The sequence below is a fragment of the Echiichthys vipera genome (assembly GCF_963691815.1).
Source record: "Echiichthys vipera genome assembly, chromosome: 16".
Taxonomy (NCBI): domain Eukaryota; kingdom Metazoa; phylum Chordata; class Actinopteri; order Perciformes; family Trachinidae; genus Echiichthys; species Echiichthys vipera.
Window position 1 is genome coordinate 16,374,837 of NC_139841.1, and position 70,871 is coordinate 16,445,707.

The 70,871-nt window shown below is 40.1% G+C and overlaps 6 protein-coding genes across 11 annotated transcripts in view; 3 read left to right on the top strand and 3 right to left on the bottom strand.

Annotated features, from left to right (window-relative positions):
* Positions 1-1,313: 1,313 nt before the first annotated feature.
* kcnn2 (potassium calcium-activated channel subfamily N member 2) lies at positions 1,314-24,917 on the top strand (the record flags this gene model as incomplete). Of its 2 annotated transcripts, none has more annotated exons than XM_083929935.1 (8): positions 1,314-2,096; positions 2,398-2,493; positions 13,792-14,210; positions 14,510-14,651; positions 14,845-14,955; positions 15,040-15,167; positions 20,516-20,585; positions 24,642-24,917. In XM_083929935.1, the coding sequence occupies 8 exons, from the start codon at positions 1,329-1,331 to the stop codon at positions 24,915-24,917; spliced, it is 2,010 nt and encodes a 669-aa protein (XP_083786061.1). The 2 variants fall into 2 exon arrangements, with proteins under 2 accessions (XP_083786061.1, XP_083786060.1); XM_083929934.1 differs by having other exon boundaries at positions 1,722-2,096; positions 2,401-2,493.
* Positions 24,918-28,215: 3,298 nt separating this feature from the next.
* Positions 28,216-35,043, top strand: drg1 (developmentally regulated GTP binding protein 1). The gene is made up of 9 exons (XM_083929396.1): positions 28,216-28,370; positions 29,891-30,014; positions 30,151-30,326; positions 30,428-30,497; positions 30,923-31,092; positions 31,760-31,890; positions 32,661-32,828; positions 32,986-33,108; positions 34,698-35,043. Exons 1-9 carry the CDS (start codon positions 28,332-28,334, stop codon positions 34,795-34,797), a joined length of 1,101 nt encoding a protein of 366 aa, XP_083785522.1. The 5' UTR covers positions 28,216-28,331; the 3' UTR covers positions 34,798-35,043.
* A 5,952-nt stretch (positions 35,044-40,995) lies between these two features.
* On the bottom strand, positions 40,996-46,925 carry stard7 (StAR related lipid transfer domain containing 7). The gene is made up of 8 exons (XM_083930450.1): positions 46,083-46,925; positions 45,128-45,291; positions 44,926-44,975; positions 44,383-44,493; positions 44,125-44,207; positions 43,884-43,983; positions 43,702-43,786; positions 40,996-43,156 (listed from the first exon to the last, which is right to left on the bottom strand). Exons 1-8 carry the CDS (start codon positions 46,535-46,537, stop codon positions 42,978-42,980), a joined length of 1,227 nt encoding a protein of 408 aa, XP_083786576.1. The 5' UTR covers positions 46,538-46,925; the 3' UTR covers positions 40,996-42,977.
* Positions 46,926-51,323: 4,398 nt separating this feature from the next.
* On the top strand, positions 51,324-63,448 carry slc20a1b (solute carrier family 20 member 1b). The gene is made up of 11 exons (XM_083930324.1): positions 51,324-51,590; positions 52,702-53,385; positions 53,584-53,724; positions 54,804-54,889; positions 55,156-55,252; positions 58,642-58,761; positions 60,025-60,306; positions 60,453-61,062; positions 61,249-61,434; positions 61,553-61,637; positions 61,865-63,448. The coding sequence occupies exons 2-11, from the start codon at positions 53,037-53,039 to the stop codon at positions 62,018-62,020; spliced, it is 2,112 nt and encodes a 703-aa protein (XP_083786450.1). The 5' UTR covers positions 51,324-51,590; positions 52,702-53,036; the 3' UTR covers positions 62,021-63,448.
* A 772-nt stretch (positions 63,449-64,220) lies between these two features.
* LOC310958800 (uncharacterized protein) lies at positions 64,221-69,038 on the bottom strand. 4 transcript variants are annotated; one of them, XM_083929915.1, is made up of 13 exons: positions 68,958-69,038; positions 68,682-68,735; positions 68,559-68,585; positions 67,702-67,752; positions 67,530-67,565; positions 67,418-67,438; positions 67,306-67,341; positions 67,172-67,207; positions 67,004-67,036; positions 66,890-66,904; positions 66,122-66,160; positions 65,999-66,034; positions 64,221-64,331 (listed from the first exon to the last, which is right to left on the bottom strand). In XM_083929915.1, the coding sequence occupies exons 1-13, from the start codon at positions 69,010-69,012 to the stop codon at positions 64,318-64,320; spliced, it is 453 nt and encodes a 150-aa protein (XP_083786041.1). In that variant the 5' UTR covers positions 69,013-69,038; the 3' UTR covers positions 64,221-64,317. The 4 variants fall into 4 exon arrangements, with proteins under 4 accessions (XP_083786041.1, XP_083786039.1, XP_083786040.1 ...); XM_083929913.1 differs by having other exon boundaries at positions 67,004-67,060; XM_083929914.1 differs by having other exon boundaries at positions 67,172-67,210.
* A 768-nt stretch (positions 69,039-69,806) lies between these two features.
* Positions 69,807-70,871, bottom strand: part of pcyox1 (prenylcysteine oxidase 1) — a 6,329-nt gene continuing 5,264 nt past the window's right edge. For both annotated transcript variants that reach the window (XM_083930272.1, XM_083930271.1), the window contains exon 7: positions 69,807-70,871. This exon is cut by the window's right edge and continues 1,669 nt beyond it. The gene's annotated coding sequence lies outside the window, so the exon portion shown is untranslated.

A 70,871-nucleotide genomic window follows, 5' to 3' on the forward strand; every position in this document is an offset into this window, starting at 1 on the left:
AGAGAGCTCTGGAGGTGGGGGGTGTCACGTGGGCATGTAGACCCAGCCAATCAGGAGTAAGTGCGCATTGCGATCCTGTGCAGAGGGCTTGTTTTATTAAAGGGTTGGTGGTGATCAATGAGCGAGTGGAGCTGTCCACGGTGCTGGGTGCTGAAAGTTTGTTCAGGATGGACTGACTTTCAGCACCGTGGACAGTTACACTTTCAAAAACGCCTATTCAAAAACAATAAATATGACCGTGCATGTAGTAAAAGACCTCGTGTATATATTTTAAACTCTTTCTTTCCGATCAGCGGATGTTTAGAATATTTATTGTTGTATGCTGATGCCATGGTGATTTAAATGGGATACAGAGGGAGACAACTTTACGATTCCAATGCAACTGAAGCAAGGAAAGCAAACTGCGCACCTCTGACTATAATCCCACCACAAAAAACAAGAAACATAACTCCAGTATAGCCCTAACAGCCATGAGACTAAATTTGTTGCTGCTGCATACGCCGGGACGTGTGGATGATTGGGTTTCAGACTTTGGTTTATGCCTCCACAGCTGCTCAATCTCAGCAGTTTGGCTGTATTTTCCTCAGGGTGATATAACTCTTCTACTCCATTAATAACGCAGCCACCAGCGGTCACATCAATCTGTGGCTGCAGACACGCACGAGCCTCGGCCATATAGGTGCTACAGGCCTGCACGGTCACATGGTCAGCGGCCAATGGGCTGAATGGAAGCGGCAGCATCGTGTTAAATCAGCGGTGACAGCGAGCTACGTGTGTTTCCTCTGAAGTCAATAAATGGGGAAATCAGTCAAGAATTTATGAATAGGCCTGTTGTGTGGAAACGCTTATTAACATATGTGTGTATCCCGGTGCAAATGTATGACACTTAACAACAGTATGACAACAGTATAACTGAGAAAACACACATTTTCATATGTTTCAATGTACATCTTTAAAAACATCTTCCTTTACTCTCGTAACAGTTTCAGAAAGAAGTTTTTTTTTTGGTTTGCATTAAAAGTTCAGATATTTGTAAAGGTGTAAAAGTGCAGGTGGATCTCCAAAAATAGCATTCATTCTGTAGCCTGTAGTTTCTGTTGATCCTGATAAGATAAGGCTGGGCTTCACATCTCATGGTTGCAACCTTTTCATGACGTCGAGACAGTTGTTTTGGTACCCTCTCCTGCCCAATCGGAGGCACCGCTCACATTCTACCGGAGCCGAAATGGGTCTATTCATGCAGCGGCTCTGTCCTCCCGTAAGTACCATAACGCCCTTCGTCGGGTGCTCTGTGGTACCCGACTGCTGCTTTAAACGGCAGCACTGACATGGAAACCCCATTGCAGCTGCAGAACGATTTCTTCCCAGAGCAGCAGTTCCAGCACTGTAAGTACCAGCACTACTGCGGGCGCGAGGATCGGATCAGCAAGCAGCACGACCGATGCTGCACCTGCAATAACTGCACCTGTGATGCGAGAAAAAGCCTCGTCTTTCGCGGGACGTCGCCGACCACTGTGGGAACTTTAAGGACACCTTCGGAAACGTCTTCGAGGCAAGGTTGCCAGAACAGCGTCTGCGAGTTCACACCTTCTAGTCATGGTAGTTCATCCAGGCATCATCATCATCCTCACCGTCAGCAGCAGCAGCAGCATTGCCGCGATCGGCAGCGGGGCAGCCTGGGCAGCAGCCACAAAGACAGTAACTCCTACAATGAAATAGCCATGAGCAGCTGCAGATACAACGGCGGCGTAATGCGGCCGCTGAGCAACTTGAGCTCGTCCCGCAGAAACATACACGAGTTTGATTCCGAGTCCCAGCCTTTGCAGCCCATCTCAGCCGCAGATGCGTCGGACACTTTAGTCTCCAAGCCGGATAATAATTCCACCACACTGATGCCACACGGAGGGGGAGGCTGCGGCCACAGCGGCGGTAAATCGGGGAAAAAGAAGAACCAGAACATTGGGGAAAAGCTCGGGCACAGGAGGGCCTTGTTTGAGAAAAGGAAGCGGCTCAGCGACTATGCTTTAATCTTTGGGATGTTTGGGATCGTTGTTATGGTTATAGAGACTGAACTCTCATGGGGAGCCTATGGAAAGGTGCGTATCTTCACCGTTCAGAGTCAATTGAGTAGCATGTGACTGACGGAGCAAGTAAATAAAAAAAAGAAGCCAAGAAGTCACTTTAAATAAGAAGTCTGGGCTCACTGCAAAGTGTCCCGTGTAGTCACGCCGTCACATGCAGGCCAAAAGGCCCACGGCTGTCCAGCCATGATCCTGACTTGTACAAAAATATATCATGTTAGAATTTGTTGCACACTTAAGGAAGCTGAATCATTACTTTGCTTTTATGTCATGATGTTGTGTGTTGTTTGGCTATAGTGTTGTCGCTCTTTTCCAGGAGTCCCTGTATTCATTAGCTCTAAAATGCCTGATAAGCCTTTCTACAATCATTCTCCTGGGGCTGATTATCATTTACCATGCAAGAGAGATACAGGTAATGTAACACTTTTCTTATTCTTTAACTGTTGGCGTTGAAGGGTCAGCTGTTGGCTATACTAGCAAATGTTTAATTGCATTTAGTAAATGCTCAGTTTAATGTCAAATTAACGTGTCTGTGCAACTTTATAGGATGTCACAAATAGGTTTGATAGTCAATAGGTTTTGCAGAAAATTAGTATTTGCTTGTTAGAAAAAGAGTTTCCTAAATTTACCAAAGCAAATAACTTCCTTTAAAAAAGCAAGTGAAGTATTTTAGTTTCTGTGCAGTGTGGGGCAGTTGAATTACTCAGTGAAACCACATTTTTTCTTTATCATATAATTCTTCATTCCATAAAAAATGTCTGTTGGTTCCACAACTCTGGATGTTTTAAATATCAAAAAAGCTGTACAGCCATGTGATTGCATCAATGACGGTAGAGGTGTTAGGACTGTTAGACTGATCCATGTTTTTGAAGGCTCATTTACAGATCATCATACATTTTGGTAAGATTTAGGAACTCCTCACAGGGCTCAGTGAATGAATAGATTGTCAGCCTGCCCAGTTTCAACTCTTGGACAGTTTTATGACCTTGCCTCAGAGCATTGTTGCGTTACTTACAGTTCATCCTGAGCTTTAGCACTTGTGTCTTTTGTTGCCACAAAATGAACGGTGCCACTTTTCCGCAGGGTTGCATGGACATATGCCGCCTGGAAGCTTACATGTATAAGATATTCCTTTTTCTCTTTTGTTTTTAATTTGAAAACTTCACTTGAAAAAAACGCAACTGATTTTCATTATCTCATATCTCAAATGACACCATGTTTAATCATATTAATGGGTGACAGATGATGATCTTTTAAAATGCCTTTAACTGAACTGTTTGCGCTGATCCAGCTGTTTCCATCTGCTAATATTCCACATTTAGATATGTTTTAGAAGAACAGAAAATATTACATATGGGCAAAACATGAGGTTCTTATCTTTTTATATTAAAATGTCACATTAGCTACAGTATATTCATCAGCTTTGTTGCTATATTTAGTGCTTACAAGTCCCAGGGGAGTAGCCCAACAGTTAAGTGTGCCCCCCCCCCCCTTCAGATGTTGTAAAGTTTTCTTTATGAGAAGTGATAGAAATGCACAGACATCATTACCATATTCAGAAGTGCTCTCATTTCCCCAGCACACAGTCTGTAGCTGTTTATAGGTTGGAAAGCATAAGTTTGCACGAGAGTATCGTATTCGTTCTTCCCTCGGCCTCCGCACCTTTTACTTAATCCTGTGTAAATTATTCAATTCATAAACTGAGCTTTTAAACTTCTTGCTTGTGCGCACTTTTCCTGATGTTAAATAATGTAATGATTTAGGTGTGGCTAATGTTTTGCAGAGGTGCATTTATCATCACAGCATGTTTCCATAGTGAGTTTTATAACAGATTGTGTTAAATTGGTATTTGTGCCTCAGCAGTATGATCCCCGATCACAGTTAACCGGTTAAAATCCTTGAGCACGGGGTTGTGCTGCACACTTTCAGTCACTGTTTCTCATATATTATCACTGTTGTGGTGCAGCAACACATCTCTTTTGATAAATATGGTGATGACAGCAGTTTTTAAAGAGCTTGAAGCCTCTGTTTTGGACATTAAAAATGGCTGTGGAGCAATATTCTTTCCCTCACTACAGGCAAGCTGAAATTTTCATTTCAGCTCTCTAACAAGCTTTTCAAACCATTCCTTTAATTGTCAGTAGTGGCACATTCACCCCACAGGAAGTCTGCTGCAAGCCTCTTTGATCCAGACTGCTCTGACAGTCACGCCGATATCCAAAACATTTTTCACCCTATAGCTCCCTCTCTCTACACAATAAAGATGTTTCCTCTTCCTCTGACCTAGAAAACTTTATTAAGACAATTGGTTGTCCCAGAGTTGATTACTGTGATGCACTTTTCAACGCACATCCATCCCCTCTCCTCAGTGATTTATACAAAGTTTATTTCAACCTGAACACAAATGAATCCGAAAACGTCATCGCATCACTGCAGTCTTGATCACTCCGTGCTGTTTCTCTCTAAATGTACGAGTTGATTAGAACGTCCGTCCTGTAATTCATCAAGTTCCCTTTGGAACAAAACTATCAGCCAGTTCCTAGAAACTGACTCAGTCCTACTATTTGCAGTTCATAGTGTTTATGCTTCGACTTCCACCAGCTTCGGCTTTGCTTCCCTGCCTGAGGGGCTTTTGTGCCTGTTGTTGCTAATCTGTCATTACTTGGTTCCTGCACACTCACATATGTATTTACACACACACACACACACACACACACACACACACACACACACACACACACACACACTGATACAAATTAATTCTAAATCTAACCCTAATGACTCACAAATGCACACACAGTTGTTCTGGATGTTTGTGTTCCCTTTTCATTTTGGCTGCGCTTCATTTCATTTGCATTAGATAGAAATGTGATTTGACTTCATTTGTGATGAATTGGATTGTTTCAGCTCTATTTTTTTTTTCATTAGACCCTCCCTGCCCTGTAACTTGTGTGTAACAGACACCTACCATTACAGGAAAATAGTACTTTTATTGCTTTAGCATTGTTGAAAAAACAGGTCAAAGGAACAGGAAATATTGTTTTTCAAATTAGGTGATGCTTACATTACTCACAATGCAACTTGACTGCAGACAATTTGGTCAGATGTTCAGGTGCGTTATCTTAGTAGCAGCTAAAGTACTCTCAGCCTGTTGGCGGCCTGGTCGAATCATTTCTTTATAACTCTGCACCCCCAATTTTGTTTCATTGTCAAACTTGTACTCTTAAGCCCCAACCAGCACTGTCTCAAGTGACATACCCTGAGGGAACTTCGCACAGCTCCTTCTGGGAACGCTAAAGGCAGCAGTATTCTTCCCCAAGACCAGCAATCCGTGTAAAATTAGAGGTCCCATATTGTAAAAAGGGAGATTTTCATGTTTGTTTTATTATAAAGCAGGTTGAGGTGCTATATAAATACTGTGATATTATCAAAATGCTCAATCCACAGAGAAATGCATACAGCCTGTATTCAGAAACCGTGTCTTTAAAAAAGCTGTCAGGACTTTTATACGGTTGTGATGTCACAGATTTATTATATATAGGTAGAAAGTGCCACTACAGTGCAGTTACTGTCATTTCGCCGTCTGCAGTGACGGTTCAGAGACACAGAGAATGCAAATGTGGAATTTTAAAATGGGCAAAATATGTCACCTTTAATCCCAAAATGATGTACTGAAGTGAAGTTACTTTAGTAATTTTGTCAAAGCTAAACCAGAGCCAAAGACATTATCCAACTTTTCATATGCATTGCAGATTAGTAAATTGAAGTGTAAAAACCCGGCACTGTCCTTTTAAATCATAGCTAATCTACTGACTAATTGTCTCTCTATGTGGTGTTACCCCCATCACACTCTTTTTCAGTATAATGTGATGCCCACTTTGTTTTTGTTGTGATACTACGTGAGCCCAAAGTCTGCGTGATATTAGAGTGCTATTTCTGAAGTGCACTTTTCCATGGGAGAATTTTTCTCCTGCAGTGAAATAGATTATGCATGCACATCCATGTGTACCCACAGATGCCTGTCAGATGTAGAAGCATAAGTCAGGATGATGAAATATTTCCTCACCACTTCTACCCCCTTAAAACTGAAGACCATGCCCTCTCGTTTTTATAGGATATAACAACAGGATGTTTTTCCTCCTCAGAGTGACTGAAAACTCAAAAGGTCAGGTCAGACAGGGTAGATTTTGGACGGCAGCTGTCATTTGAATTGTTTCGGGATACGTCTACTGTGCTGCGATGGCAGTGATGAGTGACCTACTGAGCAAAGTGTATTAACAGAGAGAAACAATGTTTACAATTAGTATAAGTAACAAAAAAAGTCTGATGTCATGCTCATTTTCAGGTTCATACTTGTATTTTGGGTTTCTACAAAAGAAACACTGTTTCTCATCATGTCTGTCTGAATTAGAGCCAGGCTGATTTATCAGTCACCCAATATTATTGGCCGATTTTGGCCTATCACAGACATATTTGTATAAACTGGCAATTGGCGTATTCATAAAAAGATACATAATAACAATAATACATAAAAAGATGCTTGGGAATGGTGTCATCTAGCAATTTATTTTAGTTTAATATATTCTTTATTTAAATTTTCTGCAATTGACTGATATTTTTTTATTTCCATAAATTCTTTATTTTCTCAGTGATCATATCTAGAATTAGTTGACCATGTAATACATTGTAGTTATAATGATGTTAAATATTCTTTAATAAAGTAATTCGTTTTAAAAGGCGACCTTCTGAATACCTTTGCCGAGTGATATCCTTGTAAAGTCCACGTAGGAAAGGTTTATTTTCATTCCAGCTCAAAAATGCACTATATTAATTTCCCCTCTTTAAAATCAGAATTGGTATTGGTCTCAAAAATCCCATATCGATCAGGCCCTGTTCTGAATATTCCTGTGTTCACTCTCTGTCTGAAACATTTTTTTAGCCCCAGTCTCTTTAACCCTCATTGGTACATTTTGATATTGTACAGTATCTTTTTATACTTCTCCTTCAAATGTTATCGGCCTGATCCAACCCCTTTGATGTCTTTTGTTAGCAGCTGGCAATCTGCCCGAGGAATTTTTAGACTTTTTAGTCGAGTTTGCTGCGTTGGCAGGCAGCGACTTATTGTACAATATGAGTGGAAATGGAGAGGTTAGAGTCTGTAGCTGCTTCATGACTTTGATTTGTCATTGTCAAAGTCTGATATAAGCTATGAGCTGGGAACATCTTCCTGCTCTCACTGCTAAGATGGTTGATGAGTTCACGTTATTCCCACATAGACAGAAACTGGCATTTTGAAAGTTTTCATCTTATCAAGGGCTCGTTGCCGAGGGGCATTTGTGTTAAGGCCATTGCTGTGTCGCCATACCTTGTGATGACAGTTCTGCTGAGTTTTCTTAAAACTAATGCAAAATGCTTTGGGGGTTGTTCTGTCTTTGATGTGTACTTTTGTGATAAGCGTCGGCGCTGATGTTTCACAGCTGAATAGTATTTCATTTTGCAATCTACAGAAAAGATAAAATAAAAACAGATCACCGAAACTGTGCAAGCGAATCGTGCCAAAGTCAAACTAGGCCGAGCTTGTCAGACCTCCCCCTTGGTGGGGTGTATGTGTCAGAGATATGGTGTAACTGCAGGAGACGCTCTGCATTTCTCACAGTGAAATCTGCCCTCTACCTGAGACTCCAGACTGGAGTCAGATAACCAGCACTGGCTGGTGACCTCAGGGTTTTCACAGAACCTACAGGCTTTCAAGGACAGGAACACTCAGCCTCCCAAAGAGTTGAGAATCCTTAAAAAATTATTTATTGATGGCATTTACTCAATTGTACTCTGCTTGTGCATTTAAACATGCACACGATTTTAGGTTCAGGTTATTAATGCGTCGGCCGCAGCAGCGACACTTTAAAGGAGGAAAGATTTATACAAGCTTTCTTCGGCTCAGAGAGGCTTTACTTTGCTTGAACAGAAGAATGAATATGCATGTGAGACTTAATTTCAGAAACAAAAGCAAACCGAATCAGCAACAGCTTCAGATTTACTCAGCAAAGTGGCCTCTTAGTGGCTCACTTTGATATCATAAATAAAGCATTGCATTAAAGTCTAATCGGGCAGAACCTCTCAACCTAATTCACTAATGAGATTGAACGTTTTCATTCTCAGTGACAAGATATATGTCCCCATCTCCACATTACACAGATTAAATATTGAGCCGGACTCCATTAGTTATATTGAGCGTCGTGAAACCAGTAACCAAACCATCTTAGCGTCGCAGGTGAGCTCCTCTGAGACTGCACAGTGTGGGGACGCAGGACGGCGGCGGGCTGGGAATGATTTCAGGACATATATAGCTTTGTTGTCTCTCAACCCGACATGAATTAAACTTCAAGGGGCATGCGCTTTTGGTGATTAGACCATATTTTGTGTCCTTCAGAAAACAAGCTGAGAGAAACCAGTGAGTGCTGGGTCGCAAATCGTCTTCATAGCCACTGTATCAGCTGTTTTTTCGCTCAGGTGTGTTACCAGACACAGAGGCTTAATGTGACGCTCATTGATACTGGGAGGATACCAAGGTTAAGGTTAGAATTTGATTTAGATTAAGGTTTGGACACACTAACATGAACACTATTACAAATATGTGTCTGTGTGTATCCATATCATAAAATAAGATATAGGGGCCTGATAAAGGAACGCAAACCATTAATAAAAAATGACTTAAAGTGTCAGTTCATCCAAATTACAACACGTACTAGCCTGTTTTGATTCCCAGGGCATCAAATACGGTTGTTTCTTTTTGTCATTGCTTTCTTCATTTGATACCGACTTTTTAGCATCTGTATGGAACACACCAGAACAGCAAAGCCATTCATGGAATAATTAGACCCTCAGCAAGCGCTTCAGGATTAAGGGGCGCAATGTCCTTGTGGAGGAGGTCGTGGTTGGGGATGTGTCGACCAATTACTGGACTTTTACCCTGGAGGCGGCGGCTCATGTCCTGTTCATGTCCCATGTGTCCGGTGCCTCGCTGTAGTTACATTATACACACACTTAATTTAACCTCACGCATAATCTTTTCCTTATCCTAGCCACAGGATTTTGCTGCCTATACCTTACCACATAGTTTAACTATGCCTTCCCCATGTTTAAAACAGCAACCATAGTGTAGCGTTGCAGAAACTGCAATGTCGAACGGTTGGTCCAGACGTTCCCATTCTCAAGAGGGTGAATTCTGTTGACTTTGGTAATCCCCTGACATTTCCTCTAGGACAGGGGTTCCCAAACTTTTTCAACTTGAGAACCCAAAGAGAAATTTTAAATCTCCCCTGGACCCAATTTTACAAAAATACATCATGAAATCCTTTAACTTGGTGTGTTTAAAAAAAATTCAGCCTGTTGTAACTCATTTAAAAGTGCTCTGTTTCATCAACTGTTTTTAGGCCTGACTCAGTGTCCTCCATGTTATATAATTTACCTTGATTTAAAACAGATAAAAGCAGATGTAGTCTCCTCCACCTCTCTGTCATAACTGTGGGTTCTGCTGCGGGCATGGAATATATGATGGTCTGAGGTAAAGGGCCCTTGAGTATTGTATTTCAGGTCATCCATTACCATAATTGCTTTTACCCACCAAGTAGGCTTTCCTTATGCAACCGGCATGTAAATGTTTAATTACATTTTGAGGTAACAAACTTTGTAACTGCTTTTGACAGGACGGGTTTGTTGTTTAAAATGTAAAATAAAACGCTGCTTGTGCTGTGTGCAAACAATAGATTTAGCTGCTTTCAGAGCTCTAATTCTGTAAGTAAGAAACGGTAGCATAGTGCAGTCACAGCTTGTGTTACCGTGTCTACATTACAGTCACTTGGAAAGCCGAACAAGATGAGCTGTGGTTAGAGTTACACACTTCTCCGACAGATGTCAGTTTGTTAAAGGAGCTCGGTGTCGCTCATTTGATATGAACAACTGCCACTGAAAATTTAATCCATGTGTTTTCTGTGTTTGGGGGAAACTTTGATTGCAGCCTTTAAATAAATCTAAATGAGCTGTAGAGGCTTTGTGGGTCAGTTGTTCTGTTTGTGCTGGGACACATGTTTGCTGTGGTTTTTCTGTTTTTGTTGTAATGTGCCAGCTTGTTGACAGTTGATATTTCTTGTACAATGGCTGTTAGACATAATTGGCTCCGAAGCTATAATAGGCATGCTTTGTCTGTGGCTTTAGTGAAGGTTGTGTGTTAAACCAAAGCAGGCGGCTATAGTGTCAGAGTGCCTTCCAAGCTGTCAAGCTGTAACATGGGGTGCATCCATGTGTGTCTGTGAGAAAAGTGGCGGTGCACCATTTTATTGATTTCTTTTGTCCTTGAACATGTTGGATAGGGGGCTTTTATTCCAATGTGAAAGATATGACTACTCCAGCAATTTAGTTTTATGTAGCATATCACTGCTTAATTTACAATCTAGGTCACTGATCCCATTAGGCCTCCAGGATTGGGACAGGTTTTTTTTAATTCTATAATAAGAAACTCCAAATTAAGCTAAATGGAGAGTAGTTGGCAAAATGCCGAATTGTGATGTGTCCCTCCAGTGTGTGTGTGTGTGTGAGAGAGATATGATGAACATTTGATTTCATACAGAATTAAAACGACTGTTTTGATATCAACATACCCTGCGTATTTCACACCTTCGCAGCTAAGGGAGTATATGAAAATGATTTGAGAGAGTAGAGGGGGATTAACCTTATGACTGACCTTATAAAAAAGCAAAATGTGGTTTGGACCCTCCCTTTGACAGAGAATATTATAACACCTACCCCACTGTAACTCCGTCTCAACTCAACTCCGATTTTCAAGGTTAATATATTAATGGAACAAAATTGAATTGCATGTTAAGAGTGGAATAAACAATTTGGTTCTGTTATAATGTAGATTAAAGTGAACTGTTGGCTAGTTAAAAGACTGCAACTCTTTAGAGAAGGTATGTACATTCCCTAATAACTATAAAGATCTGCATCTACTGTGTCTGAAAACTGATATGCCACTAGAAAATGCATGCAAAGATACGATGGTTGTCCCCTGCATGATACACACAATTGCATGTATGTGTAACGTTTTTTGTATGTGTCGATTTAAGCTTGTTTTACAGTAAACTCTGCAAGAAAATTATGAAATTGAATATAAATTCAGACCATAAGCAACGTAAAGAAAAAAAGACATAACACTCCCCTTTTTCTGACCCCTAAAAATATTTGTATAGTCCCTAATCTTAAAATGTTTTCCATTATTCTTAATTTTTTATTCATAAAGCCATCTGGGTAAACTCCCATCGTATATTTGTACGTTCACAGAGACCTGACTAGCATTACAGTCTTACATCACAAGAAACTAATAGAGAACTGGTCTCTGCCTGATTTTAATGCTACAATAACGTATGATGGTGAGTTAATTGGTACTTGTCACTCTGCATAGGTTTTTTTAATATATTTATTCATAAGTCAATGTATTTCTTGTCATTGTTGTTGTCTCTAACTTTGCATGCTGCTGTCGTGGCCAGTCACCAGTCACAGGAGATAATTTATTTGATGGGTTAATTTAAAAAAATCTTTTTGTGTAATGCCTTCAGGTATAGGCTATTTGTGGATTGGAAAAAAGTCCCTGATCATCAAAACTACACATTTAGAATATTAAAGATGAACTAACCTGTGTGACTCCTGCTCTCCAAGATGCTAAACGGCAAGCAAAAACATTGTAATATATGTACATATTTTCATTTTAATATAGACAAGTCACCGGACATTGTATACGCACATTAAGGAGGTGTGCGACAAAATGTAATCATGTGCAGTTTTTCCTTTCCCCTCCTTCAGAGAGGCTTCTGCTCTCATGGCAAAAAAACAGCCGCCAGGAAACCTCGCTTGAATTTGCTGACAGCAACATTTTGTGAAATATCTGCTGCCAGTTGTGACGGCCTGTATGCAGGCACAGGACCTTGAGGTGATTGAGTGGATAGAGCAGGATCAGCTTTGGAGGAATATCAGAGTGGCGTATCAAAAACAGCAATTATTTGACAAATGTAGGGGAAGCTAATACAGTTTGATAGTATTTAATCTGCAACCCACACACGCAAATGTAAAATTCAGAGAGAGGAGTGAAATCGAGAGAGTGTATCATTGAGTGTAAGCATGATCAGGGATCACCGTGAAAGAGCTGGTGATGGTGGTCATAGGCTTAGTCGTTAGTTCAGGGTGAATACACTGAGCAGTGAATCTTCTGGTCGGAGATTGGATTGAAAATGATGGGGGGGGGGGGGGGGGTACAAGAGGAGGCAGCTGAGGTGACCATGTGAGGAAGCTGCCGTGTGTGAGAGACGCCAGGGTGGAGAAGAGTGATGACGGGTGTTGAAATCCACCCACACTGTGTCCCCAGTGGAACAGCCTACCTTCTGGTCGGGGTGGCCAGGCGATCAGAAGCTAATGTTAATGTGGAGGCAGCAGATGTCCTCATCACTATAATTCTTTAAACTTAAATGCATATACAGAATGCTGCTAATGTAACTCTTATTTTTATAATACGTTTTATTCAAGGATTCTCAAAGCAGAACGTAATGGAGACACGTGGAAAAAGACTATTTGATCTATCTTATTACAAATTGCATACTTTACATGAATTATTGTACTTTAGTGTGGAAATGTGATCTCTTCAAATGTCTTGTTCTGTTTAAACAAAAGTCAAATACTCCCATTTATTCAGTTTACACATATAAACTGACGAAGCAAAATCTTAACATTTGTGGACATGAAACTAGAGACATTTTGTCATATTTTTATTATTTCTGCTTGAAAAATCACATCAAAATAGTTGCTGACTATTTTTTTGCAAATTGATTAATTGACTTACTGTTTTAGCTTTGAGTAACTCTATCTTCCAGACAGCCGTTGTAGTCCATTAATTCCACTTTAATATGGAAATTAAGCTTGAAAAGGCTTGGAGCTTCAGAAGGATTTTCTTACCATACAGGAATTAATAGAAACAAATGGCTGTCCAAAAGGCAGGAAAAAAACACTGGTATTCTTTGGAAAATGTATTCAGAAAACAATGGCATGAAATGACAGTGTTGCAACCATCATCATATAAAGATCTACACACTGCATTAAAAGCTTTCAGTGATCTTAACTGTTCAGCATTTCAATCTAACAGAGATCTTTTTCAGGCATTGTCTTTATTTTGACAATGACTGAAGAAGATCTCTGTTAGACTGCTGGGAGCTTTCAATACAGTGTGCAGTTCTTTTCCTGATTCTTGCATTGATCAATTTGATCCAGCACCTGGAAATGTTTTTTTGGGATGTACCTACATTAAATCTCTGTTTCATCATATATAGTGAACATACCTGAAGGTCATTTCATCCCCTTTTCATATCATTTATTCATTATTTTCTTTTCCTCCTCCAAATGTTATTTTGAGCACTACACAGTGATTTGGATCAATTTCATTTTCTTGGAAATCCTCAAAATAATGCTTTGGGACATTTGTCCTAAATGTGCAACAACTGGGGGGAAACTGCTAATGCCCTTAAGAAGTGTGACTTAGAAATGCAACTTAATGACTCAAAGCTATTTGTGACTTATTGTTTAATGGGATTTAATGATTTCCTGTAGCTAGCTGTGTCACCATGATGGAAATGTTACCCTCCGTTAGCCTCACCATGCCCTTTTGTTGCAGTTATTTATGGTGGACAACGCAGCTGATGACTGGAGGATAGCCATGACATATGAGCGCATCTTCTTCATCTGCCTGGAGATCCTGGTGTGTGCCATCCACCCCATCCCAGGGAACTACACCTTCACTTGGACGGCACGCCTGGCCTACTCCTATGTGCCATCCAAGACGGATGCAGATGTGGACATCATCCTGTCCATCCCCATGTTCCTGCGGCTGTACCTCATCGCTCGTGTCATGCTGCTGCACAGCAAGCTCTTCACGGACGCCTCGTCCCGCAGCATCGGTGCACTCAACAAGATTAACTTTAACACACGCTTCGTGATGAAGACCCTCATGACCATCTGTCCAGGCACCGTGCTGCTGGTCTTCACCATCTCACTGTGGATCATCGCTGCATGGACTGTGAGAGCTTGCGAAAGGTGCCTGGATCCGTTTCTCACGTTATGCAGCACTGCTCAGCATGAAACATAGATAAGGCATAAAAATAGATAATGTACACACTTCTGCGCTCACTCTGTGCCCGGGCATCAAGAGAGTAAGATTTACAAGAAAGGATTAAAGACCCAGAGTATTCTTAAAACACATTTGATCCTTTGTACTGTCCTTCAGTACATTGGATTTTTATTTTTATTTTAATGAGAATTAGTAATAAAGTGAAGTTGGAGTGGACCGGGTGCATGAAGGTCAGTCAATCTATTGCATTTATTATTTATTACAGGTACCATGACAACCAAGACATAACCAGCAACTTTCTAGGAGCCATGTGGTTGATCTCAATCACGTTTCTCACCATTGGATATGGGGATATGGTCCCAAACACATACTGTGGGAAAGGAGTCTGCCTCCTGACTGGCATTATGGTGAGAAAAGCAGACTGAGTGCTCACTTTATGGAGTTGTTTTTTGCAAGGCGCTGCTTCTGATGTTGACAGAAATTAGTTATTTTTGTGAAAATAACTAATATACTAAAAATATTTCATGACTAAAAAAAATAGCAAATCAATAGAAATCCACATCGTATATCTGTGCCTTGTCGTGTCTTGTTATTTCACAGGGTGCTGGCTGCACTGCCTTGGTGGTGGCTGTGGTGGCAAAGAAACTGGAGTTAACCAAAGCTGAAAAACATGTCCACAATTTTATGATGGACACCCAGCTAACAAAAAGAGTAAGATCAGCATTCATGCTTTTGACATCAGATATCTAACCTTTCCATTTTCTTGACTAAAATGTATTCTTGTTTGCGCTTTAGGTGAAAAACACAGCTGCGAATGTTCTCAGGGAGACGTGGCTCATCTATAAGAACACCAAACTGGTGAGGAAGATGGACCACGCCAGAGTCAGGAAGCACCAGAGGAAATTTCTCCAAGCCATTCACCAGTAGGTACCCTGCTCTTAACCCCTGACCTCCTAACGCCTTTTCATCCCGCAGTGTATTCACTTGAGTTGCAGATGCAACCTTAAATCTGACTTGTTTGACACCTGTAGCAAAAATAAGTGATGATATTATTGAACGATCTTGTACTTGTTTCGCTTGACTTGACTGACTTTAAATTTGCAGATGTGAAAATGAGTTGGCCTGTTGATTCTTCGTCATAAAGAGTGGTAATATATGCAACAGAACCACATTTATGTAAACTGTATTCACTGATACAATAGAGGTTCTTGTAATTCATTTATATCAAAAACAGAGTAAGAATTGTCAGTGTAAAAGTGACATATTTTATGTTAAAAATGGCATTTTCTCTTAATAGGTTGAGCGAAACATCCCCTGTTTCTAGGATATTGTGGAAATAGTCAGTCCAGTTTTACAGACGGATTCCTGATGTTGACCTTGATATATTCTCAAGTTACCGACTTCACAGCAGTTTGATACTCTCTCCATCTCTCTCTCTCTCTCTCTCTCTCTCTCTCTCTCTCTCTCTCTCTCTCTCTCTCTCTCTCTGTCACCTTTTGCTGTCAGTTTGACTTGTGTGTTTCCTTCGCTGTAAATCAGATGTCTGGCTGACCTCTGGGGTGACACATTTGGGTGTCTACTTTTCTAGCGGCTGGTTACACACTTACCTGTCAGCTAGTCTTCTAGAGGGTCCCAGAGGATCCCCAAAGTGCTATAAAACTCCAAAACAGTATTGATTTTAGCCTCCCCTCACTCTTGTTTTTCTTCAACCTACAGTGCTTACAAGCACATCCGGTCTGTGGCTTATTTCAATAACTGGCAATCAACTCAGTGCTTTATTATAATAAGTAAGGTGTGTTATTATGTAGCTTTATGCTCAAGTAAAATGTCCGCTGTGTGTTTGCTTTCTGTGGTTTTTACGTATGTATATGGGTCTTTGTGGTGTGCAACTTTGATTTGCTCATGAATCTTTTGAACATACATTTACATTTCAAAGACATTAGGATGTTTGATTACAAGACAGAGAGGTAGAGAAACACAGACTATCCGCTGCTGCTGCAACCTGCATCCAGATTTGTTCCATTTAATAGCATTTTTGTCATGGCTGCCTTGTCGAATCATTATGTTTGCAGCGGCGGTGACCGTGTCTCATGTGCAACTCCTGTTCTCTAGGACAGTCTAATAATGGAAATCCCTCAGAGCTAAAACTAAATCTATAGAGAACCAGTTTCTCTGGGCGGAAAAAAGTCACGTCCAGCTCTGTGTGCAAGGACAATTAGTCAGCGTGGTATCAACATCCTCCCGTCACACCTATATCTGTTTTGTTCCTGAGGTAGTGTGTTCGCAGGCCTTATCTTGGAGAGTTGCCTCATAGGAGAGATGAATATGGGACAGAAAGTGGCCTGACAGTGAACGGATCACTCAAGTGGAGGGTTGGAAAAGGCCTACAGCCATCCTTTGGCTTGTCATGAAGTGATAGCACACATCAAATCAGTTTTCATTGTGCCTGTTTTCCTCAGGTGAAAGCTGCGAGACGGTGTGAAAAACTTTCACAGAAGTCTTTATCAATCACCCTAAAGGAGGTGAGGTGTAAAATGCAGCCGTAGACGCTTCGAGGCACTGTCTGTGTTGGTGTTTGTTTCTTTGTTGTTTACTGGGAGTTTGTTTTGAGTTACTGTATTTCTGATAACCAGGACTAGTGTGGAAGAAAAGGGATTAGAGTTAGAGAGCAAGCAGAGCTGCAGCTACGAGAAACAGAGAGAGATAACACGCCAGTTGCAAGAAGAAATAAGTTGAGGAATGTTGTCGCTGCTGTTCAGAGGTGAGGTGACGGCGTAGAGATGAGGGTTCCAGCAGCCAGACTTGAGCGAAACAGATTTTGCCATCTGAATATGTTTATCTGATGTTGTAATAATTCATTTGTCTACTTCATGTTTCCTTTTTTTCCTGTTTGTGTCGACACAATGCAATAGAGCTCGAAAGTAAGTCTTCGCCTCACATGTAGATACAGACCTGTTGTGTGCATGCTAACGAGAGCTTGTCCTTGAACCCAATAATGTGACTAAAAAATTACACTCCCTCATTTGATAAGTGAAATTCATGCCACAAAAATAATGCTGTAGCTTCCAATGATTGAATCGGTTCACATGACACAATCATATTGGTGCCAGATTATTTCATTTAAGATGCTACAAATGTTTTTTATTTATATGTCTGTTCGACTGAGTAGCACGGCAATTTGATACACCTCAGTCTCACATTTGTCATTCAAACAAATAGCATTAAATAACCCGCACAAACACCTGTTTACATCTTATTATTGACTAGACTCATGCTGCACTTTGTAAACACACCCACAGATGCATATTAAGTGAATTTCAATTATCGGTGATGGAGGGTGTTTTTCTTTCCATTTCTGCATGGATGTGATGAGAATTTGATCTTTAATCAGAAAAGCCCCTGATTAAACTCCAGTCAACTGTGCTTTCACGTACCGAAGGATGACGACTAGAGCTCTACAGGAGACAGACCTGCAGTAGCAGTAGCAAGTATATAATTTACAATATCCCTCAAGTCATGTTATACAACTTAGCAGTCATGCTCATACAGATCAGGGCTCGGGGTCATCTTTCGGCGTGTGGAACCATTGTTACGCCTGTTGCTACATTTGCAGCCACATTTACTCCATTTCTCTGTTGGATGACACGGTAGCAAAGACGCTGATCTGGTGTTATCATGGCTGGTGAACAGCATAATAACACGGACATGTATCTGTCAAGCATTTCTGCACTAGAAAGAATTAGCAGAGTTAGCCATAGACCCTGATTAAAGGTCCCATTTTGTAAAATAGTGAGATGTCTTTTTTTAATTTATTGTAGAGCAGGTCAAAGTACCATATAAGTAATGTGAAAGTATCAAAACACTCATCTTATTTATTATTATGAAACTGTGCCTTTAAACAAGCCATCAAGACTTCTGTACAGTTGTGATGTCACAACTTTACAATATATAGGTAGAAAGTAGTTACAGCGCTGTTTCAGTCATCCCCCGGCTGCAATGACGGTGCAGCGATGCCAAAAGTGTAGATGCAGAAGACCCGGAGAACCTGACCAATCGGAGCAGAGTGGGGGTTTTTTCGGGAAGGGGGACTTGAGTGTTTAAGGGTGAATATCTGTATATTCAGACAGTGTGAAAATAAGGGTTTTTTTACATTAAGGCATGTAAACATGTTCTAGAAAACCTAATGACCCTGATAATGAGCTTAGTATGTTTCCTTTAAACACTCCTGAGGCTATTCAAATGGTGCAGTTTATCACACCACAGGCATGATGTTGCATGCATGCAACCAAATGTCTTATATGTTTTAGGCCATTACAGCTGTTGAGTCAAGTGTCTCAGTATAATGAGACCATCCCCTTGGAGAACACTGTCACTTTCCATCTACAAGGTTAAAGTGGGAATCATAGCAGGAGACAGAGCAGGGAGTGCTTTTTAGCTCATAGATCAGTGGAGAAACAGGAAAGTGACCTGAGAGGAAGGTCAGGGTAAAGCCCCTGAGCAATCCTGTTTGGGCCCGAGAGGCTGCAACTGTGACCATCAACATGAAGCTGTCAGCGGGGACAGGCTGCAGAATGGTCACCCTGACCATTACACTGGAGAGACATTTGCATTTTTTTCCACAGCGGGGTAAGGGCCAGTCATGACAAAGAAAGCAAGCAAAGAGGGTAAGAAATATGGTGCAGCACTAACTGAGATTGCCTTAACTGATTTAGTGGGGTATTGAAAAGCTTAGCGTAGCCGTTTTTCCCTGATGAATAGCAAGCAGATTTAGAGTGCCCATTGAGAAGGAGAAATGCCCATGAGGAGTGATTGACTGAGCGGAAAAGACGTACAGAATATAAAAGAGAGGACAAGTGGGCTTCCTCGTCCTGACCTCGCTCTGCCCTGTGCTTTGACCCCATCTGACAGCTATTGGTCATCCAACTGTGAAATGTATAATTCCAACAGGTCTTACATCAACTGCAACATCATTTAACACCGAATATCTATTATCTTCTATCATTTAGACACCTTTGTTTTTATTTCATTATTAATTATGGTATTTCTGTACTTGTCTTTAGAGTCTGAGCATTTTGGACCTCAGTTTTTTCTGACACCTTCCCTTGCCTGTAGTTTCCCTTTAGTGACTCCCGTGACACCCTCTGTTGGTCTTACCCGTCATCTTCGTTCCGCATCTGCCTGTCTCCAGGAAACAGATAAATTATCCTGCATTGCATGAGAATGGGTGCATCTCAGCTAATTAGCTGACTCCCCACTTAAATCCCTTCTCAAACTTCATTACTGTTTGCCTTCGATTCAAACACAACCTTCTAATCACCTCAGACTACATGTCTCAGTTAGTTAGAGTTGTTTTAAATATGAAACGTTGACTTACTTTCCACCATGATGCTTTTCTGTGTATTGAGCCCAGTTTTATTTAGCATGCGTGGGTGATTCTGGGAGAAAAATAGCTCTTTAATATCTTGACACCACGTGCGGTCGACACTCTACAATACTGCACACTTGCTGTTTTTGGGCCCCCGAGAGGATGAGGCTAATTAAACAGGAGATGTGAATTATTCAAGCATGTTGTATGAAGTAGATGAGTTATTTTTTGCAGACTTTACAAGTAGAGTTTTTGGTTGATTAAAAAATGGAGCACAAGTTAAATGTCACTGGGAAAATCATGCCTTCTTATAAGGCTATTTTAAAAAAACAACAACAAAAAAAAACACGTAATGGATAATTTTCTAGCCATGATGCCAATTGTGAAGACATTTTTAATATTTCTCAAATGTGATGCCACGTTGAATGTTTGTATTACAAAACCTCAAAAGGAAAATGGTCCACATATGTGCAGACAGCTGCTATACACAGCTTGCTTTTGAGTGACTAAATAATTTATCAAATTAAACAGAGAAAAATCTTGTTTAAACAGAAGGAGATCTTTAAAGGTACAACCGTTTTTGGTGGTTTATAATCCAACATGTAGCTATAGGAGTTGGGTGGTATATGTGTCTGCCTCATTCCTATATAGTTGTGCGTAGGTGCGTATTGGTTGAGTAGGACGTCGAGCTGGTCTCATTATCCTCTGTGACAGCTCTCCCAACCTCTGTGGCCTCCTTTCCACTTGCATGCAGCTCAAGAAAACCGACTGACCCCTGCATTTTCTACACACATCCTATGCATGTCCTAGGAGTGCTCTTCGTGTGTATGCCTTGTGTGTGCACAGATTTAATGACAAAATTCTGATAGCGTTGATTTATTGGGTTCTGAATGGTCTTGTGTTCAGATTGAGAAGTGTTAAAATGGAGCAACGCAAGCTGAATGACCAAGCAAACTCACTAGTGGACCTTGCTAAGGTAAGCTAGACTAACTGCTGCATTGTACATTAGGACACACAAACTATCCTGATAAGTTTCTTTTCTTTGTGTGATTGAATTCTTTGCATGCTAGTTCACTCGCTGAATTAGTTGTGTTTTCTGATAAAGTCTACAGGTGTCAAATAAACAGACAGGGTGATTAAAACTGAATCTGTGTGATGCTTCTGGTTGTCTGCACTCCCCTGAGATTCTGATCTTTTGTGGTTTGAAAAATAATAACATTTTATTTCACAGTATAAATGACTATCCCCGGGACAGGTTCTCTGGAAAACAACTGAATGGGAGTGAGGAGAAACCCCTTTTGTATCTGTGCTTTTTTTCACCTTATTTATTCCCTGATGTTTGTCTCCAGATGCACTAAACAGAAGTTGACAAACCTTTAGGGAAAGACCAGGCAGTGCGCCAGCCTGACACTGCAGAAACAGTAACCTGGGAAGGGAAACACACTGTGATCTGATGATTCAGCCAGAAGTAAAAGCAGAGAAAGGGAGGAGAGAGCTTTGACATTCAAACGTTCCGCGTGGTCAAACTGGATTCAGGCCAGCGTCAACGTCATGAAAGGTAGTAGGTAATACTGCCCAATCACCTTGTGTTCTATAAAACGACAGCACGAGTTGGGCTGTGACATTGGATATAAGGTGGATTAAAGCCAGTTCCACTCAGCTGGGTCTGTTATCGCTGTTATACAAGTCTGTTGCCATGAGAGGGCAGAGTAGCTTCAGTCTCCTCAGGGCTTCAGTTGAAAGATGGAGCTAAATCGAGCTGAACATATCATTGGCAGCTGCATTGCCACTGCAGTGCAATGTGAAATACCTCAGATCACAATGTATCCCCTTAACTCATTATCTCCTCTACAGTCTAATATGGAATATGTTTTTTTCATTTTATATGACTTAAGTGATGCACTGTTTGGGTGAATATCATTTCTCTCCACAGTATTTTCTTCGCTTTGTCATTCAGGCTCAATTATATGTCCTCAAACTGCAAAACTGCTCACTCAAGCTGCTTTTAAAAACGTTCTCTGCCACTCATCTCTCTCTCCTCTTGTCCAGAAATGGCTTGATAGTGTCAATTTGTGGTTTCATTATACAACTGAAGTGGAGTCATAATAATAGCATATAATCTTGCTCCATCAGTTACATCCTTTACGAAATTCATTCTCTTGTGGTTTACTGGGACCATTTTCATAGTCTCTAGATTCATTTATATGTTTTTTTATATGCTCTTTTAATGTGTTCTTGTTACATTTCATGATTTACAGATGAGGCCCAGTCTTGGGTCAGTTCAGCCTTATATGCAATCATTTTCTTCATCAGAGGAAGAATAACAGATAACATCTCCATACATTTAAAGATCCCATATCTTAAAAGGGAGGTTTCCATGTCTTTGTTATTGAGCAGGTCGAGGATCTAAATACTGTGAAAGTTTCAAATGCTCAATCCACAGAGAAATGCACACATATTCAGAAACTGTGCCTCTAACTGAGCCCTCAGGCGTTTTGTAGAGTTGTGATGTCACAGTTACACTATAGACCTTTTTAATGGTAATTGTATTGCTAGGCAGTAGCTTTGATCCTTGTTAACTTGCTAGCTGATGTCATTCACATTCACTGCAACAGGAAGTCAATTGGGACACATGGGAGTGTTTATGATAACATCTTTGAATAGGTCTATAGGCACGCAAATGCAGAAGAACCGGAAACACTGACCAATCAGAGCAGACTCGTCTTCTTCAGGAGGGGGGGCTTAACAAACATGCGCTAAAACTTTTTGATGATCCACGGCCGCAGATTTAAACACACCATTAACTTTGTGAATTCAAACAAAAACATTTAACATTACTTAGGTTTAGGCATCGAAACTACATGGAAGGTTTAGGAAAAGATTGTGCATTGGGATAAAATAAGTAATTAAATTTCACTTTTACATGGAACGGGACACGAAAAGGACCACACTCCCCCAGTCTGATGTGTATTTGATCCAACCATCCACCCAACCTCCTACCTAAGCGGAGTTTGAGGCTTGTTATACTAAATCACCTGACAACTGGAGCACTTGTAATATTAACGTGAATGGTTTTACAAAGGAGTCAGTTGAATGCCTGGTACGTAGCATACAGATGTAAAAGGCTGCAAAAAAAACCGTTTCATTTCAACATTTCTGTGGTTTGCAGAAACGAACAATACTGACGGAGCGTCAGACAGAGGGTGAATACAGGTATATTCAGACAGACAGCATGTGGGACCTTTTAGATATTTGAATATCTTTTCACAAACTGTTTAAATGTTGAATTGCATTTATGAGCCACTGACAAATCTATGCATGAAATCCAAGGATTCGATTAGTGTTTGTGTAAGTAATACAACACAGTAAAACCTTTCTCACCGGTAACCGTCAGGTTGAATTGTGTCACTGTTACTTCAGTTCTTACTGATTCACATAAACAACCCATCCCATTATTCCCACCACAAATCAGAAGAGGAAAAGGTAAGTGATGGATGGCATCGCCTCCAGGCTGCCAATCCTCTGCTGAATATTCCCGCAGAATCCCCCGAGTGAACCTCAGGAGGAAAAAACAGTAGTATATATTTTAAAGATCTATGGACAGATATAAGAGCAAAAAGCATCACGCAAACTCAGCAGGCACCTTTCCTGTCTCATCAAGGTCATAGGATAATGTATTCTGGTCTGCATGGAAACCTGAAGTCTTGTAAACTGGTCATATAAAATCTGCCATTCGCAGCTGGTCTTTAACAGAAAATCCTTTTCAAGGTTGGAATTGACTTCAACCTCTGCTCCCTCAAGACTGGAGGACAATGGGCCACAATGGGACACTCGCTGGGAGGTTGCAGCCAACAAAAAGGGATAACACAGACTTCATGATAGTACTTAAATAAAAGCACTTTAACTTGAAATTTGGTTAATCAATTTTCATGCTGATAACTGATTTTTCTATCCGGTCTTTGAGTCGTGATGCAATGCCCTTCCAAAGTACTGTTTCTGGGTCCAAGCTGGTCCAAGCCTTGTATTTCTACAATGCCGTAGTGCTGTGTTCCCTGTTGTTTGAGCAGAACGTAGTAAAAGCAACAGAATTGTCATTTTACTGCCTTTTTATCGTTGAAAAGATGTGTCACTGAAGAGAGAAGTGATTGTAAAAGGTTGTTTTTATTCGACGTAGTGTTTGAACCCGGAAATAATTTTTTGAAACTGTGTTATTTTAGACGTAAAGACCCGATGTCCATCCCATTTGACATTTTGTGTTAGATGCTGAGATTAAAGGATAGGTTCGCATTTTTTTAACTTAATCTTAAAACAATACCCACATGAATATATGTACATTGAAAGAGTTGTTGTTCCCCTTTTAAAGCAATTTAAATGTAAGTGATAAGGGACAAAATCCACAGTCCTTGTTCAGTGCAAAAAATGCACTTCATAGTTCAATCACAACTAAGATGAGGCTTCGGCAGTATGAGTCAGTCACATCAAGTTGCTATCTCACAAAGTTACTGTGTTCTTAGTTTATAATTCCCTAATTGTGTTACGTTCTCTCCACTGTAGCTCTGCATGAAAATACTGTCCAATGAAGCACAAAAAGGGAACTAAAAGAACGTAACTTTGGAAGACTCCCTAATTTGTCTAACTCAGCTGCTGCTAAAGCCTCATATTGGCTTCAACTGAACTTTAAAATGACTGTGGACAATTACCGCTTTCCACATATGAGCATGAGTATTTTTTACAGATAGACTTGCAAAAATGTGTACCTATCCTTTAATTGTTTTGTCAATTAACAGTTGTTAATGGCTATTCTATTGATGTTTTTTTTTCTTCTGTAATTTAAAGTCTGAACAGAAAGTGTCTTAATGTAATAGTCACAGTCTTTTATTTCCTTTCCTCTCCTTTGCAGAATTGTGTTTGTATCTATATATTATCCTGTGTGTTATTGTATTTATCATACAATATTCCCAGGTTGACCATCAAAAATAACACAACTTTGGAAAATGATCATTTTAAGTGTGTTCCCTCTCCCCTCTTCCAGACTCAGAACATCATGTATGACATGATATCAGACTTGAATGAGAGAGGAGAGGACATGGAGAAGAGGATTGCCCTGCTGGAGACAAAGCTGGAGACTCTACTGAGTAACTTGCAGGCTCTGCCGGGACTCATCAGCCAGGTCATCAGTCAGCAGCACAGGGACTTCCTGGAGGTGCAGCTCCAGCCTTATGACAAACACAGCCCTGAGCGCTCACAGTCAGTGTCCCGACGGAGGTCGTCCTCCACAGCACCGCCCACCTCCTCCGAGAGCAGCTAGAGTCCAAGGGGAATGCCTCCACTGAAGACTTTGGCCATCATATGGCCAAGTTGCATTTATCGTAAAGCCTTATGGTTTCAATAAGTATTATCCAAATTCTGATGACAGAATCCAAGATACTGGGGACAATGCATTTTAATGGATAACTTCATGCTGTTATTTGTTTTTATTACCTCAAAAGATGATGTTATCCTTGCTCTGGTGACTTGACCACAAATAATGGCGCTTCCTTCAGTAAAAGGCCTATCGATGGGAGTACGATAGGAACTCTACTCCATCTCTATGCAGAGATAGCCAGTTTTAGGTGGCAAGGTTACCATGTGTGAAACTATTGCACTAAAATAGTGCTTCTCACAGACTTTGTGCTTCCACTGGCTTGATTTCAGTCAGCAAACTGAGAAAGCACTGAGAAATCAGACAGGAAGCATGACAGTGATATTGGGGAAAAGTGCTGTGTCTGATGGACTGGAGTGAACTGAGAGCAGACGGCAGATGAAAATCGCTCCTGCACACTCACTCAGAGATAATTTAAAAAGCTTGAAATGAGGAAAAAAGCATATATCTTTTAGGTTAGAAACAGCATCAATCTATAGCGGTTTTATTTTGCAGAGTGCCCCTGTAGAATGACTATTTTTGGGGCGAAATTGCAAATAATTTAATCCTCTAGTCAAAATGAATGCATCAAAATCTGTACTTGCACTTACTTTTTAATCAATGCACTTCAATGCTGACTGACGTATGATATAAAGATGCGTTGCTCATTAAAAGAACAACATTTGAGATGTTTGGGCATGGGTTTATTATTGTCAATTCTCAAGTTGTGGCTAGTGTAGATGAATCAAGTCAAAGCCCTTTTTTGTTTTCGACAAGGAAACATTAACTTAGACCTGTAGAGGTCTACAGAAATGTACTGAGTGATCACAAACTTACACCTTGTCTCACTGTGTCTCACCTCCTGTCCTTCCTTCCTGTGCTAGTTATGCTTGCTGTCACCCCAGCTGGGCAACGACAGATGCTGAACAACAACTCGCTGAAACCGTATCTACCTTTTAAAAAGAAAATGCCTATTTTTATATATTTTGATGAGGACAAGCACACCTCCTACAACTCAACAAACAAGAATGGGGATGTATGAAGAGACAGATTCAGCATATCTAGCACATGGTTTAATATTTCTTGGACTGGAGTTAAGATACATAAAGTCCTTTATTAGGTTCTCTACTGAACTTGATTATAGACTACTTAAAAACTGCATTATTCTCCAGATTGAATTTATTTTTTACAGAGAAGGCTTTAGATGACACTGTTGGCCGAGCTCAAAACGCAATATTCAATAGCAGAACTCAAAAATCTACCTACAGTGGCTGGCATTTATTAGGTTTTGAAGTTTTAATGTCAAAAATCAAATTAAGATATTTAAATTTGATTTAAATGTCCTCCTTGGCATTTCATACAGTCTGTCTCAGTCAACTGTGCGAAAAACCCTGATGTGGCAAATAGACCCTCTTATTTACCCTATGAACATAGGTGTTAATGTAACCTTTCCAAGGTTCACAGAGCATAGCATGGGTCAGAGGAGATCCTAAAATCAGCAGCAATGATCTTGTTCAACCAGCCCACCCACAAACCAATAAGTCTATCAGATGGTCAACAACATGACAGGTGTTCAGTCCACAAACTTCCGCAACATAGAAACCAATGAGAGATTATACTGTATGCGACTTAAATAAATAACAACAATAAATAATTAAACAATTAAAAAAAATACAATTTGACTGGTCTGCATCCTTTTTTGTTCTGTGTGTGTTTATTATTGAGTAGTTACAAGTTAAGTGCTTGTTTGTTTGTGCTGCTGCATAAACAAGTAAGCTACAAGTACGACAATTACAGTTACAAGTCATGGTCAAAACCACTTTTCAATTTGATTTGATTTTGTGTAAAAACCTTTCTTGATTTCTTACTGATCAATATGTGGAGACAAATGAGGGAGGTATTCCGGTTTACTAATCAGGGGGAAATTTCCCCTACACATTAACTTGTAGGTATTCCAATGTAAGAGGCTGACACTCAGGGTAATATTCTTATTATTATTATTATTATTATTATTAATTATTATTATTATTGTCATGTCTAATGGGGAAATGAAACGCAGAAACCTCTGACAGTTATTAAGACTAAACCAAAAGTTAAGATAGGATAAGTTTCTGCAACAACTCACAAACAACTGAAACCTGATGACAGTCTCCAAGTAGACACAGGCCAAACATGTTGGGAGTCACTGGTTTTATCTTTAACAACAGGTTTTATTGCATAAGATTGTCATGTTTTTTTTGTTTGTTATCTTAGTGATTGTATCTGTCAAATAAAGTGGAGTATAAAGTAGTAGTAGTACTTGCAACTGAAATATAGAGGATTAAAAAAAAAGTGAAGTAAAGCAGCCTACAATGACAACAAAAATGTAATTAAAGGTTGAATATGGAGAACGAGCAGAACACCGCCATCTAGTGTCTCAAGATCGTAGTTGCAACAACAAAAAAATCATTCCATCACTAGGGTTGCCAGGTTGGTCAGACCCGGTCCAGTAGCCTACAGGAGACCAAAGTCTGATAAGCCTGTTTGAACCCATCCCCTCCGGCAAATTACACCATAAAAACAAGTATTGCAGAGGACTTTGACTGACAAACGTAGCCATTTGGGCGTGTGTTTCAATGCTGTTGAACTCCTATATCTCAGTCCATGGAGTGAATGCTTGGCCTATATTGACTCTGGTTTTTGCCCGTCTCCGGTCACTCAGCTGCTGGGACAAATAAGGAGCTGCAGGATTGGCAAACTCCATTTCACCCAGTGTCAGCCTACAGTAGCTGCACCCAACAACAGACAACCCTGACAACCTGCAATGCACTATTGGCGGGTACAATGTAAATAGACCGTGACAGAAAGTCATTTAAAAAAACATATTAATTCAGACTAAATATATTTTTGTACTGAAAAGCAATACTTACATTCTGTGCCTCTCAAAATTCCCCTTGTGTGTTTTCTTAATATAGCTTTTAATAAAGATTCTACATATTCAACCTTTAAGTGCAGTAAGTAAATATACTTGTTGCATTTCACCACAGTCCCTTATCGATATAAAAGGAGTGGACAACTCCTTAGCCTATGTACAGTTTTATCTTTAGAGAGAAAATGTTTTTCTCTCCTTTAGATTGTTTTTCTCCTGTCAGTCAACGCGCCGGGACTAGTGTTGATATATATCTTCTCGCGAGATTTCCCGTGAAGCAGCGCACGGTGGCACTTGCGTGGTGTGGCCCCGTGTGTATGCTAAGTAACATCTAACTTTGCCAACTTCCATGTATAAAAAGTCTCTCTAACTTCATTCTGTAACGTCAGTTGTACACGGTAATCTCCGTCAACATGAGTATACTCGCCAAAATAGCAGAGATTGAAAATGAGGTAAGTAGACACGCGGCTGGATAAGTTACCGCGGCGAATCACATGTTAGCTACACGATAGCAGCTAACGTTATTGTAGCCTAGCTCCCACAGCTGGGCCACGTATTGCACTTTATATTTGTGGCCCACTAGATTCTTGACAGGTTAAAGTGTGTATTAAAAGTTGCTTTACGTGCTATTTCAACTTTTAAATGTCTTATTATCCAGAAGTTAAATGACGTTGTTATCATAACGTTCGGTCAGTAGCCTAGATACGGTTATCAGTTAATGCTAACACCAGATTATTTTTTTTCAAATTAGAAATCTTTATTTTTAGATTACCACAGTAGACCCAAGTATGCAAATGATACACATCAGAAATATAGCTAAACAATTTATATAATAAGCAGCACAATACTGAACGATTGTAAAGTCAAATCAGGTCGGAAATAATCATAAATCTTTAATTATGATCATTAAAAAAACTGTAAAAGATATCAAGTTGAATCGTTTCTTAATAATTCAACGTCTTGAGACAGGTTTTAAGTTTGAATGAAGTATCTGGGTGAAAGATACTGTTTCGAATAACAATATTCAAGAATGCTTAAACAACTTTAACGTTTGTGACATGTGAATAAATGTGACTACAAGGTTTGAATATAGCAGAATATGACTTGAAAACAAAACCACAATGCTGTCTTATGGTTGTTGTTTAAAACGTTTTGTAAGAAGTCCTGAATAAAATACTTTTTAAAAAATGGAAGTGCAGTGTAAGGGCTGTGCCAAAGATAGAGCTGATAAAGTTTGACTAGATTGTTTTTAAGTACTTCAGCAGAGATGGTACAATAAGAAACATGAACGTAGCCTAACTGATGCTGCAGGGTTAGCAATAAGCCCTCACAAGTGTTCAGAAGTCAACGGTCCAACAACAGCCTTATTAATAAACATATGTCAATGGTTAAGTCAGGGTCATCGTTATCTTATATCCTACCAGCCAGTTACTTTAAAGGTTAGGAACACTATTTTGCAATTCTGTCTTAAACAATCAGGGGCCCATTTGAACACTAAAGCTGTTTTTGCATGTTGTAATCAGTCCTCCTGTTCATGGCAATTACAAAGTGTCTACCTAATGCACTTCCAATGTAAGTGTCGGGCGACCAAATCTACAATCTCCCTTTCTGCACAAAATGTCTTTTAAAGTTTATCTATAGCTTATTACAAGCTATTGTTTTTCTCTAGTTGTGTAATGTTTGGTTCTACGTGGCTGTAAACAGTAAAAACCGCCAGCCTGTGAATATTCTCATTTGTCCAGGTCATTGTTGTCCCCAAAGCAATTTGAGTCAAAAGTAACTGGACTTGGTTATTTGTCTAGGAAAACCTAGAAAACATAAATAACACTAATAACCAAGTCCAGCTGCTTTTGACTGAAATTGCCTTGGGGAGTAAAAACTGTCTTAACATACTGCTCCTCAGTGGTTACTACAAAACTGTCCTGTAAAGAACAAGTATACGCCCTCATGCTGGTGTAACTGTTAATTGTAGATGGCCAGGACGCAGAGGAACAAGGCCACAGCTCACCACTTGGGTCTGCTCAAAGCCCGTCTTGCCAAACTGAGGAGGGAACTCATCACACCGAAAGGAGGCACTGGTGGTGCAACGGGAGAAGGTAAGATTATGATTAGTACAGTTTTTACTTTTATTTAGGTTTACTTACAAACATGCCTTTAAGTCTTTCCTGTCACCCAAAGCATTGTCGTGGATATTTAATTAAGTCATGTTTCTGATTCTTGTTTGTCTTTTAGGTTTTGATGTTGCAAAAACCGGTGACGCTCGTATTGGATTTGTGGGTTTCCCCTCAGTGGGGAAGTCAACACTGCTGAGTAATCTTGCAGGTGTATACTCTGAGGTTGCCGCTTACGAGTTCACCACTCTAACGACAGTACCTGGAGTCATTCGCTACAAAGGGGCCAAAATTCAGGTACAACCTTCTATAGTTTGTTCAGTAACTGTGTAAGTGTTTTCGGGGAAGTAAGTTTCCAGCGGTGTGCTAATTTTACCATGATTTGTCTTATCTTTAAGCTCCTGGATCTCCCAGGTATCATTGAAGGGGCCAAGGATGGCAAGGGCAGAGGCAGACAGGTCATTGCAGGTAAAAATGTAATCAGTGAGGTTTCTGCTAAGAAAGATTTTTCATTGACAAAATCAAATTATAAAATAAGGGGTGACGTACATGTAGCTCTTTCTCTATTGATTGTGTGCATTGTTTAGACATTACTGTGTGCTGTTATTTGCTTCTAATGGCCACAAATAGGCAAAGGGACACTTCATAAAGAGTGGAAGGGGATGTTTTGAGGCCATTATTTAAATATATTTTATTTCTTACCACTACCCTGGCACAAGCTTGCTTAAACAATGTTTTGATATTATATTGGCTTACATTTTGTGTAGCAGGGAAAAGTAAAACCTCACCTGTGTTGTTTTTATTAATAAATGGTTGCAGATACGTACTGTAAGCGATGTGATTCCTTCATCCACGCTCTTACCAATGTCTGCATCTCCTTCCTCCTGTTTTAGTGGCTCGAACTTGCAACCTAATCCTGATAGTGCTCGATGTGTTGAAGCCCCTTGGTCATAAGAAGCTAATAGAACATGAGCTGGAGGGCTTTGGCATCCGACTTAACAAGCAGCCACCCAACATTGGCTTCAAGAGGAAGGACAAAGGAGGCATCAACTTCACAGCTACGGTATGACTCACATAGAATTTAAATACAGCAATGCAAACGTCTCCCAAATCTTTGAGTGGGAATAGAAGAAATAAATAATGTAATGCTCATAAGACTTTTAAGTGTGTTATGCGTTTGACAGTGTTATAAAGGCCGGTTGTCCTTCAAGCAAATGAAGAACTGGAAAAGTGACAATATCACGTCGAGAACCATCCCTCTATAAATTGACTAATAGTGCCATTATTCTGGCGTGCAGGGTTTTGGTTGTCAGGAACATCTGTAGTCCATTGTCGGATAGTTTGCATGATGGGCAATTTTCTGGCATCTCATTAGCTTAAACAAACTTAAGAATCCTTTTTTAATATTGTGTGCGTGTGTGGGATATTTCAAGGTTTGAAATGATCTGCAGAATGAAGTGCAGACAAGACATTTTACATGAGGTGTATCACCTTGGTAACAAACACTGAAACACTTTTCAATGCCACCCTCTGGTGGACATGTAAAAGATTACACCTAGTTGCTTCTGAAAATGTATTCTTCCGTCTTGCAAAATCTCTGCATTAATTTTATTTTTTGTAAATACCATAATTACCACCAGCTCTTTATCATTTTATAGTATTTTGTTTTTCATTGTCTCCCTGTCTGGTGTTGATTGACATTGTGCCTGTCTTCCCCTCTCTATTTTTAGTGTGCACAAACTGAGCTAGATGGTGATACTGTTAAGAGTATCCTGGCAGAGTACAAGATCCACAATGCCGACATCACTCTGCGCAGTGACTCCACAGCTGATGACCTCATTGATGTGGTGGAGGGAAATCGGTAAGCTGCTGAAGTGCCACAGTGGGCCCTCCTTAGTCATTCCCAGTGGGTGTGGCCTGTTGGAAAATGAAATCCCATTCCAGTTCCCCCAACATCAGTGCAGATACATTTGAAAATACTATTTATAGGTTCCAAACACACTTGCATTTTCATACATTTTTATGTATAAAGTGTAGTTAAGCAATTCCATCTCTTACTTAAAAACCTATGAGATTACCACTCCTCAATGTAATTACAAATGCAAACTCAGCAAATGCGTTTAACTCAAGAATATGGATAATGCGGGGTGGGGCATGTGTAGCGGGTCTAACTGCTTTCACCATTTTATGCAAGACACCAGACATGGCAACAGCATAACCTCCCTGCAGTGGTAATGAAACAAAGCATTCACAGGGTCTCTGCTGCGTAAATGCTTGCTGTGCATTCGCAGGGAAAAGACTGGAACAAAAGGGGAAAGCATAATGGACACTAACATTGCAGTGGGGGGGGGGAATAAAACTCTTTTAAAAGAAATATGTAACCAAAATAATTCTGTAAAATATTACAACAAAAAGAAACAGCCACGCATTACCCCATGTCTCTGCAGTTGTATAGAAACAGACCACTCACTGGGTCTCTTTTGCATAAAGGCTCCCTGGGTCTAACACCATGAACAGAGTCATTAAATGTGCCACACCAACCAACATTGTCTCAGCAGTACAGAAATGTGTCTTTGCTGGTTGCTGCAGCACTTTCACAGAGAGCAGCCTCTTACAGTCTCTTGTCAACAGGGTCTACATCCCATGCATTTATGTGCTCAACAAAATCGATCAGATCTCCATTGAGGAGCTCGACATCATCTATAAGGTGCCCCACTGTGTGCCCATCTCAGCCCATCACCGCTGGAACTTCGATGACCTGCTGGAGAGGATGTGGGACTACCTCAGGCTCGTGCGCATGTAAGAGATGTTTATACAGTCACCAGTAGGGGGTGTGTATGAAGGTGAAAGAGTTGGGCATGTAAATGGCGCAGAATGAGAAATCTGTTGGATGTGAAATTGAATGCGTGTGGCTTTAGACCGGAAGATTTGACTGATCTCATGTGTTCCTTTGCAGCTACACTAAACCCAAAGGCCAACTCCCTGATTACACCTCTCCTGTTGTACTCCCTGATGGACGGACTGCTGTCGAGGATTTCTGCTTAAAGATTCACAAAAACCTCCTCAAAGAGCTTAAATAGTGAGTACCATAGATTTGCCTTTATTATTTCACTTTTAAAGGGGACTTTCTTGTCTTAACACACAGATTTGATCATGTGTGCAATCTTGCACGCCTCCTACAGAAGCTTTTTCCCCCCACTCATTTTCTTCATGTCATATGGATGGGACAGGCAGTTTTTTTTTCTTTCTTTTTTTAGCATAATCGGGTTAAATCTCCATAATACACTTTCAGATTATTGTAATTCAAGTGTAGTGAAGACTGAAAGAAAGTGAGACCCCTGCACCTCCTCAGTGGCTCTGTTTTCAGGTTTTGGATGTGATGGGTCGTTTCAGAGAAAAAGCGTCCCTCTTAGCTGTTGTACAAATGCCGATACACATGTGCATTACTTAGGATAGGGAAAGCCTGATTCGATGGTGGACAATCCTGCAGAAAAGGTTGCTATTCCAAGATTGGCAACAACTGCCTACACTGGGGAAAAAAATGGAGGACATGTTTCATAAGAGTCTAAAGAGTCTGACAATCCACCCAGTAAAACAAATGTCAATATTGGCGTCTTTTAGACATGGAGAGAAAATGTCGCTAATAGTTTAGCCTTCTGCTAGCTGTAGCCAAAGGCTCATGGCCATGGTTAACAGAATGGTAATTTATTAGCAACATACATATTGGCACGTTTTATTCTGCTGCTATCATGCTCGCTAGAGCCTCAAATCACAGTATGACCTCTCAAAGGGCCACAAGCTTGCAAAGAAGAGAAAAAAAATTGCCACTCTATGACTACGTCGGTATCACAATCATGAGGGATGATCGAGAGAAAAAAATGACCACTGTCGGCTTCTGTATGAAGCATGTGTATATGCTCATGCTCGTCTGATGGGAGGGGCTTAGGATAGAGTGAGAAGAGGCTGTATTTTCAAATTCTAGCATTTTTTTCTTTTTGCCTTTTTTCAGAAATCTTTTTACTCCAGCTTTAACCCAAACAAGTGAAATTCAGTACATCAGAATTGTACAAAAAAAATGTATACAGGGCGAGTATCATTTAGATTCATAACAATAATGTATTTTTGTCTGCTTTAGTCCACACTCTTAAGGCTAAAACAGAAACAAAAAACCTTACGGCATCAGGGTTTACCCTATACCAGAATTACAAGTGGTCATTAAATGGTTTAAAATATCACAGTCGCTTTGATCACAGCCATTGTCCTCTTCACAGCGAGGTACGTATTCATTTAAGGATTAGGATTTTAGATGGTGTGTTGCACCACCATTTCCAAATGGAAGAGCCAAGATCATCCATCAGGCGATATGTTAGTGCTGCTGAGCATTGCCCATCCTCCCGGGAATTAAGGGTCAAACTGACACGCAATCAGAAAGCCTTTGTAACTAAAATGTGTCATTGTACCCTGTAGGTTATTTCATAGTGCAGAACCTTTGTTGCTGTAGCAAAGAAAGAATCACTATCTTTATCAATTATTTCCAGGATTTCATTTGGTGTGGATTACTGTGTGATGAGCCCTTCCATTTTTTTGGTGGTTCTATAAGATGGTGTAAAATTAAACATGCATCCTATTTTCTGCGTTAAAGGAATCCTTTCAATATTTTTCTTTCAGCGCACTTGTGTGGGGAGCATCTGTGAAACACAACCCTCAGAAGGTGGGCAAGGACCACGTTATGAACGATGAAGATGTTATCCAGCTGGTGAAAAAGTAAAAAAAAGGTGTCTTCGCCCACTGCATGGCTCTGTGTATCACAAAGTGTTCTGTACAGTTGCTCAGTAAATCACCAAACATATCCATCAGAGCATCTGTGTCATGCGGTTCTCATTTTTTTTGCTGTAATTTAAAAACAAAATGACTGATGAGTGTAAGTGTCACATATAAAACAACCCACAGTACTTAACACCATGAATAGTTCATATTGAATATTGGTTAAGACTTGCATTAAAAATCTGTTCAATAAAAAATCAGTAAGAAATCTTGTTGCCTTGTTTCTTTTTATTCAGTTTTTAAAATTCAAACACGTAGCATAGATCTTCTCCAGAACACCAAGCTTTATGCAACGTTTTTGGCTATATTGCCTTCCTCTGGGTGGTCCGATGTTAACATGTTTCAAGTGTATCCAGGCACAATTTTTTCTTTTCTCTGTTTAAATCCAGATGATATAATGTGCTACATGTGATCTGCCACAGAAATGTTGCATCATTGTCCTCCCTCACCTCAACATGGTCTCCTTCAGAAACACACCAGCACTAAGCAACAGCGTTACCATTTCAGTCTGGCTCACAAGAAAAAAAGTCATTTTGAAAGCCCTGTCCAGCTAAGTGATTTATGTGACGTTGATGATGAAGGCAGTTATTCAGCCTGGTGGTCCACCCTCTTTTCTCTGGTAGGGACAGCCACTCAGGTTAATCAGTTCATTCACTCAGATGCAGTCTTGGGACAACATATGCCAGCTGTTCACAACTAACAAGACTCCACAGAGCAAAAATAAAGAGCATTTCATCAGAGCTTGGAGCACTTCTGGAAGCTTGCATTATCTGATGTCGATATATTGAGACCTGCATGAAGTGTAGCGGCCATTTTGTGTCTGAGCACCTCTTACTTGCCAGTGTTTCAGCGGCTGGCGCCAGAGCATACACAAGTTCAGTATGTAGACTCTGAAATGGTATAGTCGGGTGGAAATTTGAAGAATAAAAACTACACTTTTATTGAACTAAAATATATATTCAGTTCAGCTTAGCTTTCCCAGAGCTGTATGAGTGTTTTTCATAGCATTTAATATGTAAAGATGTGGTACTGGACTTCATAAAACCTTACATTCAATCTTATATTACACAAAATACACCCAGCCGGAAAAGTTAGGCTTGTAAAGAACAAAATATCCAATATACATAACAGTAACTTTAACATTGTCTGCATTGATCAGAATTATATAAAATAATACAATGTACAACAGCAAATTTTAATTATCTCAATATTTGATAACCTATTTAATAAATCCACTGCGTTGGAGAAAAACTGCTTTGCAAGACTAGAATTTTTTCCCGCTCCTTTATAAAGGAAGCCATTTAATGATCAGAAGGGCTATTAATATTGTCCATTAACTACTGGTTACACTGTCTCATTCTGAACAATGTTGGTTTTGGTGTTTAACAAGGGTTTAGATATGCAACAGGATTCAGGTTCATGGGTATATAAAAAGCCAGCAACACGCTCACAACACTTGCTCCAACAATATAATGATCATGGGGGATACTATTGAGTGTATTTGTTGTTATAGACAACAGTTCTTACTGGGAGAATAAGCCACTTTTGTAGGAAAAGCTGCAGTGGTTGAGGATATTGCACGCCTGTCCCGCAGCAGCAGGATCAACCCCCCTCAGACACCACCTCTTCCCCACCCTCTTTTACCCTGTAAATTATAGCAGCACTTTAGCTAATGAAAGAGTTGAAGACCGGGCACTAATAAAAGCCATTAAGTGAATAAAGCACTTCCCCTCTAACAAAATTAAAGAATCTACCCATTTGGAGAGGGAGGACTCTGTATTAATATTTATGAAATGCGGAACCGGCGGCCCCCCCAAACTCCCCAACCCACGGCCAATCCCAGCCTGACCAAGTCCTCCTTGCCAGTGCACCTATCCCAAGAGAACATCACCAACCCCTCCTAGCTTGAAGGAGGGGCAGGAGATGGGGACTTGAAGGGTGCTGAGGACGCAGTCAGGACAGTCTGTCTCCAGTTGAGCAAGCTGGAAGACCCCAAGACTCAGCTCCCAGTCGCCTTCATCGCCCCTCAGACGGCTGCACCTAACAGCGGCTTTGGGACCAGAGGAAGGAAAGGTGGGTTTCTTGGGAAGAACACATGTAGAGAAGTGAGTTACCAACAACAGCAGCTGGAGGTTGTCAGTAAAATACAGAGTAAGTTATGGTTAAATGTTATATTTGTAGTGTTGTATTGATAGTTTGTTGGGTTGTGACTCTTAGTCTGAAGAATATTCAATGTCATTTCTTTGCTTTGAATCAAATACTTTTTAAGGTAAATGATCAAGAACATTTAATTAATTAACATTCTTCAAACAAATTTAGAATTAGACTCTGAGGTGCACAAGTTTGAAGTCTATCTCCAGAAAAACAGTGATTGTGGTGCTCCACGTCAATTTTTGAAGAAGGAAAAGCCACCAGAAACAAGGTAAGCATGCATACTTATGTGTCATAATCACCCATGCATAAAAACCATCACGCCATCCCATCAGCCTCACCGCATCCCTTTGAAACATCCTCATTATTCTGAAAAACAGAAGTCTGTTTCACCGCCATCTCCCACCATTTTCACCCAAAGTGCTCCCATTTTCGTGCCATTTGGTCAACTACAAATGCAAGGGTTTCTCTCTGGTGCATCAATATGCATTGTGGTGTAATTTCATCACGCAAAGTGGTTCAGTTGCTAGAGCTCTAAGTTGATTATCGCACCATGCCTTCTCATTTTAGTAAGATGTCCCAGGGGGGAGCTGAAAGAGACACATGAGACGGTAACAAGATTGTCAAGCCTTTTGGAGAAACAGATGTTTTATCTTGATGGGATCATAACTCTTGACATTGCTCTCAGTGACCGTTAACATAGTTAGGACTAAATTGCCAGAAGAGGTTGTGTCTATGCTCTAAGAGAACAGGAAATGTCCCCAGGTGGACAACAGCAATATAGCAATAACTTGAGTCCATTGGTATCTCTAGCCACAAAGACTCATATTTTAGTTAATTACGTGTAAAATGTCAGAGACTGGACTCTATGATGCTGCGGTTCTTAACAAAATCCCTGGCAAATTACCCAAACTCTGTTTCCATTGATCAGTTGGAGAACACCCAACAGACTGATGGGAACTTAATTTGATTAAGCCAACAGTTCTCAGGCCTGCTGTAAATCTTTTCTTGAAAAAGTCTAATATTTGAATCTTTGTATCATGAAATAGAGAGTTTAGTAGTAGACATTTTTTCCAGTCATGTTTGGTAGAGTTGGGCGTGAAGAGCGGGAGGGTGGGGTTTGTCGCAGTTTGTGCGCAGGAAGGGTGTAGCCCTTTTTTTACCGCAGTGAGTGTGACCTATGACTAATCGTTTCTTTTTATTATTATTATAATTCTGCAGATGTTCTTAAAAGTAACAATGTTACATTTCTTTTCTGATAATTGTGTGAACCAATGATGCCATTTCTCTTTTTTTAACCCGACTCACCTCACTCACACCTTTGGACTTTCTCGACTCTTGGACTGCAGATACAAATCAATCCGTTGGATCGTCCTCTTTCTGCAAGAAAATACTATAAAAAAAAGAACACTATGATGATGTGTTTCTTTAAAGGGTTTTTATACTTCATGAGTATGGTTGACAAAAGCAAGAAGATATATGAGGGTTTACTGATTTTCTCTCATTTACTTCCAGTTACTTTTACACTAAATGACAAGGGTTCCAGTTCTTCGGATGCCTTAAGCTAAAATCCCCAGTGATCTGTTTTATTTTCTTTGCCCAGGACCCCATTGTGCTTGATCTAACCATGCAGTGCATCTTCTGTCCATGGTTGTGCCAAGCACCTTGGAGGCTTGTGAGCACTATCGGCCTCCTCACAGATTTTCATTTTCAAGTCGGTAATGTACTCGTGCATTTTTAGAATTTAGAAAAATGAACGAGATGAACTTTAAAATACTTTGACCATTAAATACTGTCTAAACATCCTGTGTGTTTTACTGGCTTTTTTTATATTGAATGAAGGGCTTTTTTAGAAAGAGACAGAGTGGGACTCAGGGTTTTATAATGTTCTTGTCGATGATGGTTGGTGTCAATATGGCAGATTTGTGTAAACGATCAATTACTGTAAGTCCTCTGTGGTTTTTAACGATGGCTAATTATTTCAGACAGTGGAGGTCATATATTAAAACAATGTGCACTCTGTCAACTGCAGACACATCACCGATCTGTAAATCAAACCCTGAGACATACAAGCCTGTGTGTTTTAGACAGGGAGTGTATGTTCTCTAATGATGATAAAATGTTTCTATGCAGTGCTCAGGTACTTACTCTTCAGTCTATGTTGTCCCATAAGTCAAATCACAACTAGTGCATTTCACCAATAAATTTGAAAGGATTAAATCAGACTCGTCCCTTCTTTGTGACTCTTATTTGAATGAATTCAGCCTGCACTAATACTTCATGTGATGCAGGCATTAGACGATAACATACACTGTGAAATGTTTATGTAAGACTTTGAATGACCATTACAGCAATAAAATACATCAAGAGCCTTGTCTTGTCTTGTTGCACTGAGTCAATGCCCTCTATCCTGGAGACATATTTATTCATGAATTTGTCACATCCAACATATTTCCAGAAAAATGCACCCTCCTTTGTTCGGGAAGTTTAATTTTGGCCATAGTGTGTGCCAGTTAAAATGATAGAGTGTCATTGTTGGCTTAATTTTATAGGATTGGACTCTCACTGCGCACGAGATGATTTAATTTCTAAATTGTAGCTGCTGTCTTGAACGCAATTATTATATTTATCATTTCAAACACAATTTATCAAATGCATTTATTTAAAAAAAGACATCAATAGCCTTTTTGACAGCAGACAATTTACTTCTAGAAGGAAAAGCACAAGTCTAACTAATAACATTAACAATGGCTGTGATCTGTTCAAGTGTCCAAATAAATTGTGACATTGTGAGCCAGCGTGTCAATTCAATTCAATTCAATTCAATTTTATTTATAGTGCCAAATCATAACAAAAGTTATCTCAGGACACTTTACAAACTAGGTAAAGACCACACTCTATGACTTATTCATGATTTACAAAGACCCAACAATTCCCCCGTAGAGTACGGTGGCAACGAAAACCTTCACTATAACAGGCAGGAACGTCAGACAGACCCAGCTCTGTGGAGGACGGACATCTGTCTTAACCGGTTGGGGAGTAAAGAAAAGGAGAGAGAAAGAGACAAAAGACGGACAGATGGACAGGATCCTCAAACTGAAGCGGATTAATGGAAATCAGCCATCATTCATTTTATTATTTGGTTTATTTTGCATTATTTGTGCTTTTCTTACTGTCACATGTCAGAATATCTTTCATTTTTTTAAAAAGCCTACTGAAGAGGGATCGTAAAATGAAAATCAAAAAGACTAGCAATTAGAACAAGGCACACTACAACAGCAAGCCTCTCAAAACAAAACAAAACACAGGCAGGGTTTTATGGGCAAAAAAAAACATAATTTAAATGAAAAAATACATATACTTTACAATTAAGCTAACAACCAACACCATATCTCTAATCCATTCTAAGAAAGTTTAGAGTAGTGCATATGGTTGATTTTTGAGTGTGCTGTTGATGGACATAATTCTCCCATAATGCAATGCACCAAGAAAATGGAGAACCTATTCACAACTTTACTGTAAAACTATACTGTGATGATATGTGCATGCTGGAGTAGGTAGTGTGGATTTAGGACACAGCTACCGTATTTTTGCCAGTGGAGTCCCTGCTAGATTTAACTCGACTAACTTTTGGTCCACCTTCTAGTATAAGTTCAGCTCGACTAAGCTGGAACTAAAAAAGGACCAGGTATTATCAGCAACTTTGTGCTGGCAGAAAAATTAAAAACGAGCGAGTAGGGTTGAGCAGAGTCATACTATGCAGCGGAAACACGACATTAGTCTGGTTCCAAGCTCATCAGTTGTGCAGACAGTGCTGTCAGACAGCGTCACTGACCTTACGCCCAGACAGCCTACAGGGTTTACAGATTATCCCATTAGACTGGACTACATTGGCTGCTTTACAACAAAACCTTTCTAAATCCCCTTTTCTGTAACCAAGACAAGGTCGGAGCCAAGTATGCTTTGCAATGAACTGCATAACACAGTAAGATATACGTGAAGATGTTTATTGGATCTGATTAGTCACTCACAGGTGCACCAGCAGCCAACATCCATACAATAAATTCTCTGGTCCTAAAGTAATTCTCACATGGGAACTAATCACAACAAATGTTATACTGCCTGCAGAAAAAAAAAAAAAAACTCTTTTGGACTAGTTTACTGCAGGTGGCACACAGTTGTCAAACCATTAACAAACGTTGCATAATGTTTAATTGGATTATTGTGATGTCTTTAAATTCTCTTTTGCTATACGACACAAAAAATAAATATCAAAAACAAGCATCTCATTTCCTCCCTCACACTTTAAACATCTGAATTATACACATTTTTGGATGCATAACACTCGGACCTCCGTGACCTAAATCCCACTGTACTGCTTTATCTTGAGTTACTGCAGCTGATTCACTCTGATGTACCACCTACAACAAATATGACATTACATTTTAGTACAAGATGAGATGCTTCCCCCAAGATATTTGCGCCAGATTGTTAGGCTGTAAACAGTGCACTTACAGTATTAGGCATTTTTATTCCACAGAAGGTGAAGCTCTTCGTACATTCATGACACCCCCTGCAAACAGCTAATGACAAAAGAAACAAGGATTTGGGAAGATGAACTTTCAGTAGGACCTACATTAATTACAAAAAAAAGAGGAATCACAATGCAGGACCAACATGTTACAGAGCTTGAACTTCAGTATTCAGGCAACAGTTTTATGAATGTACAAGATCTACGGTAACACAGAGAAGAAAAAAACCACTCACTCAAAAAGTACAAACTCTAGTGATGTCTGTGTGCTACAACTGTTGACACCAGGATGGAAAAAAATAATTTCTGAGCTGAAATGGGACAAATTTTAAACTCATATGAAATGAAAATGGTTTATGCTGTGGCACAAATGCTTCAAGTTTCTCTAAAAATGGGCATTGGTTTATTAAAATGTGTCTGTAGGGTTGCCTTTCTATGATCTAAACTGTAGCGCATCAGTACCATTGTATCTGAGGATGTGTGAGGTTGTTATAAGACACTGTGCCCTAATGCTGAAGGACTGGTAGTTTTCCAAAGGCTGTTTTGTCAACACTGGCAGTTTCCAATAGACACGGTGAGATGAACAACGTGAAACCTCAACAGTGCTGACAGAAAAACAATGCCATCCCCGAAACAGAGCAATATAATCCAATAATGGCATTCGTTTTTGTTTTTTTTGTTTGTTTTTTAAATCCATCCTATCCAGTCCCATGAAGACCAAATCATGTTGAAAGCAAACAGAAACCCAGTAGCTTTAAATCCATGAAACAAGGCAGAAAATATTCTCCACAGAGACTTCAATTCTTCATCGCTCAGTGCAGAAATCTTGGCCATAGTTCTGTTTCCTTGATAATATCCGGCAGAAGCCAGTCAGTTACCTACTGATCTATGTCCACAGTACTGCACAACCATTACTGCAACATCTCGCTGAAATCACACCGCAGACTAAGAATGTAATCTGGCTGCATGTGGTCTGAACAACCTTTAAAGTCAAGCCTTATGGAAAAATGGACGACATAGAACGTGAAAATGGGATAAACAGTGTTTTGGCAAAAGCATCTCTACAATTAGGAATTTTGGCTCGATCTTATCGACGTTTTAAAGACAAACATCATTACCAAAGGCATCACATTACATGGCAAACCAATAATAGTACAAATGCCCCCAGCAGTCTCCATGAAAAGTTCTATGGCAACAGTTTCCCCCAAAAAGGACAGTAAGGACGCCGTCATCAATACAGGCCGTTGTTCTTGTCACATCTCATCTACAACTAATATAACCATGTCAACAGATGGACACTGTATATTTGTCTTTAATGTAGGTTGTAAATTCCAGTTGTAGGTCATGCAATCTACCCAAAAGGTTGGGGCTGGAGGGTTTGATTGGGGTTTAAGTGCAGTGAAAACAGACCAACATAACCCCTGGTCTATAAAATGTCCATCTCAAGCGTAGATCTGTCCAGGACCACTTGTGTGTGACTTTTCTCCACTGAGGCGCTCCTGGCTTGACTGGCGGTTATTGTCAGTAGATTTAATGACAGCTGCATAGTCGTAGATCCCCACTTCCAAGTTTCTGGCCCTCAAGGCAGCAGTGTGCAGCTTCTCCAGAAAATCAGGCATCCCTGCCAGGTGAAAAGAGAGTGCCTCGTTATCATCAGGGTAGATTACCAACACTCAGTGGGAATATTTAAAATGTATGTTAGTCAGGGCTGCACGATATGAGGAAAATAACTGGGATATGCTTCACGATATTGGAGGATATGATCATTTTTACATCATTACTCTCATTTTCGTTGAGAAATATATTAAAATGATCATGGTGTAACTTTTTGCATAATACCGGGACTTTTCTGCAGCATCACAGTACTTAATTCAGAATGGTATTTTGATATTCTGCCATTAATAAGAGAGTCGGATAATGCACTGGACCACATTGCAATTTCGAGCAAATTGCAATAAACTGTGCAGCCCTAATTTGTGTTCAAAAAACATACAAATGCATAGAAATCTGAATGCAACAGCAAACCAAAAAAACTTTGCAGGTTCCAAGTATGAGGATTTGGTGCTTAATGCTGTTGTAAATTAAATATGGATAATAATAAAATGAAATATTGTGAAAATAATCATTACATGCAGCAAGAAGTTTTGACCAGTGAAAAGAGCTCACCACTTGACACCATCCAGTTCACACAGTAACGGGGAAAGACGGTCTGAGGATCGTCACTGTAGGTCAGCAGGTAATCAAATCCATTCTGTAAGGAAAAACACACGAGTCAAACTCAGTGGCTGCACAACACAGGACCATGGATGCTTGTTAAAGTAATGTGTAGTAACGCTTTCAACACACACCTCATCGAAGGACTTGTGAGGGCGAATGACCATCTTTGACTGGTATGAATGGACTCTCACAAAGTCCTGAGACTCTGGGACTCTTGGATGCTGCACAGCTCTAAACCAAAGAATAACAAGAATATAAAGGGTTTTTTTGTTGTTGTTTTTTTAAACACAGAATTTGCTCATTTAGTAATGTATCAAAACATTAATCGAGTCACCATATTTGACTCGAGAAACGTTATTTTCAAACACTCACCTGGATACCAGGATCATCAGGTTGTTTTCTAGGTCCACATCATAGCGGCGCACATACACATAGTCCCTCGAGTACATGGGATACTTTGAGGGGAGAGTAAACAATTAACAGAAGATAAAAACGGATGGATATACTGAAACGTGGCTACTAGTTGCTCAAACTGCATGGGGTCAATCATGCTTCGTTTGGTCAAAAAACAAAGAAGGAAACAGTTCTTTGTAAACACAAATAATGCAGGAAAAATAGCAAGAAACTCACAGGAAAGTGTGTAGCCCAGTGCACAACTTCAGAGCCTGTATTGACATCTCTGTCCACCACTTCAAGCTTGATAACCAGCGCATCCCACTTCTTTCTGTACTCTGTATCCAACTGGGGGAAAGGTGAAAGCATAAGTCAAGGGTAAGGTGCTTAATATAGCACATAGAGAGTGTGTTGTTGTTGCTTTTGTGCTGCAAACAATCAGCGCAAGCAGTTGGTTGTGCAAGAGCAGCTGGGTTATGGAAAGCAAGCTGTCATGTCATAATGGATTTGCTTGTATAACCGTTATTTTATTTCAGTAATACAATACTTCAGGAGTGAGGTGATTGCTGCACACTCAAAACCCTGATAAGACATTAATGGTGCCGCCCTGTCCTCCCTCCTGATGTTTTTCACTTGGAAAGCCGTACTAGCTTTCCATGTGAAAAACATTCAGAAGAATGTGAAAAACATCCATTAGAATCAGTTATTCTCACTTAATTTGTCATTTAATGACACAGATAAATTACTAGCAGCACATGAGGACATTTTAAAAGTATGTACCTGTACATTGAAGAACTGCCTTGGGGTGACATCATTGTAGCAGCCCAACACTGTAAGTAAAACATAAATAACTTACTCTTCAGACAAATCACCACAAAATACCAGGGAAAACTCAATGCATAAAAGTTCAAGTTAGTTAAATGTGTGCTTTATCTGCGTTGCAGAGACCTGGTTACACATGTGAGATTGTGAGTTGGCTGACCTCTGTATTCATAGAGGTGACTGTTGGGTATGGGTCGCTTCCACACTCTTAAGCCTTTGTTGTCAACCACGACTTCCCAGCCAGGTTCAAGCTGTCCAGGCACCGTCCCCGACGTTGTGTTTAGATGTTTAATGGCCTCCATCGCCTGGAGCTCAAGTCCACACCTTCAGATGGATGCAATCAACAGGACAGGTTGTTCAGCACTACATGGTTGACACTCCCAATTATAGCCACATCAATATGGATATAAATTAAAAAGAATTAAAAAAATATACATATAGTGTTATAGTGAGATGCTGAGCTGACAGATAAGATAAGATTAACTTTACTGTCCCACAAGTGGGAAATTTGTCTTGGGCACTTCACCCATGTTGCAGCATTATACTGATACAACACCGCAAATATTAAATTGACTCTTATGGTGTGCAATACACAACATGGTACCACACCGTGCGGTCAACACATTTCTAATGAATAAATAAATAAGTAGATATCCATAACGTGACAACTCTTATAATAATAATATAACAGAACCGCATTAATGTGCATGTATTCAACAGGTCTAACTCTACAAAAGGGATAAATATAATTCTCCAAAAGGCTATTCCCTCATTTGGGGTTCTGATTACGATGGTTGTCTTATATCTAACATGTTATTAGTCCAAGAGCTCCTGTAGCTGTTCAACTCGGTTGAGATCTGGTGAATGTGAGACTAGATTCATATAATTTTCTAGGGCCCTCTGGAAAATTTCTCTCAGTCCTTTTCTATGTTTTGTTTAATGTTCTTGCTGAACTCACTGTGGTGTTTCTGCATTATTCTTTGTGGAGAAAACAATTGATATGGCTATTTTTATGGCTCCAATCAATTATTCAGATAGATTTTTTCCCCACTATAGTTTGTAATTCAAGAGCATCTCTGAGCACATATGCATCAATTTATAGGAAGATATCAAACCTGTGAATTTCCTCATCTTGAATCTTCTCACTCTCCCACATGAAGACACCAGCGAGGGCCGCGACGAGCTTCCCACTGGGGGCATGCTTGCCCTGAAACCTGCGCCATATGTTACCAACCAGGGTCCACCTGGTCCGCTCCGAGTACAGGTTGGAGTAAAGTTCGCCGATTTGGCACGCGCGCCGGAGCCTCTGTCCGGTCACAAAGCTGCAGTGGTCCACAAATATGGAGAGCAAGCCCTTCCTCTTTTGCCCAGATCCTGCAGCCTCACTGGCACCGACACCCGCCCTCTGAAGCCAGGACAACAATAGGCCCATGCTCCTGCCAAGCCATGGGACCCTCTCCAGCTTCCCCCTGCCCTCCTCCACGGTCCGCTTGAATGTCGTGCTGCATTGAAGCCTTATTGACGTTACACCGATCTCGCAGATGGGTCGACGGGGCACCGAGTGAAGCATGACAGCCGTGACCGTGACAGCAAGACCCCCAAAGACAAACTCAATATCAGCCAAGTGCAGCAGCTAGCTAACGAACGTGGTGGCTAAAGGTATTCGGTAACACACCATGCATTAACTTCATACAGATGATAATGTGTTAAGGAGCTGTTTACGAGCACGCGTCATGTAACGCTACTGTTAGCATTGGTGAGCTAACGTTATCTGATACTACGACACGGACAAACCCCGCCCGACACCGCCGCGCTCACTTCCGAATACAAACTTTAATAACGACACTGTAAACTATATCGTCTACTGTAACTCCACAGCAAAGGTGTCTACCTGTGAATCTTAACAGACGCCTCACGTTTTTACAAGCTCTCGCAGTGCGTTGGTTTGACCTCCTCTTCCTACAGCCCCACACACACACACACCCACTCGGAAGTCCCGCCTTACGAACTGTAAAGCGTGCGTTCATTGGACGTTCGTTGTTCTAGGGCGATTATGATTGGTCACAGCGGGAGCCTGTCTTAAACGTAGATGCTTGTGCACCAGCATGTGCGCTCGTCCAGCTACAGCACCTTCACATGGAAGCTCCATATTTTCAAGTTTCTTCGAGGAACTGCAGAGTTTGCGTTCCGCCTGCAAAGGTTAGGTCATAGGTCTTTTTATTGAAAAGATTCAGTATAAACATTACGTTTCTTGCATGTTCCAGAGGTAAACACAATACAAAACCGCATTTCTAAATGTAGAAACTATAATAAATGAAATATAAAGTGCACAAATACAGTTAAACATAAAAAAGGAATGAAGAAAAACAAAAATGTATGGGGTCCGCTAAACTAAGATAGTGAATTTGAAATACCTAAATAATCTAATTGTTTTTGCCAATTTATCATTTTTTGAGTTTTAGTTTTGAATTGTGGTCAAATATTTAAAATAGGAGTCTTTTTCATAATACTATTTTTCCAAGATAACGATCACATTAATTATGTAAATTTTATCTGCCGAATATTTGGATTTGTTAAGAAGTAGTAACTGATAAATCTTTGTTAGTATAACATTTCTTTACAAAACATTTTGAAAGGTACTTCTGTAAATCAAACGAAGAACATGAAAACAATCTACAAAAACATGCTCCATAGTATTCCCCTCTCTGTAAAGTCAGAAACAATGTGTCTGCATAATTTCACAAGACAGCACTTTTGTGATCAAACAAACATATTTAATTGGCTGGAAATATGTGTTCACTTTAATACATCTCTCTAGTTTGCACGCCACGGCTTCAAAGAGCAATATAGAAAACTGTGTAAAGGAGCAAGTTTGACATTGGAATCGGCACTGAAACAATATATATATATATATACAGAGAAAGAAAAATTTAATTATCAAAATGGTTTCGAGAGTAACGTACGCCAGGTGGCACTGTTTAACCATGCAGAGAGAGGTTCTACCATAGATAAAACTAGAATCCTGATACAAGCCGAGTTCTTTGTTCAAAATAATCAAATTAATAATAACACTAGTTCAAAAAAACAAACAAAACAGCAACACACAAATCAAACTTAAAATGGTTACATCAGCAGAGGTACTTTTTGCTTTTTTTTATAATGCCTCCCTTTGTTCATTCAGCCCTACGATTATTTTATGTAGTCTGAAATGTCGAAAACCGTCATAAACAAATCGGGCCTGAGGTAATTAGCCTTGATATGAACACAATCTATAGCATTACATTTTACCATAGTGTCATTACATGGACGAAATAGTCGATGTGGCTTGGAGAACAACTCAAGACCATGTGTTTGCTCGGCAGGAGTCAACATATTTTAACTTAAATCATGTGTTTATTGCTCATGAAAACTGTGAAGAACATCACAGGACCATGAGACAAGCTGTTTAAAAAAAAGAAAGAAGAACCACGTGCAAACAGCATGTCTTTGTCTCGTTTTTCTTAACTCTAAATACAACCCCAGTTTCTGACTGATCTGAGAAGTTACTATATATATTATTTACAAAAATGGGACACAACATTTGATTAACATTGACATGTAAATGTTAATACGTTTGGGTTCATTTGCATCCCTTGTCCCATTGGCAGGCAGAAAGAGCATATATATTGTTTATACAATGGTTATGTAACATCAGTTGTCCTTTCTCTAAGTTTGACATTTGACCATTGGGCTTACCAAGCAGCATACTATATTTTGAAGTGAATGAATGAATTGGGTTTATGCTATAGCCTGCTCAGGACTGTTGGAGTAAAGTAGAGAGTCAAACATCAGTAAACATAGACCCCGAGTTCTTTTATGACATTGGCAGTCCCATATCTAATCTAGTATTACATCGAGGTCACTTTTCTGGTTACGAGCAAGGGAGTAAACAAAGGGGCGTGTTATAAGTCTGAGTTAGTGCTATGTTTCTCTAAAGAGCGAGTAAAAGTGTAAAACTCCCAGACTGCTGGTTATGAAACAGATGTTATCGCCACACCGTCCTTTGTGAAATGCTGCCTTCAGGCGCCAGGGCAAGAATCGGAAATAAGGGTTCGCGACCGACCCTAAACATTGCCCAACGGAGAACGAGGGATTTTTCCACGATTCTCAAAAGAAGTGACGTCAAGTCAAGTATGTAGCGGGAGAGACAATGGAGGCAGTGAGGTCGTAATAAAAGTAACAGTGGTGGAAGAAAGAGAAGTTAAAGCAGTAATGTCTCACTGTAGAAATAGCCTACTGTGTTACAAGTATAAGTCCCGCATTCAAAATGTTACTTGAGTACAAACGTATTAGCATCAAAATGTATTTAAAGTACAAAATGTCAAATGAGTCATTATGCAGAATGGCCCATTTCAGAATTTTATATTATTATTATATTATAAGTATGGATTTATTAATGTAACTATCAGTTTTATGTTGCAGCTGATAACCATGGGGCTCATTTTATTTACTTTATATTCTGCCGTATAGCTTAATCTATACAAAAAAATGCTCTTTCTTTTGTTGATAATATTTTTTTAATGAATAATCGTAAAGTAACAAGTAACTAAAGTTACCTAATAAATGCAGTGACGTAAAAATTGCAATATTTCCTCTGAAATGTAGTGGAGTAGAAGTATAAAGTGTTATAAAGTACCTCAAAATTGTTACGTAAGTACAGCACTTGAGTAAATTTACTTTTAACCACTGTAAAATAATAATTAGAAGTGCTGTTATTACAGCATTATCCCACATGAACTACTGTTGTGTTTTGTGAATTGTTTTCCTACAGTTGCTGTTGCTAAACGTCAGCCAAACATATTTTGCTATGCTTATTGAGCACTTCTTCCATTCAACATATCACGTCTCTCTTGAACACAATAAACACCAAAGAAAACGACTTTTGTTAGAGAGTGAATGTTGTTATCATTTCCAGTCGGATGCCCTTGAATGAATGTCAAGTCTTCTGTGATGCTGTCAACATCATCACCACCACCGGATGTTTTTCTGCACCGTTTGGAAGGGACATTCTTTCCCTTTGTTAGGAATGCTGTGTGTTTTTGTATTTTATGTGTTGCAAGGTTATACTTGAAATGTGATCACATGATTTAGGTAGCATAAAATGAATAGAACATTCATCGTATGAGACAGACAGACAGACAGAAAGGCAGACAGACAGACAGACAGACAGATACATAGATACACAGGCAGTAGTGTAAATAGTATTTAGATCCTTTACTGAAGTAAAAGTTACAATATAAAGTGTAAAAATTCTCTATTACAAGTAGAAAGAGTACTGCATTCAAAATGTTAAGTAAAAGTATCTGTAGCCTTAGTAGTCTATTACCAGTTATCAAAGTGCCTATAGTCATTTTGCAGAAAAGCTTGTCATTATTATATTATGTCATAATTCTGGATTATTATTATTATTAGTTGTGCATTAATGTGCAAGCAACATTTTTTTTGCAAAAGGTTGTTGTTGTGGGCAGATTATCCTATAGCAATGGGCTCTATTTTATAAGCTCACCATAGGTTTTGAATGTAATAACTTGATCTGTAAGTAGTTACTAGGCTACATCTATTGCATTTATGTCGAGTAAAGGTAGTATATTAAAAGTGTTAAGCAGCATATAATGGAAAAACATGAGTATAAGTAACTCAAAATTTAATTTAAGTGCAGTAAGTACAGTGTATTGAATGTAGTTAGAAGAATGCAAATAAATGTCCTAAAACATAAGAAATCAAGAGTGTGACGGTCAAGTCAACTTTATTGTCAATTTCTACAATATGTGCCAGGCACACAGAGAAATCAAAAATAAGTTTCTCTCTGACCCAAGGTGCCACGAGTAGGCTACAAAAGTCATACATACAATAAAAAAGGAATTCTAAATAGTGCAAAAGTAATAGAAAACAAAAGAGACTGAAACTGTGCAATGTAAAGAATCAGAATCTCTTTGTTGTCATTGTACATAGTGCAACGAAATTCAAGAAGAGCAAAGGGCATACTGTACAATATGTGCAATATACAGGAAATTAAATACATAAATTGGAAAACAGATTTATTTTATTTTGTAGTTTTTGTAGCTAACTCTAAGTGATGGAATATAAAGGGCATAAATAAAGACTGAAGAGAATAATAAAGTTGTAAGAGACGACTGAAGTGGAATTTTCCGACGGAAATTACATCCTCTGAACCCGTGATGAGTAAAAAAAAAAAAAAAGAAAGAAAGGCGTGATGGCAGCAGCTGGGCGGTTGGGGGCGGGGCTTCGTGAAGGGTGTATCCAATAAAAAAAAGAACCCTCTGTTCCGCTCACCGGCTCTCTCGCGCACACACACACGCGGTTACAAAACCCCATTCAAACTGGGACGGTTCTGGATTTGGACCTATTTCACATCGACTCACACATTCGTGTAAAACGTCTGACATAGCCGACTATTTTTTTTTCATTATTTAAGGTTATCTTTATTGAAAGCGGTCGATTTTCATTTTTTTTTTCATTATCCCGCGCGCGCTATCGTAACTATACCGTCTGTGCGCGCGCTCTAATTAGCTTACCAGCGATAGTGAGCTTGTTCTTCAAAGGACTGACAACTGCAGCGTGTGGTAAGTTTAATTATTTTATATATCAGAATAAATACATCTTTGTGTTGTATTCACTGAACGCCTTAACTAAAGAGTATCACGGTGTTAGGTGTTGACGTCAAGCAAATGCTACCGTTAGCCGGGAAATCCCATCGTATGTAACGTTATCGTGAATTATGGAGTTGCTAGGTGACAAGTAGATAATGGTATTGTAGGTTAACATCCTTGTTTGAGCCAGGACACATTATGGTTTACGGCGTCAGATATACGTACCGTTTGGCCCAAACCAAGGTTAACGGAACGATAACAACGGAAACTGTCTTTCGTTCATGTCACGCTAACGTTGACCGTATTAAACCGTCTTTCCAGCACACATTAAGTAACATTTGGTGATTTAAAAAAACCGAACACGACACATTGAATGGTGACCGCCACCCGGTCAGTTTGAGGTGGCTGTGTTGTTCCTTATATAGAGTCACATCCGGTTGCGTCCACCCTTTACGAGAGCACACCAAACACTTAATCTAAACTGCAGATAATATACACAGAAGCCTTTTTAAATACAGCGGAAAATGCTACAAAATAAATTAAAGACGTGTTTAGGCTCGAGCTCTTTCATGTGTGAACAGATGGCGCTCGTGGGGGCTGTGTTGTATGAATGGATCCCGACACGTGTGCACGTAAAGGGCGATTATAACGTCGCCTTAGATAAGACACTCCTTATCAAGTAACGGCATTAAAGGCCTGCTAGATATAAACAGTAACAGCAAAATAACCGTGATACACGCGAAGTGTCTGTATGAAATTACAGGGCGTTGTTGAAATCTAACCTCCGGTTTCTGTCTGCGACATGTATTAAAAATGGCTTCCCATTGGGGTTTCAGAAAGGGCAGCTCCATGTGACACCCCCCTTCCGGTCCGAGCGTTTACTACTGGGGTTTCCACGTTTCTTATGTAGTTTTCTCGCTTTTAAAGTTGCCGATTTACCCGTTTGAAACCCTTACTTGATCTCCGTGTATCCCGCGATGTTGTCTGTCTTTTCTTTATGCTTTTTACGACCCTCCGCGTGAAGGTCGAATGGGGGAGACACTGTTATTGAAACGGACCACTTTGTGTCTTTTGTCTTTTTCAGGATGTACCCTGCTCATCTGCAGTCACAGTCTTACAATGGCAGTCCGTTCAATCTGTTTGCTATCTCAGCGTCAAAGGATCAACAACAGATCTAGTATAATTACAGGATAGCAATAAGCCCACACTTTAACACTGTTTACCTTAATTGTTTTCTGGTCAATACCAGTTAAACACATTACAAGTTTGCACTGCTTATTCTCAGAAATTCTGTTTTAAAACAGTTAATTATTTATTTTTACCATTTACCTCTTTAGGCGTAGCATTGTATAAATAGCTATTTTGACAGGCATTCATTCCCTTTAAGATTGTGAAGCATTTTTTGAATAGTTTGCAATCATGGTCTCCACAACTGCGACTGCATTAATACTGGCCAGCACAGTGGGGATAGCGACTCAGACTGCTCTGACGGAGTACATGTGGCTGCTGATTGTCGGCTTCATCATCGCCTTCGTCTTAGCCTTTTCTGTTGGTGCCAATGATGTTGCCAACTCATTTGGCACAGCCGTGGGCTCTGGAGTGGTCACCTTGCGGCAGGCGTGCATTCTGGCGACAGTGTTTGAGACTGTGGGCTCTGTGCTCCTTGGGGCCAAAGTCAGTGAAACCATCCGCAAGGGTATCATCGACGTGGGCATGTACAATGGCTCTGAGCACGTGTTGATGGCTGGATCCATCAGTGCCATGTTTGGTGAGTATCTGCAGTTTATTGTGTACGTAGTAAACCTGCTGTTATTGGACCCTGTGAATAGAACGTGGTGGCACATAGGGTAGACTACCCTCCAATATATAAATGTCCTTTTTTGCTGTTTAAAAAACATTTGTAAAGTTATCTGTAAGGGTGAAACAAGGTGTCATCTAATGTGATCCATTTATTTATTCTCATTAGGTTCTGCTGTGTGGCAGCTGGCCGCCTCTTTCCTTAAGCTCCCCATCTCTGGAACACACTGCATTGTTGGTGCCACTATTGGCTTCTCGCTGGTTGCCCGAGGCCAGCAGGGAGTCAGGTGGTATGAACTACTCCGTATCGGTAAGTCAGACACTCTAATCAGCTGACCTAGAAATGGCCTTTGGTGTTTGGTTGAAATGCATCACAGACTATATCAATGTAAGGGCAGGGTGTGACTGATAGTGTAGTGTTATCATAATACATCAGCCAGTGTTGTGTCTGTGTTAAAGACCTTCAGGTCAACAATCCTGTGTTAGAAATGTATGAAGTTGCAGATTCGGATCTAAATTCACAACAAACGTGTTTTAATAATGTGCAGGATTTATATAGCACCTTTCCATATGCTCAAAGACACTTTTGCACTAGCAACTAAATAAACAAACAAAACAAGAAAAGAATAAGAAGTATTTGATCAACAGTTGTTCCACAAATAATAAATGTTTTGGAATACTCCTTATTGAAGACTCATGTTTTTTCCTTGGCTTTTAATTCATGCTGTGCAAGACACCCCTTTATTGTATGCATTTTTCTTATTGTATTGTTCATCGACATGTACAGCACTTTGGTTGACTGTTGGTTGTTTTAAATGTGCTTTTAGAAAGAGTTGAGAGCAGTGCTAATTTCACAAGCTGTTTCTCACAGTTGTTGCAGTACATGGTGGATTTCAGGTCTATGTTCCTCTAAGGAAAGCCCAAGCTGTAAACCAGACTGTCCTTTTTTTCTTTTTTAGAAAAAAACACAACTCAAACCGAAATAACATTTAATGACATTCACTTTATGAAAAAAAGTGTGAAACTTAATACTGCGGTCACAACAAGAACCCTCTTTGATTGAACAACCATATGAATAATAAAACATCCACTTTGCCTGTTCATGGGACTGGTATGTTTTTGTATTTTGGATATTTTGCTTAAATAGTCAAATATTGTCCCTTTTTTTTAACCTTTATCACAGAAATTATTATAGTTACTTGATGGTTAAAACTGGCAACTGGCATAATCTGAGATGAGATTTCCAGTTCTGTGTATTTCATTGAAGAAAGGATATTTCCTGTCCTGTGTATTTCAAGGATGTGTGGAAGGATTTCTGTGTTGTTTTTTTGTGACATAAGATATTACATTTCAACTAAACTGCGATGCTCATATTTCTTTAATTTGCAGTTGCTTCCTGGTTCCTGAGTCCCCTTTTGTCTGGAATAATGTCAGCCATTGTTTTCTACTTTGTGCGCATGTTCATCTTACGCAAGGTAAGCTGGCTGTTGTCAAATTGTAGAGATAATGTGTTTTTGTGAGTGAGACAAGAACCTTCCGGAGTGATAGATATAGGTCAGTTTCAACACTGTACTAGGCCAGCGCCAAAATGAAATAGAGGAAATGTTTGTAGCAGGGTGAAACCGAGCTGCTGTTCTTTATCCATGTCATATATTACTGTAACCTGACAGCAAAATGGCTCAGTTCTGTTCATACAGTGGGGTTTGTTCTTCTGACTTGGTGCTCTGTTATGTCCTTGTAGAAAGACCCTGTTCCCAATGGACTGAAGGCCCTGCCTGTCTTTTACGCTGTCACTATGGGGATCAACCTGTTCTCCATCATGTTCACTGGCGCTCCGAGTGAGTATCATTGTTTCAGTCATTTTGCTTTGCATGCCTGCCCACAGCCACAGCTTAAAATAAACTGCTCCCTCAGACAGCCGGATGCCCACACATATTCCAGGCTGAACCAGACTGTTGACCATTTTTACAGAAGCTGTGTTTATTTTAACATGTTTTTTGGGGCTCTCTTGCTTGTGGTTCTATGTGGGTCATAGCTGGAATGAAGTTTTTAGAGCGGAGCACAACAGGGACATGGAAATAAGATTTCACATAACTCTTGACGTCACTGTCTGCCCTTCAGACATGGAGGAAAAGAGAAGTAAACGGGTGTTTTTAAAAAATGGTCACAGTTGTCCTCTGCCAGTAGTTGTATTGCTGCTCATAATTTGTATAGTAATGCTCTGAATACTTGGCTTTTCATCTTCCAGAATCTCTTTATTAAATGAGCAACTTTTGCTCCTTTTTGTTTTCTTCTCTCTACAGGGCCTAACAGTTCAAGATGTTAGCTGGCCTGGGCCTTTAAAGGCTGCTACAGGCCAGAGTTTGACCAGATATGGTGCGCTTGATGTGTGTGCATGCACATCAGCAGCACACTCAGAGAGGAGATCATTTGCCGTTCCAGCATAGCCCATAACCTGTGCTTAGTCAGGCACATTCTGTACAGTTGTGTAAAGTCCTTCACACCTCAACACACTGTACACGAGGACCTGTACTTGGGTACCTCACATAAAAAAGGTGCGAGATTGCATTTCAGACAAACCACTGCATCCCTTTTTTTTTAAATTGTCACCCCTCACACGCACAGATCTTATTGTTTAAGCTTTAAGACCACAGCTGAGCCAGTTAATTATCGATTCCTGCACGACAAAGACAAAGTATGAATCCCAGCTAATTAAGTATCCATTTGATATTTTTAAATATCTTTTTATATATATATATCTCACCCAAAGCCAGACGTGCCGTGTTTATTTCGAGCCCAGTTTTTGATAGTTTACTACACTGGCACACACCACAGCACCGTATCGCTGATTTGTGCACTCTAATGCAGCGGTGATGTCTGCACCAAACTGAATACAGTACGTTTGGTTCCCTGATCTAGCTGTTATCACAGTGGTGTGATTGGACACCAAGCATCCCACAGCACATTCCTATACTCAATATATGCACACCAATGCCAGAGACCTCAAGTCAGCATGTGCATTCAGTGTGGGCCAGAAGAATTTGAGGGTCAGCTGTTGATCCGTGGCAGATGAGGCTTAGTGTGACTTGGGTTCTACATACCCTTTTTGTTTTTTACATTTTTTATAAATCACTCAGGTTCTATCAATCCACTGCAAAAATGATGATCATATAAACATAATTTTTATATAATCACTGCTCTCTTAAAATGTCCAACAAATTGCTTTGGGGATGTCCAACAAATGTTTGTCACCTGGATATGAAGGATGTGCCTTTCCACGTCAGTATCAAATCTTTTCAACTATTCGAGGCATCTCAGCAATACTGTTCCCCACATCAGATGAATTTGCCTTGAATTCTGGTGGTTACTGTCAATATCCTGTTCCGTTCCCTGAACTCTGGTCTTCAGAGAAAACCCTGTTTCATATGCAGGTCTAAGCAGTTTCTTTTTGCACACACACCCCTCAATTGATGAACTTCAGTGCGTTTAGCTGGATCTGAAATTTTCTGCCTGGGTTACCCTTTGAAAAACAAACACCCTCTAGCGTTGGTTGCTCTGGGAACACCAAACAATCAGCAACATAAAACTGATACACGCATCTTGGTGTCCACGTATTATTTTAACCTGAGCCATGGAACTGAAACTAAATCTTAGGTGTCTTCAGGTGCTATTGTCATGGATCAATTATTGTTAGGAATGGACACTGGGCTTCAAGGTTTGTTGCCAAGTGAGTCATAAACTGCCACCTTAACTCATTGTAATTTGTGGTGGGGATACACACATGGTAGTGGAAAAAAACAACAGACCATGTTATTATGTAATGTAGGTCATGGGATCCAGAGGTGTATGGGAGGGGTTTGGAACGCAGCTGTGGTTACTGTCAATTTCCTGTGCAGTCCCATTCATCCCACTGCATGACTGTGGTACAAACTCACCCCTTTGTGTGGGTGTGTTTATCAGACCGCAGCTAGCTTCTAAATCCCTTTTGCATTTTGTAAGAAGTTGCCTACCAACAAGTCACTGTGACAAAAGGTATTCATTCGCGTGAACTGTCAGGCCCCCCTTTTTGTCCCATTTTTACTTTATTGAATTCCCTGGTGTTACAGTAATATTACACAATAATGTTACACCATATTGTCAAGCTGAGTCATGCCTGTTACTGGATGTCCCATGTATCCCCAACCCCCATGAAAGACAGGCTACACAACTGTTAAAGACCCTCCTTCCGGTTTGTTCTCTTATGCCTCTCCAGTCCTGATGGGAGTGAGCTTCGGTTGCGTAACTAAATAAACACCAGTTAGGTGCTCTGCAGTCTCATGCTGCAGCGTGACTCAGTGGAGAGAGTGCACTGTGGACTCAAATAAACACGGCAACTGACACTTATCGCTTAGCCTTGGTCCTGGGCTTTCTTTTATCTTAAACTCCAGTCCCAAGCCAGTGGAAGTGTTTTTGTTTATTTTTTAATTACGCACAGTAGAGGTCACCTCACCACAGTTCTTGTTTTTGTTTTCTTCTAACCACACACCTCACGTGCATCCTCTTTGTATGACAAAGGCGACTGTGTCCCTCCAGAATTTTAAATAGCTGCTTTCTGCCAGCATGTGCTGCATTATACTGTATCTACCTCTGCTGCACCAGCTTTGCTGCAGTCTTGGCAAGAGGGTGTCCTTATTGCTACAGCAAATGGCTCCAGTGAATTACCCCCCCTTTTCCTTTTGTCGTTAAGTATTGTCGCCTTTTAAGGAGCTCGTTGGCCGTATGCTCTGTTTGCGGAGCATTTTGGGGTCATGGTGACATTTTTGCTCTTTCACCTTTTTAGGTGTTGCATAACTGCCCTTATCTAGGGGTACACGTGCTTCCCACATTTAACTAGGATATGGCACGATGAAGCAATGCGGTTGTGCTTGAAACAACTAGAGCCAAAAGATGACACACATGGTCAGATCTCATTAAAGTTAGTTCCCTGAAGTAAATTTACATTCATTGGTGCCACAAGTTCCCCATAACCTGACCTCACACTGGCTTGCTAAAAATCCATCCTTTCCTTTTTTAATTTTTTTTTAGATAGTTGTATAAAATTGCTCAGTTGTAAGTTTATTTCCATCTACTTTGTGTGGTCCACTGAGAAAGGTAGCACCTGCTGCCTTTTTTAAAACTGCCTTTTCTCTATTCTCCTCTGTCCTCCTCTTTTCTCTGGTTCTATCCGTGGCACCTGGCGGTCCTTCAGTGCTGGGATTTGACAAGATTCCTTGGTGGGGCACCCTGCTCATCTCACTTGGCTTCTCTGTTCTGACCGCCATTGTGGTCTGGTTTGTAGTCTGCCCTCGCCTCAAGAAGAAGATTGAACGTAAGTTGCATGTTTTTATCTATTCTTTTTATGCAACCTGATGATTCAGTTTTTCAAATCCCCGCTACCTGTTTCTTCTGACAACTGAAATTGTTTTTCCTCACTGCCGTTGGACAAGCGAGGGATTTAGTATTGCTCTTGTAACCTCAACCTATTCACACCGAGGACTCTTATTAACCCAGCAAATGGAGCTCGGGGATATTTTGTCATAATGGAGTCACATTAATGAAAATAGTCACCAGTTTTCTATAATCATGGATTTCAGTTTAAATGAAAATGGCTTTTGCTTTTTTTGTAGACACATATGTTGTGGATTTGGTGTTGAAAGGGAACACCATTAATTTAAACCTTCATGAATGTTTTGTAGTTTCCTCTATTAACGATGCAGTGCTTTTTATATTCAATGGTTCCTCATAACCGGTTATGTCTTGCCTTCTTTGTTACTGAATTAACAGTGTATTGGGGCAGATTACAGATTAGCTGTATTTGACACTACTGAGGGCACAGGCCCACAAACGTAGTTTCCAAATTGTACGACTCAAAACTTGGGGAAATAATAGGTATTTTATCTTTCTCTTCTTGTAGCGATGTAGATGAACCCATTTATTGTCAGACAGCTCTTATAATATTTTGTCTCTTCTACTGACAGAGAAACGGCAGGTTTATCTGACCATAGATCAGGCTCCAGACACTGTCAGCCTAATTGGGTCATAGTGATCCACTAATTGGCCTTTACCTTCTTGACTAAAATAAGCCTAGGTTGACTTAGGGTGATGGCATGGCATTTACAGTGCATGTGTGGGTAGAAGGCTGACGGTGACTGACCGCTTCATGTCCGGCTTTGACCAGTTTGGATGATGCAATGTTGACCAACTGGTCAAAATACTCCTAGGATTATGGCATAAGACATATTAACACTGAGTATCTGCTTCACTTTAAAACCACAAACCAATGTTCTGTGAGCCACACACTGTTCAGAGTCTTACCCTCTTTCATAAATGAAGCCTCTAGCTGTGTGTAAATATGTTCCGTGTAAGGTCATAATCCATTTATCTGATCCTGGTAATACAGGGGCTGACTTTTGGACATGCGTTACATTTATAGGACAAAGGTTTTTTTAAGACTCTAGTTATGCAATTCTTAAGACTCCCTACAGCTCATGTTAAAATGAAACACATGTGCCGTGCTAGTGTTTCACTGCTGTACAAAATATATGTTTCGACATGACCCAGGCAATATCTCACTCAACTCCTCCCCTACTAGGAGATATCAAGTCTTCCAGCCCATCTGAGAGCCCCCTGATGGAGAAGAGGGAGCTGAGAGAGGCCCACTGTCCAATCCTGAAACAGACTGCCAAGGACACCACTACGCCTACTCTCCCAGCTGTCAATCAAAGCCCTTCTGCTCAGCCCCAGGCCGCCCCTGAGGAGCGTAGAGTGGCTTTTGACATTGGAGACTCTGACGATGTTGACAATAATAAGGAACGCAAGGTGGCGTTTGACATTGGAGACTCAGATGACACAGACTACAGCAGTGCAAATGGTGGTAAGTGCACCAAGAGACATTGTTACTTAGAAAATTGTATATCTAATTAAATAATGTAGTTTAATGGTTAATGTAACTCTTATGCTAAATGTAAAATCACTGTACAACATAAGACTTACAAGTTATTTTTTTACCCCTTTCTGCAGCCCCTAAACAGGTCAACAACCAGCAAGCCCAGCACACCAATGGCTCCACAAATTCAGCCAATCAGGTCCAGTTCAACAACCAGGCACAGTTCAACAATAGGCCAGCACAGGTTCCAAGTAACGGTTACAGCCAGTACCACACGGTCCACAAAGACTCTGGCCTTTACAAGGATCTACTGCACAAGCTCCACCTGGCCAAGGTTGGTGACTGCATGGGCGAGGGGGGTGACCGACCCATCCGGCGCAACAACAGCTACACCTCCTACACCATGGCCATCATTGGCATGCACGGAGACTACAAGCATAGAGAAGGGGAATACCGTGCCTATGAAGATGGCGACAAGGTCACAGGGGGGCAGGACCGGAAGCGCGTGCGCATGGACAGTTACACTAGCTACTGCAATGCTGTGGCAGAGCACACAACTCCTGAAGCTCTGGCAGAGGGTGATGTGACATTAGAAATGGGGAAGGAGGATGCAGGTAGCAACCAAAGCTCTCTGGACGAGGACGGGCTCGAGGCAGACAAGCCAGAAGTCTCAACTCTATTCCAGTTCCTCCAAATTCTCACCGCCTGCTTTGGGTCCTTTGCCCATGGAGGAAACGACGTTAGGTATTCAGAATCCTTCATGAAGGCCATGTTATTCTTAGTCAACAAGCCAATGTCATGTAATCACGAGTCATCAGGTCATGACATGTTCGTCAGGCTGATAATGATACTTTTGTTTCTCACATGTTGAGATTAACTGCAAGTCAGAAACTTTGACTCCTGTGGAAATAACTTTTCTATCCTCTGCAGTAATGCCATTGGACCACTGGTAGCTCTGTGGCTGGTCTACACAACCAGCAGTGTGACTTCAAATGAGCCCACACCCATTTGGCTGTTGCTCTACGGTGGCGTGGGCATCTGCGCTGGACTCTGGGTGTGGGGCCGCCGAGTGATCCAGACTATGGGCAAGGACCTTACCCCCATCACCCCCTCAAGGTATGGCCTCCACACACTGGTTTCTTCTTAGTCATATAAAACCACATCCTCTTCAGACATTACCAGTCTTTGAATTTATCCACTGCAGAGACATGAGCGTTGTTGTTTTCCCCTGCAGTGGTTTCAGCATCGAACTGGCCTCAGCCGTGACTGTCGTGGTAGCCTCTAACATTGGCCTGCCTGTCTCCACCACCCACTGCAAGGTACTTTGGTTAAACACTGTGGTCTGGGAACTAGACTGAGGCATGGGTGAAGAGACTATTTAGTGTGAGGGAGGCTACAGTAAACATGAACCCTGTCTGGGAGACAGTCTGAATGTGGAGCAACTTTCTCCTTAATGAAAGTTGACATTTAGGTATTTAGACAGATAATTAGAAGTAATGATTTAAGGAAGTTGATGGGATTTGTCTGACACCTGCTGTGTTTCTAGGTGGGCTCTGTTGTTGCAGTAGGATGGTTGCGCTCAAAGAAGGCAGTAGACTGGCGTCTTTTCAGAAACATCTTCATGGCGTGGTTTGTGACCGTGCCCATCTCTGGTCTGATCAGTGCCGCCATCATGGCCATCTTCATCTACGGCATCCTCTGAGCATTCGACTGCACCCCAAGCAGTGGGAGGAGAAAGAAACCGCTCCAGCGCGCACCAGGAGAAAAGGAGCAAAGTTGGAAGGCCAAAATATATTGCTTACCTCAAGCCAACCACTTTGGAAGAAAAAAGGAAAAAAAATGGGAAATGTTTGAAAGGACTTGTGATTTGGGCCTGTGGTTCTTGGCTGCATCATTTTCAACCTAGAATTTGCTGTTTGATCCATTTAGGCCACATTACTTCCAATGGGAACCTTGCATTTCTTTGTTCTGACTTGCTTTTTCATATCTCATCATTCTGTAACGAGTTAATCTAAAAGCATCACTGATTTTCTTTTTTTTTCTTCCATTTTTTTTTTTACTTTGCAATTATGTATATACAACCATGTTTCATTTTTATTTTACACGTTAGAAATAAATGAACAATTGAAATGCATTCTATGCCTTTTGCAGCTGAAAGTAACATAAATGCAAAAGCAGTATTTTTTTTTTATAGGTAAAACAAGTTTTTTTTGTGTTTTGTTCTTTTCCCAATTCCAAGTAATGTTGTTAATGGGGTGTTTTTTGTATTTGGCTTCCTCGTTCTCTTGTTATAGAACAAAATTGACTTCAAACTGACTGTAAATTCAGAGTGGTTGTTCGATTACATTCACAGCACTGCAGTGTTGTCTTTATGACACAATTATCTGAATAATTTACTATGGTAGAAGCACCCATTGTATACACTGAATGACCACATGCAGAATGATAAGTGAAACACTAGATCAATCGCATAAACAGTCAGAAGGCCAACTCCTGTCAGGAAATGACAAAGCCCTAGTCTTTGAAGTCAGTGGTTTACCTGCGATTCCAGTTCCTGAGGCTCTACATTCTCCATCAGCACAGACATAACTGCCTGAGATTATTGGTTACTTGAATTAAACCGCAGAATGTCCACAGAAACAGAAAGTGCTCTCAAACACGACCTTAAGTCTCCTGTTAAAACTTGATTGCATCATCTTTGATGGTTAAATGCTTTAGTTGTTTTTCAGCCTTGTTTTTTTTCCCAGCTCTCCTTGTATCCGCTACTTCCCCAGTATGTTCTTTTTGTCTGTGGAATTTGCACCTGCCTAGATATGTGGGTTATTCTAGCTTTCTAGCTCGACCTCTGGGTGTGAAGTAAAGAGGACGAGCAGGAACCCAAAACTGGAACTAATCTAACTGGGTGGTTTGGTGATGAGCTTTGAATGAGGGCGGACATATGTTGCATGCCACCAGCGTGTGGTCATTTGGCTGCAGTACTAAATGCATATCAGAGATATAGATGCTGTAGTTGCCTTAATTGTTTTGATTTTCCCGTAGGTACCAAAGAAAGTTTTTTTGTTGTTTTTTTTAATGCACATCAACATACCTAAGTCCGCACACGTGGATGGAAAAAACAAAAACAAATAAAAATGGGAAAATACTTGTTTTGAACTTGTTCTGTTATTACTTTATAATATAAGCAACATATAATCACATTTACACATATGGAAGAAGTACTCAGATCCTTTGCTTAAGTAAAAGTTAGTATATTCAGAAAAATGAGCTTAGAGAGTATTTATTGTGCAGTGAAATAAAAAGCACTGTCAGTGAATTACCATTATATCTGGATTCATTTTACTTTTGTAGATGCTAAAAGTTGTGCTAAATTTAACTCCTTGTTAACAACTGTTGGGTAGTTTAATATGTATTAATAAAATGACTATGCATGGTCCTGTGAGAACCACAAATCTAAATACTTCTCATGCGCTCTGAAAAACAACTTGTTTTCAGCTTTGTGATGATGCATTTTCTTTCTGAGCTGATCCAAAAGGCTTTTGAATGGTTTATTTACACTTCATCCTTTACTTTATCACAGACTTTCGAAATCATCTGGAGTTACATGGTGTCAACTGTACAGGAAGGAGAAAAACTGAGATGTAGTGGAGTAGATGTGTAAAGTTGCACAAAATGAAAATACTCAAGTATCATAAATGTGTACTTAAGTACAGTACGTGAGTCAATGTACTTAGTTACATTCCCCGGCTACAAACACCATCAAATATTGCAACTTTATACCATCAAATTCAGCTTCTTGAGGTAAAATAATGTTATTTTAAAAGTAAATGTGCTGAAAAACACTTCTGAAATACTGCTTTGTCAAAGCCTATGATAGAAACAAGAGGACAGAGAGGTTGCACAGATAGGTGGAATGATTCCCTTTTTATTGGCAGTAAGCTCAGTGCAGCTCAGGCACCGGGTGATGAGAGAGCGGCAGGGTCCACGTGCTGCTGTGCTTTCTCACTCCAGCACATCTGTGACGCAGGGACAGACAAGAGAGGATTCCTTTACGCTAGCTTTACATTACAAACACATCACAACGCAGTACTTTTCCAGGGCTCTCAGAGCAATTACATGAATCACAGCTAGGTCTTTTTGATGACTCACTCCTGCGCAGGTACTGAATGACGACTGCACCATTCAGTGGCAGATCTAGATCATTTCAAATGAGGGGGCCAGGCTGAGGCCACATGCAATTTTAGGGGTACCGAAACCACCACCCACCCATCCCCTATTCCAGCGCTCACAAGTTGCTGCAGCAATTTTTTGGGTTGATACAATTTGTTACACAGATTTGGTGCAGAATTTAACCATTTTGACCACTCAGGGATGAATAGAAATGATCAAATATCCTTCCAAAATACCACATTTAGTGACCCAAGACTTGGAGGACATCACAGAAAAATACATGCCTTGATTTGGTGTCAAAATCTTTTGGCTTTTTGTGATTTCTGTAAGAATTTCATTTTTTCAGCGACTGCATAGTGACCACTTCTGTTCCGGTACCTGGGGAAGACATCCATCTTCTGTTTTCTCAAGATCTCTAGTTTGTGGTTATAAAATGTGATGAGGCTGTGATTATCCTATAGGTCACAACAGCCCATTTTATACAGTGAGCTCAAGTTTCAAAGAACACCCACTACAATGAAATGGCAACTGGGACTAACATTATCATACATGAATATGATTGGGATCAGTGAATTCACAAGAGTCTCACTCTTCCAGTCAGACCTACTTTATGCAATTCCAAGACTGTTTAGGGACCACGGTATGCAGAAATGTTCAAATACACCAATACCCCCCTCCCTCCTCCCACCTTAGAACCACCTTTGACAGCAGTGTGTGATTCTACTGCTGTAAAGCTTAAAGCGACGCCTATTCTATTCCCAAAAGATTAGGATTTACTGCCACAGGTGGATTTTCTCTTTTTTAATCCAATGCACGAAGGATTGCCCTCTGTGGCATTTGCCTTACGTCACGAAAGATGACATGTATCCCTGCATTAATAACTTAGAACCAAGGTTATTGGTGGAGTATTAAATGTCACTGAGTTGTATCAATGTTAAAACACTCCTTTCGGCATCTTTTAGGACAGGGACAGAATGTCCTTGGTCCTAAAATAACCAGAAGCAGATGATAAAGTATGAATCAATCACAACAAGCACCTGGGGACGCACGTCTCAGAGTGCCCTGGATTCTCGTCCTAGATTTACTCACATACAAGGAGGACTGTGTTCAAATAAACAACCCCAACATTTTATTTTTCAGGTCAGGCAGCCAACCGATCTCTGTGGTGTCTTGAATATGTCTGTAGAGCATTTGTTTTGACTGCTTTCATATATTAAACTGTTTTCACAAGCTGCCGAGTTGTACTTTTGTAATTGCTCTTGAGGCATTTTACTGTTTACTTGATGTGAACCCAACCTATAAAGGGTTAGACACTATTTAAATCTAGCTGAGACCGGCTCTGGCTGGCTCTCTGTCACACTCTGTTCATTGCATAACCTACAATTTAACTTTCACTGTGTTGCTCAAAGCAGCTCACCACATCTTGCCTCAGCAGGTACTACTGTGTGAGTCGGTCTCTAAGGATACATTAAATCATCACCGACATATGTGTGCAGCATTTAGAAGTTTTCACCTTGTTCCTTCTTGGTTGAATCCTGACCGACTTCATCTGCCGAGGACAAATGAGAGTTACAGTAAGCAGTTAAAGTGTGAGATTCATCAGTAGTGAGGCAGTGGCCATTTTACTTGAACTTACCCACGCTGCTCACAGTCTCTGACACTGCCTCGTGGTGCTCTGGGAAGACATTAAAGGTCGCACGTCATGCTCATTTTCAGGTTCATACTTGTGTTTCGGGTTACTACAAGAACATGTTTACATGCTTTTATTTTCTCATCCTGTCTGTCTGAATAAACCTGTATTCACTCTCTGTCGGAAACGCTCTGTTTCAGTGCCTGTCTCTCTAAGCCCCCTGCCTGAAAGAGCACAGTCTGCTCTGATTGGTCAGCGTTTCAGGGTCTTCAACATCTGCGCTCTCCTCCGTCTCTGCAGCATCATTGCAGCCGGGGAATGCCTGCACTTTGCCTATATATTTTGTAATTGTGACCTCACGACTGTACAGAAGTCCGGACGGCTCGTTTACTGACAGGTTCTGAATACACGCTGTGTGCATTTCCTTGTGGATTGAGCGTTTTGATACTTTCACAGAATTTTTATAGCACCTCAACCTGCTACATAATCAAGAGACATGAAAATCTCACTTTTTAAAATATGGGACCTTTCGAATATACTTTGAGGTTAAACAATAGGGACAGTTAAGAGCTTTTAAATTTAGCCAAACTGTTTTGTACTTGTCTATTGTTGACTATCTGAAAATGTTCTTTAAAAAGATGTTTAACAACTAGAGAGAAGAAACGTTATTTAAATTCATGAATGTGTCCTGAATTCTGTTTGAGAAAGAAAAATAATGTAGTGTTTGCTTTAGCTGTTAGATGAAGTGTTTCAGTGTAGATTTACATCACTTACCCCGCCTCTGTCTCCCTGTCAAAAACAATAAGGACACAAATTGTCATCGATAGAATGACAGAAGCTGAAATGACAGCTTTAATGTGCTGAAAAAAACTAATGTCACAAACTCACCATCTGCTTCCTCAGAGGACTCAGACTGGGATTCTGTGGACAGCAGGGGAGAGGAATCTGCCACAGGGTTGAGATATTTGACATGTTGGTGTACTTTGAGATCCTGTAGATCAACTGTCCTTTATCACCATCTACAGGCTGACACATGAACGGTAAAACCTCTCTCACCTTCCCGAGCTGCTACGTCAGAGTTCCCACCTCCCTCTGCTGGAGGAGGATTTCACAGTTATGTAATGTTGAATCTGAAAGACCACATGTTGTCTTTTAAAGCCAGCAGGATGTTTTTTTTTTTTTTTACACACCTGGGTTGTCGTCCTCAGCTTCAACACGCTCTTCCACTGTTGGGAACAGGTGACATTTAACACACCACCATATGTGTTCAGGTGTTCATCATATAAGTAGGCTATAACTTACCAGATCCATCTTGAACAGCCTCTGCATGTAAAATATTGGAAAGATTGCATCACAAACTGCATCTGAATCAGCCTTTATTACTTTGGGAAGAAGCTCATGTAGTTCCTCTTACCAAGATAGCGGCTTTCCTCGTTCTTTTCCTGTGTAACTGTAATAGAAAAGAAAAAAAAAGTCATAAAACTAAAACTTGTTTTACAAACTTTGCGTAACAGTGGATGAAAGGTGTATTTGCTGATGAAGTCGCCTCATTAAGGGTCATTGCCCTGGACTTTGGTCAAACTTACCATTCATCTGAGCGGCCTCATTCTTTTGAGCTGCCTCAAACTCCATCTGATCTGTGGACACAGGGTGATAAAACGATGCAAAAAGAGAGCCAAGCAAGACAATAGGCGGTTTATGAAATAATAAAAGTGGATAAATTTAGCGTTACTAAGATCAAACATACAATACATTGAAAAATAAAGTCTCCGTCTTTCATCATAAAGCAAATAAAGCCAGGTAAACCACACAGACTTGAACATAAAGCACATAAAGTGGTTGGATTTAAATAAATACATTTACTCAACATTCACTGAACTTAATTATTTCCATTTTATGCTACTTTATACTTCTACTCCACTCAGAGAAAAATATTGTCATTTTACTCCACTACATTTATCTGAAAGCTTTCGTAACGTATTAATACAAAATGGAAATCAACCAATAAGTCATGATGTAATAATATGGATTATGCTGCCCATCAGAATGAATGATCATCAGTAAATGAAATTAGCCCAACATTTACAAACTGCAAGACAAATGACACACATTAATACTTCAGTGATTACAATCCAGTGATATTATAGATATGATTATTAAATAGACCGCTCTGAATACTGAATTCTTTAATTTCCTCCACCACTGCTGACAGTAGCAACTTTAATTTGAATACTTTAAGTACATGTTGTTGACAATACTTTATATTTTGAATGCAGGACTTTTTAGTTTACTTTTGTACTTTTAATGAAGTATTTTATTTCTCATGTGGTAATGCTTTTACTTAAGTAAATTATTTAAAGATTTCCCAACCACTTAATACATAAAACCTATATAAAACATCAGTTTCAGTCTGCTGGCTCTCAATTGGACTGATGCACTGTACCTATTTTCTGCAGTTCAGTTAGCCCATCTGCATGAAAAACAAACAAACAAACAAGACATTTGGATCAGTTTTGAGGCATGCAATTATTGCTGTTGCTTTATATTATTGACACTGATTCCTCACCGGGCTGAGCGACAACTTCCTCTTTCTCTGCAGATTCCAGAGATGCTGAGAGAGCTAGGAATCATCACATCAGTCAGGCTTCAATAAATACGGAACTGAACATCTTCTGTACTAAGTAAGCGCAAATGGGTTTTCTGTAGAGGCACAATATCAAGTAAGCATGTATATATATATAATAAAATTCCAGTCTCCATTAATAGAGATCACCAAATTTATAATTATAGTCACATTCTAATTCCCTTGAAAATCATAAACGTAACCATTTATCGTCCTTACCGGCGTGAAACGCTGCCACAGAGAGGAAAACACATAGTGGCACTAGAAATCTCATCTTGGCTGTTGGTCTGGGTGGTGGAAGATATTTTGGGTTGTTGTCAGTTTACGGCCTCTTATATCTTCAGTCACATCACATGTTTTGCATGGACAGGCAGCTCTGGTACCATTGTCCCTCCCTACCTGAGAGGACAGCTGGGTGGCACATCACCACACAGACGTATCCTTATTCAGGGCCGTCAATGCCACCCATTGTTGGCTCTCCAGTCACATGAGTCTTTATTTGGGGTGTTACTGTGTCTGTTTGATACAAAGGGGAAAGAAGTGGGGGGAGGTCTTTGCATCTGAGCTGAAAACAATGTTAATTTCCTTTTGGGAATGGAAATGATGGCACATCCTCAGCGTATGAGCAATGGGTCACAATGTCGCTCAGTAAGACAATTCCTCAATTAATGGTGCACACAGCTGCAGCTATTACATGTTTTTTACTTATCTCCTGGGTCATTAACTGGAACATTTTACTCCATAAAAAAACGAGACATTGTAGATGATGATGGAAAATGGATTTTCAAGATGGAAAGAAATGCAAACAAGAGTACAAGTTGGGTACGAGATTCTAATATAGAGACAAGAATAAAATAGTCATAAATATCACACTTCATCAATGAAGAAAGTTTGCAAATTGCTTCATTGAAAGTAAGATCTACAGTATGTGAGTGTGTTGAGGAGTGATTTGAACATAATTTACTCCATTTTTTTTTTTAAATACCAGAAACGGCTTCAAACTGAAGGAAATTTTCAAATAAGAACACAAAGCTGACAGGGTCTCATCCTTTTATTTTGATCGTACGCAATTGCAAAGTATACTGTTTGGTAAGAAGTGTTTAAAATCTCATTAAATCTGAAATCAAAAGTTTAGATTTGTAATTAAATGCCTTATTGTGTGTAGAAGAAGCCAATTGAAATACTCCATATGGTTGTTTTTTGGAGAATTAAGTGTAAAATGTGTTTTTAAAAAGTGTGTGTCTGTCAATTAAACTGCACTAAATATTTTTGCAACAGTTTGTTTTGACTCACAACCAAAAAACCTTCCTTAGAAAAAAGCAGCTAGAAAAATACACCTCTTAAAGTGCTTCAAAAAATAATTAGCAAACTACAAGTTTCCTCCCAAAGTGACTAAAGAACATGGAAGTGGTTTAAGTCGTTACAGTAGGTTTTAAGCATCATGACATCATCAAACGTGGGTACAGAATAGTTACAGCGTAAAACACCGGTTCTGGTTGCATTAAAAAGATGACACAGGAAGAGCCGAAGAACAAATTATTTCTAAAAATTTTAGGAAGACTTATCATTTAACACGTAAGCCAATTATTCTATCTTTAAGGCACAATCATAGTTTCTACAATCAACAATCTTTCTACAACAATCTGAACTCAAACACCTCATCAGTGTGATTAGACCGACAAATTATAGTCTTATAAAGATCATCAGTACAATTAAATAGCAAGAAAAAACATGGACTTCTTAGTTTTCATAACTGACATCAATGACGTCTTAGTGGCACAACTCTCTCGCTGGCAGCTGCCTGCACTCACCAACAACATATACAGTAGTCTGCTAAGGAGGTAGAGAGACTGAGAAATCATCAGGAGACACATACATCCATCAATAAAAGGACACGTTGGTTTGTGGGGCATCACCACTCTGATTTTCTTGATGTCAGCTGTACCGTGCACATAAAAAACTTTCTAAAATTTAGGTGTAGACACACATAGACAAAGGGAACACTTAAAGAGTATGTGTCTACCCTGGAGTGCAGCATGGTTCACAGTGATCACAAAATTCAGCACACTGATTACAATGTTGACCCACCTTTTAGTGTTGTTTGTGCTATTGTTGCTGGTGAAAGATGAACCG

Coding starts and splice junctions, on each gene's coding strand:
- drg1 (XM_083929396.1), top strand. CDS start 28,332: ATGAGTATACTCGCCAAAATAGCAGAGATTGAAAATGAG. Junction 30,015..30,150: donor TGGTGGTGCAACGGGAGAAG/GTAAGATTATGA, acceptor TTTGTCTTTTAG/GTTTTGATGTTGCAAAAACC. Junction 33,109..34,697: donor CTCCTCAAAGAGCTTAAATA/GTGAGTACCATA, acceptor TTTTTCTTTCAG/CGCACTTGTGTGGGGAGCAT.
- slc20a1b (XM_083930324.1), top strand. CDS start 53,037: ATGGTCTCCACAACTGCGACTGCATTAATACTGGCCAGCACAGTGGGG. Junction 55,253..58,641: donor CATGTTCACTGGCGCTCCGA/GTGAGTATCATT, acceptor GCGGTCCTTCAG/TGCTGGGATTTGACAAGATT. Junction 60,307..60,452: donor CTACAGCAGTGCAAATGGTG/GTAAGTGCACCA, acceptor CCCTTTCTGCAG/CCCCTAAACAGGTCAACAAC.
- LOC310958800 (XM_083929912.1), bottom strand. CDS start 69,012: ATGAGATTTCTAGTGCCACTATGTGTTTTCCTCTCTGTGGCAGCGTTT. Junction 68,586..68,681: donor GGAAGTTGTCGCTCAGCCCG/GTGAGGAATCAG, acceptor TTTTTCATGCAG/ATGGGCTAACTGAACTGCAG. Junction 67,211..67,305: donor AGCTGAGGACGACAACCCAG/GTGTGTAAAAAA, acceptor ATCCTCCTCCAG/CAGAGGGAGGTGGGAACTCT.
- stard7 (XM_083930450.1), bottom strand. CDS start 46,537: ATGCTTCACTCGGTGCCCCGTCGACCCATCTGCGAGATCGGTGTAACG. Junction 44,208..44,382: donor ACTGGGCTACACACTTTCCT/GTGAGTTTCTTG, acceptor CTCCCCTCAAAG/TATCCCATGTACTCGAGGGA. Junction 43,157..43,701: donor GAACTGGATGGTGTCAAGTG/GTGAGCTCTTTT, acceptor TTCACCTGGCAG/GGATGCCTGATTTTCTGGAG.